We start from the raw sequence: 72089 nt of genomic DNA on the forward strand, positions 1-72089 counted from the left end.
ACATCAGAGCATTGTTCTGAAAGTATTCTCTGATATTTGCTTGCTTTCTATCATTTACTCTACTACATATTTGAATTAACTTCTTAAATTTCTCTTTTGTGCTATATAAGAACTTAGAAACATTACCTAAGAATTTCATTGACTATTATTTCATGTTTCAAAAAACTAAAAGTTAACTAACATATTTATAAGATGATTTCTTTGTTGCTTTATATGTCCCTTCCACTTTTTTCAATGTATTTGATGTTGGTATAATTTGGGGAGGGGAAGGGAAAAAAATTGTTTTAAAAGGGATACAGGTGAACCCATTGCAACAATGAGATGTATAAGATGTTATGTCGAAAAACAAAATTTACAACTTTGGTGCTGGGAGAGGGTGCAGGGGGGTGGGGGGCTGGAGATGGGAAGGGATGGGAAGGGGAAACAAAGGAGAAGGCAACAATGCTTGATAAAAAATGTACTCATTATCTTGCTCATGTAATTGTAACCCCTCTGTACAGTATTTTCACAATAAAAATTATTCTGATAATAAATAAGAACCATTTAGAATTAGCAATTTGTTCTGTGAAGAGAACTATTATTCTTCAAAGAACTTCATGTCTGATATAAATAATTGTGATATTGTGAAAGTTGTTATAGTACCATATTAAATATTATATTTTGTATTGTATGAGTCAAAACATCTATCTTGCAATTTTTAATCATCTTTTGCTTAACATATCAGTGTCCACATGTCCATGCCAGAAAGAAAAATCAAAAAGTGGTATTTCCCAAGGCCATTGTATATTTGTCCCTAACTTGACAAAAATAGGGGAGGAAGTACAATAGGTTTTGCATAAATGTACAAGGGACAAAGGAAACAGCTCTGTGATGAATCAGATTGCTGTCATGCACAGCTCTGTCTTTCTAGTCAAAGAGTTTCCTCAATCAACCAGGATCTGAACAAGAATCCTGCTCAAGAAAGTGTCCCAACCTGTGTCATGCAGCCTATTCCACTTCACTTTTGCCAGAACAGTTTAATTCTGCATGCTTTCACCTGTTGCAGTTACCATGCTAGACTCTGGTTTGGGGGATCCCAAGGTATGACATCCCTGGAGGACTTACAGAGCAGCAGGCAAAGGAAGACGAAAAAAGGAAACATGATTCCTAAAGTCAAAGGGGATTCAAGATCAGTGAACTTCTGCACCAATTTACAGGCATAATGGGGTAATAAAAACGTTTCTTAAAGAAGTCTCTTAAGGAAAAGAATAGATTTCAAGTGGTGGAGATGGTGAGGGAGAAGCTGACTTGTCAAGAAACCAAGGTAGAGAAGGCTGGGGATAAAGAATAGGATTAGAGACTTGTTTTGCTCTAATTTCTCAAGCAAGACTTTAGTCAATTAATCATGAATAAGGTTGTCATAGTAAGAACTACTTGTTAACAATTAAAAATGAAAATCCTTTTCATGTGACTGAATTCAGCTGCTTAACTCTGTTAAATGGGGCATTCATCATCATTGTAATTTGGTGACACTACATTGAACTGTTTTTTTAAATACTTTTTATGATCGTAAAGCTGATATATATATATGTACATAAATACATACATAGATGCATACATATATATGCCGTAACTTAAAGCATAGGCTGGTGAGGATAGCAAAATTCTAATAAGTCATTCTGTATCATTTCATGAAATAAATTCTAGTTTTATCTGTATTCTACTAAATAATTTGTTTATTTAGAAAGTAAGTTTCCAGGAAATTTTTTGATTCTCCAACTCTCAATTTTCTTATCAGAATTTTAATCCATCAGTATTTTTATGTTGTCTAGGAATCCAAACCAGTCCATAAATACTTAATAATAATTCTTAAAAATAGTATACTAATGAAAAAACTCGGAAATCATAAAGTAAAATAATTTTCCCACAAACTAGAAAATGACATGGCTATTATCCAAGTAGAGGCTTATTTAATTTTGAACACCCAATTTTTCCTGTTATATTATATCTTTCTGAAAGAAATGAAAGTATAAGTAAGGACTTATATGTATTTATTTAGATGTTGATAAATAAAATGACTTCTAAAATTTATGATTGATGTTTTATCTATTCTTTTTTAGTTAGGCATATAAATCCTCACATAAATACTACTTCATGATGAGAAAAATGCTGCTTATATATATGTTTATATATACATATATATTTATTATAGATATATCTTTAAGTTGAGAATGCATCAGATATTTCACATAAACAGGGTTATAAATTCAGCAGGGTTTGGGATTAGAATAGCCAACATTTTTTTCACCAAAACTTAAAAACATCCTGCCAAAGAATTTTTGCAATAATATAAAAGACATGTTGATAATTTATAAAACAACTCATAGGGAAATTAAGGCCAAACATTTCTGATTCATATACCAGACTTATCAATAGGGAAGTGAAAATATTTTTAGGGATTAAATGAAGCATTTATCTTTTTTTTCAAATATGATGTAATTGAGTTTGGTGTAAATATTTGGAGCCTTTAATGTTAATATAAGACTGAAACATTTGTACTCTAGTCATATGAAGGAGAGAAAGGATAGATGGAATGAATAACTGGAGAAAGGGAGGAAAAGAAGAGAAGGCTCTGTATGTTTCTGCCTCACCCTCCTAGACCACCTCGCTGCTCTCGCTCTCTCTCTCTCTTTCTCTCTTTCTCACTCTCTCAGTCTCTCTTTCACACACACACACACACACACACACACACACACACACAAGCATACACATACAAACACATATGTTAAAAGTGCCTCATCTACATATAACAACTTTTTCTTCCCACTGGGACATCATTTTTTAAAAAAGGGAAGTATTGCTGATCTGGCAATTTCAATTTCAAATATACTTTCACATATATCTTTCCTTAAACATTTCTGTTATACTATTTCACATTTCCTTAGAACTCTGAATTCAACGCTTTGAGTGTTGTTTCTAAAGAGACCCACATTCTCTATGTTATCACCCAGGTGGTGGCAAGTGCAGTCATCTGCGTAGAAACAATCTGAAGCAGAAATGGTTGCATATCTGTGATTTTAGCCTTCAAAGTACAGGCTTACTCCCTCATTATTGATTCTCAAACTTGTTATGTAGCACACTAATTTGAATGCCTTGTAAAAATACAGATTTCTATGCCCTGTCCCTAGAGATTCTGAATCAAGAAGTCCAGAGTGAGGCCAAAGAATGTGCATTTATCTCAAGCCAGTGGATGGTGCTGAGGATGCCAATCTGGAAATTACCTGGATTGAATCAGATGTTGTATATACATATATATATATATATATATATATATATATATGTATATACAACATCTTCCTGATCCATTCATCTATCAGTTTTCTTCCTTCACTTAAGACAAGGAAGGAACTCTTCTTGGTCCTTGACTCTACCACCAGGAAGATTTCCTTTTAAAATTGCCCTTCTAACATTGTCATAGACCAGAACGTTCACAATTCAATGACTAATATGTTCTGTCCTCCATCCAATTTATTCTAGAGAACCTTCCTCAACCTTGCAGTCACAAAGGCAGGGTGACTTGAAGACTTAAGTTTGTGCCTTTCATCCATCTCTCAAACTGCTTGACAGTCTGCCAGGTAAGATTTAGGTATTCTTCAGATTCCCTTTGATCAGTTATAAAAAAAAAATGCAGCAATGTCTTTTGACCTAATGAAGGAGCCAGATTAGGCAACATTAGATGGTACTGGGGAAGTAGGATACAAGTCAAGAACCAAAAGTAGAGAAGAAAGGGATGGAGATAAAAGTAGAGAATAGATAGCCAGAATAATATAGCTATGGGGTCTGCAAGATGTGGGGAAAGGATTCTGGCAAGACTCAAAGACAAACACAAAGGAGAATCTCTCCCTCTCAAAGCCAAATCCACATTCATAGTCTTCCATGTTTATTGGCTTCACCCCAAACATAAAGGGGGTAACTAGTTGAATGGGCTAGTTTAAATGGGTCAAGCTAATTCTTTTCAGGGCAAGAGGAAAACTCTTATGAAAGAAATGTGAAAGTTGTCAGAATTCACAATGGAGTTGCCTTGGTTTACAATAAATGAATCCAGACATCATGAAGAAGAGCAGGCTCTTTCATATGATTGATTGATAATATCTATCACAAATGACTCTGTGAGACTACTTGTGCAGAGGGTACCCCAAGCTTATATTAAAAGTATCTTCTACCATGTCACCTGCTCAACAAGTGTAAGTTTAACACTGGATGGGTGTCATTCGTTTTGGTAATAAGTGCGAAGATTAATGTTTCCAAATATATGATATAATCTTCACTTTTGTCTTTAAAATTTCTTCTTTGACTCTCTTTCCTTGATTATGGCCATTGTTCACTGTGGCACACAATTTCCCATTGCAAAAATTTGGGGTCTGTTTCCAAATGACTAGCATTATTCTCTTGGTTATGCTTGATGATCTCAAGGCAAGAGTTTAACAAATGTTCTTAGGACAAATTCAGAAAAACATACTCTATTTGAAATGAGTGAAGTGATATTGTGATATGCTTAGCAACATTAAGATTATTTGAATGAAAATAATCTATGAGATTTTGAGCAGTGACTAGCTTTCTCTAAGAGGTCTTGGTCCTGTTCAAGTAATACTATAGGAAAAAATGTCAGTGTTTACCTTCTGTAAACATTCCAGATTCTGTCATAGCCTGTAACTTTAAAGAAGACTCAAGTTTCTCCTGAGTCAGGAATCTGTGATCATAAATCTCACTGCCATTTATTTTGCTTCACTATCTCTCAATGAAAAAATATTTGAATGAATGACAGGAAGTATCATGAATTGTGCACCTCAAAAATATTTTATGTATCTTTTTCACATTTTGTTATTTTTGTCTCCATGCTGATACTTTTTTTTCATTTTATGCAGGAAAAATCACCAGACATTTCAAAAGCATAAACATTTCATGTTCAAAACGTTTAGTACTTCAGTTGTAATATAGTTATTACAGGATATATATATATATATATATATATATATATATATATATCAATATGGGAATCTGTTTCTTTGCCCAGGATCTAGCAGCTATAATTTAGCATAAATGTAGGTTCGTCAAGTTAGGAGAATTATTCTCATTTCCTGCATTGCTCATCAGTCACCAGTCAGAGAAAGTCAGTAAGACTGAGTTGCACTGGGGATACATCAGCTATATTTTCAGCATATTTGTCAGATACATTAAAGGTAGTCAGTGAATCCTTCCTAATATGTTTATTATCATTCTACATAGTCAATGATGAATTAAAAATCCTTTGGACAACTAATAAAGAATTTGAGCATCTCAAAATAACTTTTTTTTCCCATTCTGGGAGCATCTCAAAACCATGATTCAGAAACATTAAAGGGCTTACTTGCTTCAATCAAGTGAAGAAACGATGGTGGGGGATTCTGGAAAGCTTGCAGTCACCAAAGTGGGACCTTTGCACTTTCCAATAACACTTGTTGTTTAGGAGCGGAGGTCTAGTCACCAGAATAGAAGCCTGAAGCTGGACCTTCTGAAAAAGTTGATTTTCAGAATCTTGCCCCTCCTCCGCATTCCTTTTCTGAATGATGCTTCAATGAGACAAGTTAGCTGCCAGTCAGCTCCCATGCTATCAGGCCCATGTTAAGAGACAGAGAGAGAAAGAGATCCCTTTCACTTGCCGAGCCCTTGTCAGCATATCAACTCCTTTTCAAACAGGATCACAGGAGGGAATTCTCTGAGCTTGGCATGGGACCTGTGACACCATGGTTGCAGCCACTGGGGACACACTGACAGGGTGTGTTATCAATAAAAGTCACAAACATAGGTTCTGGTTCTTTCGATGTACAGATGTGAGCATCTAAATGTCATTATTAATCAGTCATAGAAAGGTCAACACTCTAAATGAAAGTGTTCACATATGTTAGAACAAAGCTAAACCAGTAAAAAAAAAAAAATAGCTGTGCTATAGACAGTTGTGACATTTTATCTCCTTAACCATATAGTGACCAAGAGAAGTGAGCTTCTTTTTTTCCATCTGCATCCCTGAGTCTCAGGGAAACCCAAGCCAATGGAGTGCCCTCCCAGCAAGGAAGAAAACAGATGGGGCAGGGAAGGGCTTACTCCATCAAGACAGCCACAATGACCCTAGAGGGTGCATATTTAGATTAACTATCAGCCAAAGACATGTGTCGCTAAACAGAACATTTTGTCTCTTTCACATTTCATAAATGAAACCCTTAGATTTGGATTCTTTCTGATTTTACTGTTCCTTTTGAATTTACCTTCCATGAAATCTGGATAGTCTGAATAAAATCATAGTTTATCTCCTTCCTAACTTTCCCTATCTTTCTCTTAAATCTCTGAGTCTGTCTCTTGGAGGCAGATGATACTAACCTATAACAAGATTTTCTAGGAAAGGCCAGTCTGTGTTGTTAAGGCTTTACTCTGAGTCAAAAATTCCAAAACTTTTTCAGTGATAAAGAGAAGGAAAAGAACGTTTGCAAAACTCATTACAGAAAAAGAACAGCATAGGTTTATGATAGGGAAGAGATCCGCAGCAAATAGCAACAAAAGCAGGCACCATCAAAGAGTAAATTTCTAGTAAGTCAGAATTTGGAGTTGTATCTGGAAAGTCAACTAACATCCATTGGAATGTAGAATCAAGTTTTACCCACTTTTTTTTTTAACCCACCCTGCTGTGTTTACACCACAACTTATCTATGAAAGAAACACAGTGATGTTTGCATTTGCTGGTCTATAACTCTTTTGTCCTTCAGGTGACAATGTAACTCTTCTTATCAGTTCCAGAGCAAATGAAAACTAAACCAACTGCTGACAGGAGGCTAAAATAACAGGGAGACTGGTGCCTTGGGGTAATCCCAAGGCTGAACTTGCTCTGTGGTGATGCCCCGGTGGTCAGCTTTTGTTGATGTGATTTACAGGCCATGCAGTCATTGGAGTGAATTCCAAACACGTGCAGATGGTCACTCCTACTGAGCTTCCCTGCTGGCTGCAGGAGAGTCTTTAAGGGACTATTTAAGGGACTAGTAAAGGGAATGCAGTTCTTAGCTGGCCACACATTGATGGGATTGCTTTGGGAAAAGAAAAGTAGGTAGTGACTCAAAGACAAACAGGAAAAGCCTTGAGATAAATACTTTAGATTTCCTATACAAGACAATCTCAGAACATTCTGAAAGAATTACCAAAAAATTTACCATTGACCAAGGTGATAAAATAAGGACACAAGACTTAGAAACTCACATAGTGACTAAGTCATTTGCTGGACTTAGACATTAGCTGGACTTCATCACAGTAAACACATCTAGAGTCTATTCCACAATCGTCTTCTGATTTTTGAGAAATTCTTACTAAATATTCTGGGGAAATATCCACATTCTCAGACTTAGGGACAAGTTTTTTTTTCTTTTTGTCTTAGTAGAAGTAACTTATTTCATTTTTTAAATTTTATTTTTCTCTTCAAGTAGTTGTATAAAGGAGTTGCCATTCAACATGACAGAAGAATACAGTGCATCTTGCCCAGTGTCTTTCCTCCCATCATTCTCCCCAAGCTACTTCTTCCCTCAATTTTCTTAATTTTTTTAGGATAGACGTTGAATTTTATAATTGAATGTCCCCCCTTTCTCTCTTCATTAATTTCCTCCCTTCTTCTTGATCTTATACTCCACTTTTGAGTACCCATTTCCTGGTTTTTATTTTGTTAGATTGGAAGTTAACCTTTGTAAGGAATCAAAATGGAATTCTCCCTTGAATCTACAATATTCTGGTTAATATACTTGTATACATTTGGAATCAACTCCAAAGTGTATATTTTTGTATTTATAGATTAATTCTAGCTTCACATATAAGAGAAAAATTCATTCTTAATCTTTCTGGGCTTGACTCAGTTCACTTACTATGATTTTTCCAGGTCCTTCCATTTCTTTGCAAATGATGCAATATAATTCTAACACATGAGTAAAACTAATGGTGTATATATAACACACTTTTTTGATCCATTCATCCATTGAGAGGCATCTGCGCTAATTCTATATCTTGACTTTGGAGAATAGTGCTGCAACATACATGGTTGTGCAGGTAGCTTTACTATCTTCTAGTTTGTAATCTTTTGGATAAATGCCCAAATGTGGATTTGCTGCATCATTGGATAACTCTGTGTTTATCTTTTGAAAACACTCCATACTGCTTTCCAGAGTGATTGTACTAGTGCACATACCCACAAACAGGCAAGTTTTCTTAGTCCTTATCTTTTAAGAAAAATTCCTTTATACTGTATTATTATTGTTCTTGTTTTGTTGCTTTTTTTTTTAGAGTCAGAGCCTAACTATGTTACCCAGATTGGCCTACAACCCCCCATCTTTCTATTTTTACTCCACATCTTGAATGCTGAGATTGTAAGTGTGTATCACCACACCTGGAATATCATATTCTTTTAAATGACTGAAACAAGTGAAGGTTTATGGATCCATTATGAAGACCCAGATATCACTGAGAGCTCATATTGTTATCTGTAATAATTATATGTCAGTTTTTTCTCAAGTATGAAATTTGATTTTTGACACATAAGGAAATACCTAACATGTATCACATCCACTTAATATTGAATCCTAAAATTCTTGAAAATCAATATAATAACAAACCCCACAACATCTCTTCTTGAACAATTTTCACAGATGTTCTAGCTTTCTTTTCTATTCAGATTTGCTTCATCCCCAATCTTGTGTTTTTCAGACCATCACAGCAATGTGAAACACTAGAGATCACTGTGAACACCACCAGGTCATTTCCTCCCGCACAAAACAGCAGCCGCTTGCTTGCTGAAAGGTTTCAGGCAGATGGATCATATTAATGTCTGTGCACTATGGCTTGCACAGCCTACCAGGGTGTTTCTGGATGCAGTTCAAAGGATTGACTTTGATCTATGAAGCTGTGTACATTTTAAGCCAGAAACTATTTATCCTAAAATTACCCACAGTGGGCAAGATGAAACAGGGAACTATTGTTGAAGCTGCTAGCATCATAATTCAAAGTTAGTACATCTCTCCTCTCAGTCATGTCCACCACATTGCCATTACCTGCAAAGTTTAGCTGTACTTTAATCCACTGTTGACTGAGCTTCCTCAAAAAAATATATAAAACTGTTCCATAGCATAGTATTTCATATATTACAGGATACTTCAAAAGGTAAACACTTAGGTATATGCAATTCCTATTTTAATATACATCTTGGTTGAAATATGTAATCTTTTATCCACATGGAGATTTGTAATTATTATATTAGAACTTCAAAATAAAGACAAATTAATTAAACAATGCATATTGATTTTTCTCCCCAAGAAAAAAGATTAATTCAAATAAACCCAAAAAACCAATTGAATGAAGATTGCCTGTCATTCTCCTTTCCATATTTTCTACATATTTTATATGCTAAAATTCAGTAGGAAAGTATTCACTCATGATTCACTAAGTAGAGATATATTCAGTTAGCACTTAATTGATTAATTAAGCCTTGGAACCTGGTCTGAATTAAAAGAAATATAAATATTCAATTGTAATGCGTATACTAATATGTGATATATTTGTAGAATTAGACTTCAAGGAATGTACTTGCCTAAGGGACTTAGAAGTAAATTAAAAATACATAAAGTACTTATAGGCACTTACATTACAGTAGTACTGATTATTACAAAGATAAGTGCAATATCAGGATACATTTGCAGAAACAAAGCATTTTATGTCCTTAAATACAGAAAAAGAGTAAACTAAAATAGATAACAGATTAAACAAAATACCTTACTAAGGAGTTTAGATTTTTGTTCTGGAGGCAAAAGATAGCTAATTGGATCTGTGAGACAGAGGACTGATTTTTGTACATCAGCAAAGTAAGTCTAGTAGCATGAATAGAGCAGATTTTAGAGGGGAAAAGATTTGAGGTGAGAATAATAGCTCAATGCTGACTTGCTGGCGCTTCAGGAAGTTCTCATTTGTATTTCGCATATTTATAATGAAAAGCTTCCAACTGTTTAACGATGATGCTACCAGCAAAAAGGAAAAAAAGAATGAAGAAAGGAAGGAAGGAAAAGAAAGCAAGGAAGAAGGGGAAGGGAAAAGGGAAGTGAAGGAAGAAAAGAAAGAAAGAAAGAAAGGAGGGAAAAGGGAGAGAAAGGGTATAGGGGGGGGAGAGAGAGAGACAGAGTCAGAAAAGAAAAAGCAAAGTAAGATAGGAAATAGACACACAATGCCATTTTCATTCTTCAATAATTCTTAGTTTTATTTGTACCCAACCTCCTTGATGTTTCTTCCAGAGAAAGATTCCAGGCCAAGACCAGGGCTACACTTCATTCATATCTCCAGAGAACTAAATAGAGCTGTGGCTACAATTATATGAAGCAACAGACAGAAATAGCTTTTGATTAATTAATGCCAGGAAAGATGGTTAGGACAAGTTGATTTCTGAAAAAGAGGAAGGCATACGGAAAACAAGAAACATGGACTTTACTAAAATAAGACAAACTTTTCTAAAATTAAAAGTTAGGATAGAAGCTCCCCAAATACATATGATCTTAATGTAAATATGAATGACAATATTGCCAGCACAATTTCTTTTCTCTAACATGGGGGGAGGTAAAATATCTTTGCTTTGAGTTTGAGTAGTTTTCTGTGTTTCGTCACGTTTGTCTTTCTGCCTCATCTAAATTATTTCTACAATATTTTAAGATATTAAAATCATTTTGGTATACTCTTCTAGCACTTTTAACTCAGATGATTTACAAGAAAAGTAACCCATATTTATCTAATGTGTCTCTCCTGCAACCACTGGCAGAGATTAGAGTTATTTCCTAAGTAAAATATATGTCTTTTTTTCTTGAAAAATATGAAATCTCTTAATAAACATTGATTCAGTATTTTCAACCCCAAATAGTAATAGCTACAAACTTTAAAAGAAATTCTATAGTAGGAAAAAGTATGAAGGAAAAAATCTCTGGTGAGTAGCAAGAAGGGGTAATAACTGAATGGTGATCTGTCTCTAAATTAGAGGTTCTAATAAACCAGATGCTCAGTCTGGTATAGGATTATTTTCATGCTAAGACTGGGTAGTGGAAAATGTGAAGGAGAAATTTTCCATTCATCTCGCATACTTCACTGCTTAGAAATATGAACCACCTGTAATGGGAGCCCCAGGGGATTAACAAAAGTCCTGCAGATTACCCATTAATGGTGCAGACCCCCTCCTGTTTAAAATTCAGCCTTTTTCTCCCTCTGAACATTTCATGATCTCCTCCACTAATTATTTGGAATTCGTTTGTAATAAATGCCTTATGTTTCTTTTTCTGAGGCGTGCTTGTTCACTAGCATTTCACTTTTTCCCTGTGATGTGAACACCAAAATAGAATTCCAAATGAAGAAAAGATAAACTTTCGGTTGAGTTGTGTTTGTTTTAGAAAAAGAGAGGAAATGAAAGTGTTTATTCGGTCTGGTCACTGAATTTTCTCTGGCAATCCTTTCATTTCCTATTTTATTATAGACAGGAGAGGGCTTGAACTTGGAGCCTGGGCACTATCCCTAAGCTCTTTTTGCTTAAATCTGGTGCTCTACTACTTTGAGCCACAGCACCACTTCTGGTTTTCTGATGGTTAATTGGAGATAAGAGTCTCACAGACTTTACTGTCTGGGCTGGCTTAGAACTCACATCCTCAGAGCTAAGGCTCATGTTTAGGATAAAGACATGAGCCACCAGAGCCCAGCTGATAATTTTGATCATTTGTTTACTCCAAGTGTTGTATAGAATTTTGTCATCCTGATTGGTTACCAAGATAAAGAAATAAAGTTCTCTATTTTATTAATAGCTCATCTTCATCTAAAGGACAGATTCACTAGACAAACAAGACAGTTTCTTATCTGAGTCCTGAGTGAACCATCTACTTGTTTTATTTATTGCTTGCTTGAATCTATATTGACTATCAACAGAATTGAAAATCAGTAGAATTTGTCCAATTTTCTCTCTCTTCTTTCTTAGGGTCTTTTCATTTTCTGATTTTCTATCTGAAACCATAATTCCTAAGAGATTGATATGATTTGTTTCTTCTTGTCCTTCAGATGACACATCTCCAAAGAGTCCCATGGGAAATTCTCTGCAAGTTACTTTGCTTTATTTACAGTGTATATTTACTTATTTTAAATCTAATATTTCTCTACTTTTCCTCAATAGAATGAAAGAAGGCATAACTTACCCACAGCTGTATTTTTACCACTATTCATCTATCATCTATCGATTGATCTATCATCTCTCTATCGACCAGTATTTATCTATCTATCAATCTATCGATCAATCTATTATCTCTACACACACACACACACACACACACACACACACACACACACACACAAAACTGTTTGTTGAATTAATGCATAAAGGATGAAGTGATAAACAAAGGGAGCTAAGGAGAAATAGGTTTCAAAATCAATTGTGAGCCAGGCGCCGCTGATGGCTCACGCCTGTAATCCTAGCTACTCAGGAGGCTGAGATCTGAGGATTGCGGTTCAAACCAGCCCGGGCACGATAGTTCGTGAGACTCTTATCTCCAATAAACCATTAGGAAACCGGAAGTGGCGCTGTGGCTCAAGCGGTAGACCACTTGCCTTGACTTGAAGAATGCAGGGACAGAGCCCAAGCCCAGAGTTCAAGCCCCACGATCAACAAAACAAGCAAACAAAAATCAATTGTGTCTAGAAAACCGATAGAAGTGCTGGACAGTTACAAGATGAGTAAGACAAACTGTGTACTTACCCGTTCACACTAGATGGTAAATGTGTTGGGAATGGAAATTAAGGGTAAGGGTTACAATAGAGTCATAGAGATGGGCTTTTGGACCATTGAAGACGACACTGATAATTCTGACTTTGTATATACATGTGTGTGTGTGTGTGTGTGTGTGTGTGTGTGTGTGTAGAGTGTTCATAGTAATGACTCTTCATAGAGACGGTGACACACTTTTACACACTTTTACCCAAAAAAAGGATTTGCCAGGAACAGTAGCCAGTGCTAATACTGGGAAGCTAATATATCGGTGGCATATTTTGAAGCCCCCTAGAAGCTTTCTAACGAAACTAAAAAATGCCATTTTATCAAACAATTCTTAGATATAAATAATGTTATAAAATATTAAAGTTTAATAAATAGCTATAAAATTATGTCTATACTTTATGGATATTTAATGTAGTAAGCTTTTAAGGTGTATAATAAAAATATTTTTCTCCATTCATGGAGTTATAGAATATAGTTTTGTTATTATTCTCAAATTTTCCTATGAGAAAGAAATTATGTGAGAGTTGTTTGATACTAGTACCTGTTACAAAACAGTCTTAAGTTCAATGGGATAATCTGTAGAGTTTATTGAAGAGAGATTTCAACTGTTGGTTTATGAGAAATAAATTCCCCACCTCCTTTGCCTGAATATCACTCCCATACATCACTACAACTTGGTTTTATTTCCTGTTAGTGTGCCAGAGGTGATACATCCTGAAATTTATAAAATACTGCCAGGACGGATGAAGGTACATTCCTTCTCAATATGGTTTTAGTGTTGTTTGTAGTTTTGAGTCATCAACAGAAAATATGCTGACTTAAAAAAATCTACCTTATGCACTTTCTACCTTATCCATTTCTAATCTAAGCTACCACACACATTTTTAAAGAAGAAATGCTTCTTCTTTTTAGTTTACTTATTATGAAATTGGACAACAATTTCACTTATCTCACCAATATTTCTCAAGAATCTACTGTTTGATTTGCCCTTGTCAGAGTGAGGTGGTTTGGGAGCTATAGTAATAAAAATGGTCTTATAAAAAAGTACCACTAAATAAAACAATTTTAATTAAAGACATGAGATGTGAACAGAATAGCAGACTAAATTTATAGAAAGCAACTCAGAGGAGGCAATATTGGACAAAGACATGAGAGCTCTTCTGTGAAAGGGAGATAGTTGAATAAATAGCTTTCGTGTAAGATAGAATCACCTTCACAAAGATAGGTGGTAGTCATCTTCTGGAATAAATTAAGTTGGGTTGTATTGAAGATACTGCAACAAAATATAAAGTAGCTACATGTGGGGAGAAAGGGAGAAAGGGACATAAGATAGGAATGAGTGACAGGAATAAACAAGGGCACCTTTCATTAGGGTCATATAGTCTAGCCAGAGAAGAGAAAATACTGGAACACTGTGTAGAGATGAAAGGAGACATTTGATATGTGGCAAGGTACTAGAGGTGGGGCTGGCAGGACTTGCTATGAGTTGAATCATGGAAACGATGCAAGAAAGCAAGGCCAAAGATAGACTAGACATTATGTTTGTTGGACTTTGCATTGGAAACCTGGTCTTGGCATTTGATAGCTTCTAAATATCAGACAAATGATTTATGACAGTTTTCTCACCTACAGCATCAAAATAATAATGCTTAGAATTAATAGAATTCATAAAGCAGTACTTTGTATCAGGCCTAATACAGTTGTGGAATTCAACAGTTAATACATTCAAGACATTTAATAAATGTGTTCAAAACTTAATTTATTCTTTTACATTGTGATACTGTAAGGCATTTAATTCCTCTCTGCTAATTATAGTGAAGGAATAAAAATACACCTGAAATTATTGATAAACATTATGTCCATTTATATTAGACTGGCTACATCAAGCAACATTGATGCTCAACCTTCTGCCATTTGGAAAATGACCCCCTATACTACCATATCCATTCCTTACTCTACCCTGGACCAGGATCATGTTTAGCATTGTATAGCATTTGGATGAAGGATGAGAAACTAGGATGATGGAAGTTTGGTAACTCCAAATGAGAAGAGAGTCTTCATAAGAAAAATATTGAAATCAGGACCCCAAAGGTTTTCAACAGGCTGACAGCATGGGCCAGAAAAAACAAGGAGAAATTTAAGATCTTGAAACATAAAGTTCTACATTTCTATTTTAAAAAATAACCTCACATGTACAGGATTTACAGCAATTCATGTGAAAGGGTTTAGTAGTTAAAGTTCACTACAAGGACAGGATGAACTGGCAGCGTGACTTAGCTTGTAAAATGGAAAGAACTTTAAGCTATATTAATAGACATACATGGTTAGTGTAAGAGAAGATATGGTTCTATGCATTTCTATACCCTTCAAATTTACCTACAGTAAAAAAAAAAATTTTTAAAAATTGCCTACAGTGCATTCAGGCTTTTTGAGTTTTGTTTCATTATTGAGCAGCTATATTATCTCATGTAAAATTAAAAGCAGAGGAATATAAAATTATATCCAAGGAAGGCTCTTGCTATCAAAGTTATCATAGCAGAATAAAAGGAAATTGACATATATGTAAATAACATATAGTAGAGAGATACATATTTCTTGGGAAAGACAGTATCAAAAGAATGTAGATACTTCGAATAGATATTGGTCAGTATCAATCAACTACAGAAATAAAAATACTAGAATAATGGAATTGGTGAATAGTATCATCAAAACTGTGTTTCAAGAAAGAAAAACTGAAACATTACCCAATAATTAACATATTCGTCCATAGGATCCTTAAATGCTTGATCTTGTGATGTAGAATTTAGCTGCTAAGAGTAGAATCAGAAAATGTTGATGGAAATTGCAAGGAGAAAGATTCTGCTTCACTATAATGATGAAATATGTACTCTTCATGCTTTCTCAAGATAAAAGATCAACTAAAAAGGCATAGCTAAAGCCCCATATGAACTGAAGCAAATGGTTGGCTTCCAGGTTTCATTTTAGTCCTAGAGAATTTACATGATCCTCTTGTATAAATATGCTCAATAATTAACATAGTGAGCATGTTCATTACATGTATTTTGTTAACTTCATATTTGTTCTTTTCTTTGCCTGCAAAATACCAACTGTACTTTAACACATTGTTCTTTTATTGCAAGAACATATAAAGAAATTCTTCTCATTGTTTTTAATAAACTTAAAAATTTGAATTATTTATTGTTTTGAATAATGTGATAATAATTATTTTTTGTTTTTAGTCACAATGAAAGAAATCATCTATAGAAACTTCTTTTTAAAATATAAGAGCCATGTTATAAAAATTATTAGCCATAAGTATATATTTCTGATTACTAATATAACCAAGGAGAAAACTCTGGAGTCAAGTAACTTTTGTGTTAAATATACACATAATCCAAGTATAGAAATGGTGATTGAACTTTCAAATCGATGGCCTCAATTTCGAAGACAATGATGGGAGATATTAATAATTTATATTATATGTTTCTGACTTTTTAAACATTTTTTTCAGGTCCCAGGACTTGCATTCAGGGACTCATACCTGTAGACTTGCTTGTTCACAGCTGGTGCTCTAGAGTCACAACTCTAACTTGACTTTTTGCTAGTTAAGTGGAGATGGAGTATTTAAATCTTTTCTTTGGGGGCTTATTTTGAACAATGATCCTTCAATTCTGTCTCCTCAGTAGTAACATTACAGGTGTGAGCCACTGAAATACAGCTTGATTTTTAAACATTGTTTTCAAACAGTGTTTTTTGAAGTTTTTACTAGCTTTATGTCCCTTCTCAGTACTATACAGGAAATACCAAAGTGTAGGCAATAAAAGCATGTGTTTACCTCTGTGTAGTAGAGAAGGTAAATATCAATCATCATTCTGTCACAGGCAAGGAAACATCCAGAAAAAGACAGGAAAGGGAACTATAGCCAGGCCTGTAGTGATAAATTATAGCCCAGCCAGTGCTTATAACTAGATCAGCAGTGGTTTGATTGATGGCATCTCCACATAACATTGCAGAATGAAAAAGAAAACTTTGGAAGTTTTCATTTGGGACTGTTTTTAGTAACTCAGAGGCACAGGAGGAGGGAGAATATACGAGAGGTTTCTTTCTAAAAACAGAATATTTGACTAAAGTCAGATTAATATTTAGCAACAGAAAACTTACTCTAAGAATTAGACTTCTATTTGTATTTCTTAAACGTTAAAACATAATTAATCTATGTAAAACGGTGTGGCATTTCAGAATTTGTAATAATGGAGAAGTTTATTTTGCTGGAAACATAAGGAAATTTATTCACAGAGCTGGGACTGAACAGAGGGCCTTTTAGCTGTGATGTAGTATTCTTCTATTCTTGCCATTCCTCTCATTAAGATATGTTTTTTAGGGGCTGGGAAGGTGGCTCAGTGGTAGAGTGCTTGCTTTGCATGCATGAGGCCCTGGGTCTGATTCCTCAGCACCACATAAGCAAAAAGAAAAAAAACCAGAAGTGGCGCTGTGGCTCAAGTGGTAGCGCGCTAGCCTTGAGCTGAAGAGCTGAGGGACAGTGCCCAGGCCCAGAGTTCAGGCCCCAGAACCGGACCCCCCCCCAAAAAAAGTCTTTTTATTATCGAGTACTATAAAAAAATTAGGATCAACTAAAATGGAAACCCAACTCTGTAATTGCTTGTAGTTCCATATTTAGAGAAAAGATTCCAAGTTTGATTTGTTTTTCATTGTTTTTCAATAAGCTTTAGATTTCACCTATCCTACCACAAAACTCTGATCTTTTGTACATAGTACATACGTATTTTCTTTCTATCTACTATACTTTCTATTATTAACTAGATACTACATTCAAATTGATTAAGTTTTTACCTAATATCTCTTTGTTGTTGTTGTTCCATAATCTCATCAAAGAAACTAAGTTATATTTATTCATCCATCTTCTCTTGGTTTTGGTAGTTTTTAGACTCTCTTTGCTTTTGATATTCTTAACAGTTTAAGTTCTCTTTGGACATTTCATAATCAATTTTTCAGTCCTTGTGTACAGTGCGATTATGGGATTTTAGGAGGAAGAACACAAGTTAAAGTTTACTTCCATCACAACATATCAAGGGCACATGCTGTAAACATGCCTTACTCTGTTGATGTTCATCTTTGTTACGTTGCTAAGGTACAGTGTGTCATGCTTCTCCAGTGTGCAGTCAGTTACTATTCCCTTTTCATTTCATTTTGAATGGAAGTCACTATGCTCAGTCCATCCTTTACGGGAGGGAAGAGTTATGCTTTGTTTGCAAAGCATCCTAAAATCTAGTCACAAATTTTCTATGCAAGCTGTAGCAAAATAATTAAAGTGTCTCTGACATAGCAAGAGGTCCGCCAGTTCATGCTGTCATATTTTGGGTGTTCTCCCAGTATCCGCCCACACGGCTACTAAGAACAGCTGTGACCTTAAGGTCTGAGGTCCACGCGGACATGACCCTGTTGACTGAGCCTATAAAGTGAAATGGATGCCAGGGCGGAACAGCTCATGCCTTGCCCTTACTCATCTTTGTGAGGTTTCTCGTTGCTTAGTTTGCTAAAAAAGGAATTCCACACTTAATTTTTGCTCATTCCTGTCCTAATATTCATTTATTACTCTGTTTTATTTCATGACTTTCCTATCCCCACATGTCCTCTTACAAGTCAGTATGAATTTACAAAAAAAAAAAGTGATCATATAATCCTTAAACAGCATTGTGCCATGTGTTGTTGATCATACCACTATACCTCATGTGCTAAAACTGAAATATAAAATGCCCTTGAACAAAGAGGAATCACTTATTTTCACAGTGACATAATTATTACTGATCGTACAAAATTCAGACAAAAGTAAGCCAAGTGGTTAACATCTTTAACCTTTTCTATTTAGGACGCAGAGAATGGGAGGATTGCAGTTGGAGGCCAACTCAGGCAAAAAGTTTATTGGCTGAGAATAGTAGCAATCTCTTGTCATTTTAGCTACCTTAGTCTGAATAGAAAAGCTGACATCTACCACTTGAGACACACCCCACGCTTTAGTTTATAGAACACTTAAAAGAAAACCCAGGATGACAACCCTTTCTATAGTTTCTTTCAAAAACATGTACTTGATATATGTTATCTTCACTGTAGGAATCAAACATAGAAACAAACATAACAAAGAAGTAGGCAACAGTTAGCTGTCCACATCATATCCTTCAAAGATTTTCAGCACCAAATAGTTTCTTTGTATTTATTCTGAGATAACAATCATTAATATAACAGTCCCTAATTCCATAAATAGATAAATATAAACAATAAAATACTTTAAGCCTGATTAATAATGATTTAAAAGGTAGAAAACATGCAATTTTGTTGAGATGTGCTTTTTGTGAACCAATTGCCTATAGTATATAATACTTCTAATTAATTGTTCACTTTCTTTGTTTTTAGGAGCTTTAATTTATCAGTGACATCTCCTTTATCACTTATAGATTTAGCATGGTTTTAATGTTTATTTGTTCATTTACCCATCCATATCATAACAATTTGTCAGTGAAAGAATTTTAATTTTGTTTAGCCACATTTATCCTTGGATATTATTTCAATGGTTGCACAAAAACGCTGGGTAGAAATATTAAGCTCAGCCCCATAAAACAATATGACCCAATTTTGTAAGAACAAAATAAGAAAAGAAATCATACTTCTCAACTCTGACATGGTCAATGTAGTATTTTTTCCAATCAGATTATGCAATGAGCATAACAAATACTTTAAAATATACTGATGCATCTCAAACAGAAAATGCCAGAACTCTCTAGCACCTTGTCTCATTTTAGAATAGAAAGCACAGTTTCCTTGGAAACAGCACTAAGTGTGGCCAAATCAGCCAGAGGTCAGAGAGCAGTTCAGTTTTCCTCTTGGAATGGACAATATCTCTGCTAAGACTGGCAAAGTTAGTAATCATCCCACATAACAGAAAGGATGTGGAACATGGGTAATGTGGATTGAATCAAGGAGGAAAAACATTAATGCTAAATAAAAAGTATGTCTCTTATTTTGTTTATAACAAAATGGGAAAGGCAGTAGCATTTACAGTTACTCTCTGGGTGCCTCTGTCTGCTTCCTACATGGCTCTGTGTCTTCAGAATGCAACCATTAGAAGGATCAAAGAAAGCATGGCAACATTGAAGTAGTGTCATTCAACAAAAGATCTGGAGTAGTAAAATGGGTAATAAAAAGGGTTGAGTGGCCATAGAAAAGCAGGCTTCAAAAGAACTTTTAGTAGGCACAGAACATGCACCTTTGAAGGTGAGGAATCATTGCTGGGCCAAAGGGCAGCAATGTGCACTAAGTGTCTGAAGTCTATTCAGCCAGTGTGGGTGCTGCCGCACTGGAGAGTTCAGTGGTTGGATAGTAGCATTAAAAGTACTTGGGCTCTGAAACCAATCTCCCCTTTCCTGCTTAATTCACCTTGTGACCTTATACAAGTCCCTTAGCCTGTCCAAGAAACACTAACATCAACTTTGAACTGAGATGGAGATAAAACCCATGTCAACACGCAGGTGATCATGCAGTGTGTGTGGAGGTTGCAAGGGGCATGGTAAGCTCTTGCCCCACCCCCTAGACAAGCACCAGTACCTGGTAAGTGTTCAGGAAGTTACAGTCATGAAAAGAAAGTAGTCTACTATAAGCTAAGATGAGCTGTTATTTGGTGAAGAGAAATGTCAGGTAAGTGGTTCATATATAGGTTTTATATTTACAAAATAGAGTGATGACAGATCGAAACAAGTGTGCTATAGGATGTTGGTATGGAAGGATCATTTCACATGGCCCTTGATGAATGGGATAAGCTGGGACAGATTAAGGAAAAGAAAGGGAAGAAACAAAAGCAAACTATGTAGAAGCATTTGGAGGATGGAGTTTTGCCCAAATCCACTGAGACTACCAAATGGTGAATGACAGAAGATGAAGTGGAATAGTAAGGAGTTGTTAGGTGGAGATTTAGAAGTTAACACAGAATAACCAAGGCTTTGTAATGTAAGGTTGGTGATGGATTCATAATATTTAACATCATTATTATGGTGGTTCCTAACTTAGATTCCTGTCTTGTACTTTTTGCATGTATGTCACATTAAAGAATATTTTTCCAAATATACTAGGACTAGAAAGGGAAGAGTACTATGCTTATGATCACATAGAAGGAAGATGCCTACATTTATGCTCAGTGAGAAAAATTCTATCTCATATTTCTGGTATAGCTATCTCCTCTACTGTCTACTAACGATTTACATATTTATAAACTTAACAAAATGGCATTAATTTGTTTTCAAATAAGTGGATAATAAGAAATTAGAAGACTAGCATGTTCCCTATAAGCTTCATCATTGCAGAATTCAAGATACTTTTCTTAACACAGTGTTTGAAATATTTGTGTTCCCACATGGCTGAGAGCATGATGTAGCTCTCAATGAAGTTATCTGAAGTCATTCAAGTGCCCAATAATAGCCCCTTGGGTCCAAACACTTTTACTGACATAAGCCATTTTTGTTGAAAAATTGCCTTACGTCTCATCTGCATTTTACTGCTTTAGCATTTTGACACATTGAATTGTGAAAATGAAGAACATTTCATTTTAAAAATAATTTTGCTTCAAGTTTCTCCATAAGAATGAGGAGTGGGCTGGGAAGGTGGCTCAGTGGTAGAGCACTTGCCTTGCATGCATGAGGCCCTGGGTTCAATTCCCCAGCACCACATAAGCAAAAAGAAAAAAAAAACCGGAAGTGGCGCTGTGGCTCAAGTGGTAGAGTGCTAGCCTTGAGCTGAAGAGCTGAGGGACAGCGCCCAGGCCCAGAGTTCAGGCCCCACGACTGGAGCCCCTCCCCCCCAAAAAAAGGAATGAGGAGCTTGCTTAGAAGGAATGCAGGCTCCACTAATCCCAAAAGCAGGTTGGAAGAAGCTAACTTACATTGGAAGAGAGAGGGTCTCCCTTTGAGGAAAGGTAAAGGGAGAAGTGAGAATTTCAGAGACTGAAGTAGAGATAATCATTTGGAGATCAAAAGTTCTGGCTAGAAGTGAAGAGAGAAAAAAACAAGAACATTGAGTGGACCTACCGCTAGTATTTGGGGAGGGGAAGGATGAGTGCTGGGGAAATTGAGGAAAAGACAGAAGAATTTCAAGCAAGAAACACATTCAGCCCCAAGCAAAATATAAAATCTTGTGCTTGTTAAATAAAGGAAATTTGATGCAGAGAGCTGACCTTGATGTGTCCTTCCAAAGTACTAGTAAATTCTTATCAGAGCCAACTGAGCCCGGCTATTAAAATGTGACAATAATGATAACATCAATAAGAATGCTAGAAGTGGTTATTTATTGAGAGATTTCTGGGGGCTGAGTCTGTACTAATTACATTTATATGTTTCTGTCTTTTCCCAACAATATATGAGGTGGATGTAATAAGTCTTAAAGAAGTTAGATAACTTGATCAAATTTACAGGATTAACGAGTTGTCAGTGAAGGTAGGGGCTGCCAGGGATTTCAGAGTTTTCTGTGGATATTCAGGGCATTTTCCATCATACCCTACCATTTTTGTAAAATTGCCATTAAAATTTTAGTGCACAAATCTTATAGAAGAATTCTGAAGAACTTCTACTCCCTGATGCATGGATAAATTAAGAACTGTTATTTTTTCCAAATTTTAAATAGATATAAATGCTACAATTTTCATATAGTTTAAATAGAGATGCTTCAAATAACACCCTCTCATCACTTTTAATTTATCGAATGAAATTTGCCTCTTAGAGTATTTTAATATGAATCCTTATCTATTTTCAAAAGACAAGTAATTTTTATGTGTGAATACTGGTATTGAAACTTGAACTCAGGGCTTGGGCAGTGTCCCTTACTTTTTTGCTCAAGGCTGGCGCTCTACCATCTGAGCAACAGTTCCAGTACCAGCTTTTTGGTGGTTAATTGTAGATAAGAGTCTCATGAACTTTCTTGTCTGGGCTGGCTTTGAAGATGAATGCTCAGATCTCAGCCTCTTGAGTAGCTAGGATTATAGGCCTGAGCCACCTGTATCCAATGACATTTAGGTCATTATTTGACCTCTTCTGTTTCTCTCCTTGAGCAATATTTCAAGTCCTCATTCCTTTACATACTTCTTTCTTGTGTAATATTTCTTCACATTGAAATCATTCTCATACACTGCATACACTAAGAACATTTAACAAAGCAGGAAGAGAAGGTAAGCAAAGAGGATAAAATCGTCAAGGGACCATTGGTTATTGCCAATTTAGAGCTAATATCCATCTTTCAATCAAGAGGCACCCACCTCTGCCATCTTTATGCCAGGTCCACTTGCAATATTCTCACGCATGTGCACTGAGCTTGCAAGTGAAACTTCAACCATTGATATACGGAGATGAAAATAAAGAAGTTAATCAGACATTAAAATACTGTAAGGACTTCTCGTCTTAATTTAATTTAGCATTTCAGATACATGAGATGCTTATTTCCAACAGTGACGGAGGAAAAGAGAAAGTATGTGTAAATGTACTCAAAGCTAGATAGAAGAAGATGTGATTAGGAATTATCAACGGAATTATAGAACATTCTTACATATACTCTTGACAGCCCTATATCTACTGTGTTAAGATGTTCAGGGGTCTGGTTTCCAAGTATTTATGTGGTCAAGCACCACTACTTATTTTTGGTGATAGTGGTTAATAGCTGTGAACTTGTGATGGAGAACAGACTGAAGTCCATGGAAGTTATAGCTGTGGAATGATTTTTCCCAAAGGCAGGTACAAGTCAGTTTGTTCCATTTCAAATGATTCCAATCACACAGAAGAGTTTAGACAGAGAATTTCTCAAGAAGTTTCCATCCTCCATTAAACTCAGCCCCAGCATCTCCTACTGGCCCTCTGCCTAATGCAGTCCACAAAGTGTATCTTGTTGTTTTAAAACTTGGTATCTATCCAATAGAGGCATTTCTTTACATAGTCACAATTCTTTTATGTTTCTTCATCCAATCAGAGTCAGAAACACAACTCTCAATCTCAAATCCATATCTTCGTGTTGTTAAAGAAGCAAAAAGGGTCACCCTGTTTGTGACTAGGGTTAATTCAGAAAAAGAAAAGCTTAATTTTTTTTAACTATACTGCATGCTCTTATTCACTCCATAATGAAATAGATTTTTAAAAAGTTACCAATATACTTGAAAAATGGGAAGGTTGAAGGTATGTGACAACTTTATAATTCCCCATAGGAAAAAAACATGTTGAAACTATGTGTTCATAAGCTCAAAATTTTACCAGATGTCTTGACATTGTTTTCTTCCTTCAGGAGAAACTTAAGAAAATCCACCAAAAGTGATCTTGGTTTAACTGTTACTCCATAACTGAAATATGCACAATTGAAAGTGGAATAAAAAACAAATAAGTATAAAGTGTATTCATAAGAGAAGCTGAATGGCTTTCGATTTTGACAGTACTGACAATATTTTTAACAATAACAACCACAATAACCTCTATTTATATAGTAGGTAATAATTACTAGATAAGATTTAAAAGCGTATATAAATATTAAAATAACCTAGTATGTAGCACTAGAGGGTGAAGCTCAGGGGTAAAGTAGTTGCCCCCTGTGTGAAAGGCCTTGGGTTCGATACCCAGCTCTGCAAAAACAAGAAAATTATTAAATGCAGAGCTGAATTTGAACCTACACAGTTTGGATCTAGAGCATTGTTTAAATATTCAGGAGTAAAGAATTATATTTATGTATGGGACTCGACCACAATGGGCCTCAAAAAAAACCAACCAAAAATAATACAGAAAGGTATCATAATCTCTTGATGAACTCATAGGACCTATTATATAGCTCATGTTGTCCAAGAATTTAGTAAAAACACTTTCAAAGTGAGCTATAAAAACATTTTAGATCATAGTCTGAAGCCAAATGGATTAAAATTAGTCCGTTTATGAAGAGCGGCCTCAGATAAGATGTAGCCCTTTTAGATTTCAGTAAATAAAGAGATCAGAGAAGATAGTTTCCATATGAGCAAAGAGTGTTTGTTTCCTAGTTTGTGTTAGTGCCTTTCTGTGAAGCCTACAGACAAGTTCATTAACTCCACCCCCAATAGCTAAAAAATAATTTTAAATTAATACAGAACCCCCTTAATTCATAGTTAATTATTCAGTACATAATATTCGTTAAGATCTGTGCTTTGCCTAGGGCTTGCATAATTTATTTTAGACAAGGTACATTTTATATAGTTTAGAAAAACTGAAGCTACATGTTAGTAGTATAGATTGTATTCTACCCCAAAGTGTGCTCATCTGCCACACCAATTACAACTTGTAAAATACTCCAGAGACACCTCTTCTCAACAGCATGAGAATTTAAAAAAGAGCTTTTAGTATCAAGTTTAAAAAAAGAAATTCATGTAAGACCCAGGCATCCATAGTACACATCTATAATCCTAGCTGAGATCTAAGGATACAGTTCCACACCAGCTTGAGGAAGAAAAGTTCTTGAGATTTTTACTTCTAATTAATCAACCAAAAAGCTGGAAATAGGCTCAAGTGTTACAGTGCTAGCCTTGAGCCAAAAAATGTTCCTGAGTTTAGGGCTGGTGCACATGCACGTGTGTGCGCGCATGTGCGCGTGCACACACACACACGCAGACACACACACACACACACACACACACACACACACACACACACACTCAAAATCCAAGTAAGAAATAATTAGGGCCTGAACCAAGGCCACAGAGTTAGAAATGAATACTAAGTCTTGGCAACTGTGATGAACTAAAAACGGGGGGAAAAGGGGATCCACTGTTTGTTTCTTGTTTAAGCATCAAGGACATCAAGTACAGGAGGAGGGGTAGGTTTGTGGGGGTGAGAGGATGGGAAGAGCAGGATATATGATTACTGAACTGTTTAGTTTCAGAGCTCTGTGTAAAAGTGAGTGGATTGTTCGCAGAAAATGATATATACGGGTCTGGAATTTAGGGGAGTGACTGGAGATGGCTGAAAAGAGATTTCTCTGAGTTTAATTGGTCATCAAATATTTAAGCAGGAAAGTCACTTGGGAAGAACTATACACTATTAAGAAACAGAAAAAGCTGATGTGGAAGCCTAAATGTCATGTGTGGGATAAACTATCGGAGAAAAAAATAAGGAGAATTACAGGGAAGTAGAATCCTGAAATGAAGCCAATTTCAGAATAGATGAGGTGATTTCTTTTAAAAAACAGGGAGTGCTCAGAAAGAGCTTCTGAGAAAAAGAGCAGAAAAGTTTTCTCTGATAACCAAAAAGTCAGTTGTCAACAACAAAAATCTATGTAGTGCTTACAGTCCTTACAATTACAACACTAGTAGGTATTATGCCAAACTTTCTAAAAAATCCAAACCTCTTTATTCTATGTGCAGAAAAAAACAAGTGTGTTAAACACAAATAGGAACACAAGAGATTATCACATTGAGACAAATAAGAAGTATTGGGTGATATTTAAGTGTGCTTGACAAAGAAAATATATGTTAGAGGATTATTCAACTAATGTGCTGGGAAATTTGATGACTACTTGAAAAAGTCAGATTAACTCTTAACTCTGTATCTTATTTAATATTAATTTTAGATGGGCTGAACAATTAAATTCTCCAAAGGTGCAGGAATTAGAAAAAATATAAGGAAATTCTTGGTACCTTTTAGGATGAATAAGTGTCAAATTCAATGTAACAAATCAAAAAGAAAAAGATTGGAAATACATAACTTTATAAGATAGCTATAGTAGAAGTGTGAAAATAAAAATTTAAAAATAACTTGCTTTAAAATATATACACCAAATAGTACAAACCAAGTTATAAAATCATCTACAGAGGATACCTCAAGGAAGGTATTAGGGTAAGAGGCATTAGGAATCTTTCTACTTAGGTAACAATTCACTGGCCTAGTTTTACTGGTGGGACCATTTTGGAAGTCTACGGTCTATTGAAGCTTGTAACTTTTAGTGGAAGGCTAGAACAAATTGAAGTTAGTTCCTATTATTATTACCTCTTGGCCAGTAAGAAGCTTCTCACCCCCTACCTTTCAGCCTACAGTCAGCAGCCATGCATGTGACCCAAGAGAATTTGTATGTAACTTACAAGACAGGCAGGGTGGCAAACCAGTACCAGAGCCCACTTACCAGGAATCAGACTGCTGCTTTGATCATGGAGGTGCAGACACAGAGGCAAGCAGCCATCTTCCTCCTCTGAAGCCACTATCAATGGATTTAAAAGTCAATATCCGTTTTAATCTTATTTTTTTTCTTCTGTCAATTATAAACTCCATGTCAGGCAAACCTGTCCTTCAAAAGTGAGGGAGAAATTTAATCATTGCAGAATGAGCAAATCCGGAGACAGTTTGATACTGCTTAACTTGGCTAACAGTAACAGCCAAATGCTAAAAGGATTCCTGAAGGCTAAGACGAAGGAACTCTAGATAGTAAATCAAAGTCATATGAGAGAATAAACACATGGATACACATAATACATTGGAAATGATCAAGACTAGCATTATCAAGTGGTTCATAACTTTCTTGTTCTCTACTTGATTTAAGAAGCTAACACATTTAAAAATATTCTGAAAGTTAGTATTACTGTAACCCAAATTTGTAAACCACATTTTATGTTTTACATAATTTAAGAGACAAATATGTTCTTAACATTATCTAATTAATTGGTTCAGTTGTTATTTTTGGAACCAGTGTCACAAGATGGAAGATCTGACATCCATAGCTGGAAAGGGTGGGGAAGGAATTGGAAAGTAGCAGTTTTTATGTGCTATTGAAATAGAGCTGGTATAAATCAAAGTGTTATAACATTACAATATTAAGTGTAATCCCAAGGTAATCATAGAGCAAATAGCTACAGAGCATACTAAAAAAGAAATGAGAAGGGAATTTGAAAGTGTTTAGGAGAAAAAAGTCAAACAATGAAAGAGTATAGGAAATAAGGAACACAAATGCTGTAAAACATAGAGAAACAGACCAACAGAATAAATTTTTCATCAGTATCTATCTTATATGTAAATGAATTCGACTGTCCAATCAAAAGACAAGAAATAGGCAGACTAGATTAAAAAGTTACCCAACTCTTTACAAGACATTAACTTTAATTCAAACCCACAAAAGGTAGAGTGACCTAAAACGGTAGATATTTCAAGTAAAAGATAACAGAGACCAAGGTGACCGTCTAGACTTTGCAACAAAAAAAATAATTTCCAAGGCATAAAGAAATACATTTGATATGTTAAATGGAACATGTGATGCAGCAGGATAAAACAGACTTTCAATATATATGAAGCAGAACTTGATAGGCTTGTAAAGGAAGCAGATAGCTGGATAATAATACTTGGAGGCTTAATACCTCCTTCTTTCCCTCTCCCCCCAGGTCCTGGGGTTTGAACTCAGGGCCTGGGTGCTATCCCTGAGTCTCTTTGTGTCATGGCTAGTGCTCTACCACTTGAGCCACAGTGCTACTTCCATCTTTTTCTGAGTAGTTTATTGGAGATAAGAGTCTCATAGACTTTCCTGCTCCTGCTTGGCTTTGAACCATGATCTTCAGATCTCAGCCTCCTGAGTAGCTAGATTACAGGCGTGAGCCATCGGTGCCTGGCTAATACCTACTTTTATCTAGATAAAAGTATATATGTAGATGTAAAAAAATAAAACAAAAAAGTAAGTAACCAAATAAAAGACTGGAACAACACAATATACAAACTAAATCCAACAAATTTATTTGGGGCATTTTAAACAACATCTACAGAACACACATTCTTCTCAAGTGAACACATGCGAAAACATTTTCCAGAATAGCTCAAGTGTTAGGTCACAAATAGTGTATTGAAATATTTTAAAAGAGATTTAAGAAAATGTACTAAACACTAAATACTAAACATCTCTGCACAGTGACTCCCTAGCTAAGAATACCTATGTTGAATCCTGTGTGGGCATTCCTTTTCTGACTTACATATTATCTGACTAGATTTTATGTATCAGAGACACATCCGCTCCTCCTGCTTATCACACTATTAGAGGCTAAACTTTCAGGAAGCAGTTCTTTCTGTATTTATTCAAAATGCAACCTGAATACAAATCTGTTTAGAACTTAAGAGATTATCTAATCATTTTTTAAAAAATTGAATATCTTTTCTGACAGCTAAAAATGCCGGTGAGCCTAAGTATTTATTTAACTCTCATTTACTCCCCTCCCCAAGTAATAGAGTTGCCTTTTACCAGATCTAAATATTTATTTAAATGACTAACCTATGAATTAGCAGATTTACCTTCATAAACCACTAATGAAAATAAGCGTATTAACTAAAAGCTGAATTTAATTATTTTATAAAGTAAACTCCTGCTGAACATACTTAAACTCAGCAAAAATGTTGATTTTTATCAGTTTTAATATAAAATACAATCATTGTAAATGAAAATTTCACTTTCTCTATTAATATGCCCAGGCTACGATTTTAAGACGAGGAGGCATTTGTATAAATGCCAAATTTATGCTCAACTAGATTGTAGAGCTACACTTCCTCGATTGTTTGAATGCCTTTATTAAGTCACATCTAATTTATAAGGTAAATTAAAATAAAGTGCAAGAAATCTTAAATTATGCCTTATTAGACCATGTACAGTTTTCCTGAATACAAAGTGGCATTGTGGTAGTCTGTCTGTAAAAGTCACGTTATGCTTTTTAAAAATATTTTTATAGATTTTTTATTTGGCTTCAATCTATATGAATGGCTGGCAAAAACAAAACAGAGAATACATGAACACATGTTATGCAGCCTTTGAGCATTATTTTGACATCACTGGTGAAAGTCAGGGTGTACTTCAAAGTGAAAATCAAGAACTATTATTTGCAAGCCCACATCAAACCACCTGGAAAATAATATTCTCAGCAATTTAATTTGGATTACATTTATTCATGTTTACTTGCTTCTGTACACTTAGGCCCAGTAATGCCAAAGAAATTAACATTGGCAAGAGGAGCTACGCTAAAAAACTTTTCTTAAAACATTAATGCCTTCTTATCTTTTGGAATGCATAATCTGTAAATCTTACTGACACTGTAAATCAATCAAAAGTTCTTAGAATGCCAAATGAGTGTATGCTTAGTGTTTAAGTGTACAATAATGGAAAAGATGAAAAACATTATTGCACCTCTGGTATTGGTGAGAACACTTATCTAATTACACAGCTCATCAGCCTCTGCTAACTAAAAGGCAACAACCAGGTGGAACATCTTGATTCGCCATTTTACTCATCAGGAATGTTCAGTGTTATATATTATTAACATTAAAAGTGGTAATAGTCAAAGGTCAGCATTAAACCACTTAGAAAAGCTTACTCTTTTTTATTCTCCAATCACCCTTGATTTGGGTATAAAAGTTTTAGTTAGAAAACATGAATATTTTTTATGACAGACTTACTCTGCTCAGAGTAAACCAGTTACTATCTTCTTAGGCATTTACAATAATCTTTAGTCTTTCCTCTATGACATCGTTTTTATTTTAATAAGCTGAACTCATATACAATTATATAACCAATGACACACCCCAAATGTGTGTATAAGAAAGAATAATTCGGGCTGGGAAGGTAGCTCAGCGGTAGAGTGCATGCCTTGCAAGCATGAGGCCCTGGGTTCAATTCCTCAGCACCACATAAACAGAAAAAGCCGGAAGTGGCGCTGTGGCTTGAGCTGAAGAGCTGAGGGACAGCGCCCAGACCCATGACCGGCAAAAAAAAAAAAAAAAAAGAAAAAAGAAAAAAAAGAAAGAATAATTCATAAAAGCTTTCAAAATTAAATGAAACGTTAAAATAAATTCTTTATCAGTACCTGTCAGGGAAGAATAAAGTTGCACCATCTGAATAGTCAGTTACAAATTTTATTTAAGCCCAAGTTTAGTGAAGTGCTAGTTTTTCTCTTTTAGAGTAATCTTACATGGAACACATTAGAAAATGTGTTTCTGTGTCTTCTGTGTTTCTGTGTCTTCTGGTTTTGCTCATGTGATTACAAATTGGCATTTTCTCCTTGCCTGGACACTTGTTTTCCAAGACACATTGTTTCCTCTCCCATAGAAGAGCTGCCATGCACTCGACAAGAAATGCACAATTTCTCACTGATTTAGGAAGGTGGTTAAGCAAGGAGAATGGGTGTGTGTGTGAGAGAGAGTCTAATGGTATGCATATATGAACGTGTAAAATGAAATCTCCTATGAAACTACTTAATCCTAATAAAAATGTGGAAAGATAAAATACATACAAATTCACAGAAATAGTTTTATCAACATCTGTTTGTGCTTTTACTTCTTACTTAACAAATGTTTATAATTATTTTTTAAATGCTTCTATTTAAAGAAACATCATGCACTATTATTCATTTCACCTGGGGCCAAGGATTTTTTAATAAAAGGCCATGTCCTTTCTTACTTAGTTTACCATAATGTTTGACAAACACCTTTGAGTTGACAGAGGAATGGGAGAGTCATATATATTATACTTTATCTCATCTAGGCCTTAAACTAACTCTTTAGTAGATATTTTTATCCTTAAGTTAAAGTACTAAGGAAGATTTTGGGAGGTGACAAATGGAATGTGCCCAGGTCATATAGTTGTTATAGATGGAATCAAATGAGAATAATCTCTCAGCTTTGGCCAGTTGATATTACAATTTCTAAGATCCACACAAACTGAACTAATTTAACTGTCATTATAAGTCAGATTCTTATTTTTGTGGCCATTTTCTGCTTTCTATTTCTTCCCATTCCCTTCTCCTGCTTCACCTTGTAGAAACAGTTCAGATAGAACTGACTACTTGGTTCTTCATTGGCATTTTCCTGCTCTGCTATTTTATTACCTGTATATAACTGGTGTTACAGAGAAATGATTTTGAGTTGCCTATACCAAGAAGTTGGAACTTTAAAATGTTTCTCGTGTCAAGTTTTTGTAGTAATAATATTCAGCATCTTCTTTAGAAATTTGTAGGAAAGATAGCATGCTCATTCATCATGTAAGTCAACAGATTTTTGTGCAAGGTAACACATACGTAAAACAGGAAGCCTTCTATTTTATCTGTAAGGCTCAATAACTTACATTCTGCAAACATTTTAATCTAAAGATTAAAACTAAATCATGAAGGATGAGGGTCAGTATGTTTAGAAATTAAGTAAAATTTAAAGATCGAAATAAACCCAGTAAGGTAGAGAAGCAATGAATTTCTGAAAAATAAGCTTTCATTCCCATAAACTTTTCTCCCCATAATGCAAGAAAGGGAAATCGCTTTGATTGTTCCACTGGATAATTTACTTTGCTTATCTATAACATGCTTTTGTTGGGTTTAGTTCCCCACCCCAAACATGGTTTTTGCCTTTATAATGTTTGTACTAGCTACATATAGGGCTGTGAGTTATTTAGGACATGAGTCCGCTACCGCGAAGTCACCAGCTTAGTAATAAAGAATTCCCAGTTCAAACAAAAAAAATGGGAATCAAAGTCAGATAACTTGGAAAAGAAGAAATGATAGTGTTAGTTTACTAATGATGTAATTATTTGTGTAGAAAACCTATCTACCTATCTATTTTATCATAGTCCATTTTCTTTTTCTACCACACAGCTTTTGAAACCAGGTAATTTATAAAGAATAAAAGCTTGATTGACAAAGGAGGAGGTAACAATGCTCGATAGGAAATATACTCATTACTTTATGTAACTGTAACCCTCTACAGTATCTTCACAATCCAAAATATAGTTTTAAAAAGTTTGATTCATGATTCTAGAGCCTGAGAAGTGTAGTAGCATGACATTATTATTCAATGTTCCTGGTCTGCTGAGGTATCTTGCAGCTCATAATATGGGAGAGATCACCTTATGCTGCAACAGAAATGTGTGAGTTCATGTCTCTCTTCCTCTTCTTATTGATTCACACAGGCCATCATAGGACCCTAGCTTCATAACCTCATGCAATCACAATTGCTTTCCAAATATTTTACTTCCAAATATATTGGCATGTGAATTTAGGATTAAGTTTCTAACACATAAATTTTAAAACACATACTCACATACTTACCACAACCTTTTAGAGTTCATAATTGAGTTCAAGAAGGTCTTTCAATAGAGAATTACTTTTTTACCATTCTGAGATTAGAAGCCAGATCTGGGTGCTAGTAAATCAGGTTCTAATAAGAAGCTTCTTTAAGATTAAAGATTAATATCTTTGCATGTGTCCTCACATGGCAGAAATAGAGTGAGAGAATGCTCCCTGGAGCTGCTTTTATAAGTATACCCATCTGGTTTGTGAAGGTAAAGGACTCCCCCATGCCCTGTTCCTAGAATGATCATATTGGGGATTAGGATTTCAGCATAAGAATCTAGGCAGTATGTAATATGTGGTCATTGCAGGGACACTGTAGGTAATTCATTGGATAGATATGATTCTGAATTTAGGAATTGGTTCCAGACTAGACAGATAAATTCTAGTGTCATCTGCACATTGGTGGTGTGGAACTTAAGTCTTGAGTCTGGATGAGAATAAAATGAAGTGAATGTAGCTACAGAAATCAAAGTTCTGAGCTTTGAGCTAGTTCAACATTTATTAGTTAGATGACTGAGATCTCCTAGTAAAAATAAATACATAGACTACCATGACCCATCAAGGTATAAATTAGTTTTACCTCTTAAATGTGTAAACTACAAGTATATACTTCTAATATGTTCTCAAAAGTTGGCACTTGAGTTTCCCAGTAGGAAAATTGGGTAGCTCAGTCAATCACAAAATAAATTGATGAATCTCAAACTGCTCTTTGTAATCTAATCATATTCTATTTTTTCACATATCCAGAGAATTATGAAAACCTTACAAACCATCGCTTTCGTTAAATGACATTATAATACTCTCATAAAACTTTTGCTCATGACAAAGAAAAGGATTTTTTAAGTAGAATACATTATAGACATTGTATGATTCAACTCCAGATAAATACCGTAGTTTCTATTAGAAAGTTACCAGATCCAAGTTTCCATAGGGGAAGAGCAGTAAGAAACAAAACAAACTTTTGTAAAATTACTTGTATAAAATTCACCAGGACAATGTTGACATCACAAATCATGATATGATAATATTACCAGCATGCAACTTCTTAATAAAGGAAAAATAGAAATATTTTGGCACAAAATCAAAGACCATTGTTTGAGATGATAAAGATGAATAGACAAATAAGATTCGAAATCCCATTTTGAAAGTTTCCTTTTAAATAAATTTAACTCTTTAAAAATTGCAGAAAAATGTTACTTCGACAAAAGTCTGACTTTTATTACCTTGTCATGTAATAAAAGCATTTCATAAAACACAGGGGAAAGCTATATTGAACATATTTAAAATGTAGTTTTGGGGGAATTAGAAAAGTCTTGCTTTCTGCTCCTGGAGGTCATAGTTTTAAAATGTTTTTATGAAATTTATATTACTTTTAAAAATCTTGGATTTAAACTTGAGTATTTTTTATAGTAGTCTGAAATCATAAAGAGAGAAGTTGCAGTCTAATACCAGACATGATCTCTCAGATCATTTGGTTTTAAATATTCTGAAAGACATGTTCAAAATAAATAACAAATGAATCATCTTCTAACTCAAGGTGAAAACTTTCCCCAGTATTCTCAGAACCATATGTAAACCCTTCTGCTTTAGTTCTCTCGTTCAACATAGGAAATTAGCTTTCATTTGTTTGTCTTTTTCCTTCATCATCCTTTATCTAGTCAAATACTATTTTTGATATTTTCTCTTACAATGCAACTCTGCAAAAGAAACATTCTTTAAAATAATTGTAACCTTTTCCTATCAATCCAGGAACATCATGTAATGAAGATAGTTGAGGAAAATAGTTTCTAGGAAATTCCATTACCTGATAACCAACTGTCCAAATCCCATCTACAGAGCCTTGTGTTGTATTTAAGAAGACAGCAAACATATATGTCAATTATATTACATAAGAAGAAATTACTCCTAAAAACAAAATGAAAAGACAGGGAATGCTGAGTGTTGGAAAGGAAGTGAATTTTTTTTTGGCAGGGGTTGGGGGGTTGGCAGGGGGAGGGGGGAGGGGAGGGCTATAGCTCTCCTGAGGCTTGAACTCAGGGCCTGGGCATTATCCCTGAACTTTTCTGCTCAAGACTAGCACTCTACCACTTGAGCCATACTCCATTTCCAGTGTTTTTTGGGAGTTTTATTAGAGATACAAGTCTCACAAACTTTCCTGCCTTATACCATGATCCTATCAGATCTCAGCCTCCTGAATAACTAGCATTATAGGCACGAGGCACACATACCTAACAGGAGGTACAATTTTAAATAGTAAATTTGGGGGTAGGAAAGGGATCTCTGAGATGTGATGTCAGCTAAGGGAAAAGAAACAAGTCCATAAAGCCACATGGTGGATAAGATTCCAAATTAAAGGAATAGCAAGTACAAAGACCCAGAATTTGAAGAAGTTTCATATAGCTGCAGGGAGTTGAGATAAACTCAGAGAATAATGACATCCAAACCAGTAGACACTTATGTGATGTTTCAGGAATTTTTACTTTTGCTCTGGGTGAAGCAGGCAGGCATTGGGAGATTCTGAGTAAAGACTATCCAGTCTGCTGAGTTCTGACTGCTATATTGACTGCCACCTGTAAGATGCAAGGTAGATTTCAAGAGATCAGTCATCTGGAAGGGGTTTAATGAGCTCCAAGAACAAAGTGAGAACAATAGAGGTGGTGAGGAATGGAGCCCTTATCTGAGATGAAGTAATTTTTGTGGGTAATGTAAATTTAGGGGCTAAATCTGTTCCATTGTAGACATAATAAATTTCAGATGTCTTTCAGATAGTCAAGTGTACGTGTTGAAGGAATCTGTTTTAGAGAAGAAAGACCATTGAAAGCATGAGTGTGTGCAGAGAAGAGAACTAGGGCCAGCCTTTGACGTTTTCCAGCATTAAGCGGTATGGGGAAGGTAAGGATGCACTTTTAGAATTTCTACTTCTATAATTTGTTTATTCCAGTGTTCCTTTTCAGTTGAGTCGTCATCTCCCATAGACTAATTGTTCTCTTTATGTTTTGATTCCTTAATCATTCTAAACACACATTTTCATAAATGATATCTCTTAGGTGCTGTCCTAATATTGAAAGTTTTGTTGTTGTTTTTGTAGCACTAAGTCTAGGGTCTCAGTCACCTTGTGTCCCTATCTGTTCACAAAAATCTGTTCAGTTTCTATTTCCCCAATGCTGTATTGTTTTCTTGGTATGACGAGCAAATTCCCGCCCCAGTTGCAACAGTCTCATTACACTCCTTCTTGGAATGTGACTTTGCCCCCAATTCCTGCAGTTCACATAACACCTTCATAACACTTCTTCTCCGAACTGACTCTACGCCCAAATTCTGATAGTCCACGTAATGCGACCTTTGTGACTACCTACGTGTGACTGCCCCCTAAATTTTGTTTGAATTCTGCCCACACCTATCCACGGCTGCTGCCTCAATTCCAGCCTGGAGCAGCGGGGCAGGTCTGTGCCCCCAAGAAAGCCTTGAGCTTGTATCGGTTGCTCTCACTCACCTCTCTTTTCTTACACTAAGGTTTTAAGTCAAGCGTCATCATGCTTGCTTGCTGACTGCTCATCCACTTGAGCAACACCCCTAGTTCTTTTGTTTTTCAGTTAGGTTTTCATACTGGTTTCACACTGGTTTCACACCATTTCCTCCTTAGTTTCCCTTGCTGGGTCCCTGGACTTAACAGGTATGAACTACCACACCTGGCTTAATTGTTGAGTCTGGATTTCCCATTTTTGCCTAAACTGGTCTCAAGTCAAGATCTCCTTATGCTATTATTTTTTTTGTTGCTTTGTATGTCCTTCCCCCACAGTATAACCCCTGTTTTCACTGTATTTGATGTTGGTATAATTTGGGGAGCGGAAGGGAAAAAACAGATTGTTTAAATACAGGTGGGCCCATTGCAACAATGAGATGTACAAGACATTATGTGTTACAATTTAGGCGTGGGGGTGGGGGGTAGGAGTGCAGTTGTGGACATGGGAGGGAAGGGATGGTAAGGGAAAAACAAAGGAGGAGACAACAATGCTTGATAGGAAATGTACTCATTACCTTGTTCATGTAACTGTAACCCCTCTGTACAGTATTTTCACAATAAAAAACGTATTTTTTTAAAAAAAAGATCTCCTTATATTCATCTGCTAAGTGGCTGGTATTGTAGACATTCTTCACCAAGCCAAGCCTAACATATAACATTCTCACTCTCCATCATTCCACCGTGGGTGGGGTATTTCCTTGTACCCAGTAACCAAAGCAAATATTCCTTTTACCCCATACTGCCTTTGCTAGCCTCTGATAACCACCATTCATATTTGGATATTTGGACATATTTAGATTCTACATTTAATTGAGATTGCATGTTTGTCTTTTTGTGTCCTCCAGGTTCATCTATATGGTTACAAATGGCAGAACTTTCTCTTTCTTAAAGGTTTAAGAATACTGAGAGTCCGGTGCCCGTGGCTCATGCCTGTAATCCTACCTATTCAGGAAGCTGAGATCTGAGGATCATGGTTCAAAGCCAGCCCAGGCAAGAAAGTCTGTGAGACTCTTATCTCCAATGAATCACCAGAAAAACCAGAAGTGATGCTGTGGCTCAAGTGGTAGAGTGCTAGCCTTCAGCTGAAGAGCTGAGGGACAAAGCCCAGGCCCAGAGTTTAAGTCCCACGGCCGACAAAAATACAATACTTTAAGATCACCCTCCATTTATTTATTCATTTACCCTTTAGTGGACAATTACAATCTCCATATATTAGCTCTTTTGGAAGGGGAACTGGCTCACCATAATGGGATGGCATGGAGTTTCCTCAAGAAACCAACACAAGAGCTATCATATGATGCAGAAATCCCACATGGGGTGTGTCTATCTCCAAGGGAAATGAAATCAGTACAACAAACAGTTACACACTTTGAATCTTGATGTCATTTGTTTCACTTTTACCAAAGGGAAAATTTAGATAAATAGAAGACACAAAGTAAGTCAAATAAACCGGATCTATGAAACTTTAAATTTCTAGCCGGAGAAACACAGCTTCGGCAAAATGTTGATTTCTTCCTAGAGAGAGAAAGAGTTTCCTGAAACCGTATTTACATAAGCAAAGTAAAGTAGAGAAGGTATTCCCACAGAGGATTCTGGTCTCTGAAATTGTTTCTTAGCAGTGGGACTCTTAACTCCTCACACCCCTTTCTGATCATTCTTTTCATTTCAGGTTGAGCTGATTTTCATGCAGAAATGTTCTAAATCCTTTTTTTACATTCTCTCAAGAGGCTCCAGAAAAACCATGTGAACTGTGAATTGTATTAATCCCCCACTACAAGTCTCTCTAGGTTTAGAGAAAAGCTCTGAAAGCCTGTCCTTTAGCTTCTGCCAGTGGATGACAAGTTCTTTTCTTTTCAGAAAAGAGTAGTCTGCTGGGAGTTCATCCTAATGGATGTGTAGAAAAATCTAAAAAATAATTACTTCATTAACAGAGATAGTTTCCAGTGCCCCAAGATCATTTTTTTAGTAACACTGTGGATGAGGAAGGAGGAAGCATGATTCATTTTGCTTGCCAAACACTCTCTACCAAGCTGGGGTGTTTCTAAGTGCTGATGGTGGGAAAGATCAGTACATCACATTCCTGTCTTGTTTTAGTTCTCCTAAGGATTTCCTAAGGATTACCAGGAAAGATTAAGACCAAAACACTTTTGGAATTTCTTAAAAAGTAAATTACACAAAAAGTTTCCAATTAGACCTAAATTATAACTCATCTGCTCCTGGGTTTTGCTTTCCTTTAGAATCATAATTGTAAACATAGCTTCTTAGTAACCCCAAGGTAACCCTGTGATTAAGTAAGTGGGTGAAAGGAGCTATATTTCTATTTTTATATTTATGCACTCTGAGAAATGCTAGAATACGCTGCCCTCCAAAAAATAGCCCTGAGATAAGGGCTAACTATTGACATAGTTAGTTTTGAAAAGTTCTTTGGTGAAATAACAATTATGTATTTTGTTTCATTTTTTGCTTCTACGACAGATAAAATTATATGTAGGTATTAAAATTAATTTCCTATTAAGACACAAAGAAAGCAAAATTTCTCTCCTGCGTCTGGCTCACAATTTCTATCACTTTTCTGTAAATTCAATAGATAAACTTTAAAAATAAAAGTACTAGTGGGGACAGTTTAGACATCTTTTTAATGGCACTTAAGAAAATAAATAAAGCACTTAAGAAGCTTACAATTTGGAATACTTAATTTAGATATCAGGAAAAATAGCTACTAGAGTTAACAAATTATAGTGGAGGAATCAGTGCAAAGAAGCTTACAATTCATTGAAGATATTTTATAATTATGATGGCTTGGGAAAAAAATAGATGTATCTATTATTTTTTATATATATTTCAACCCAGAATACTAAGGCAAAGAGATAGTAAATAATTTTTAAAGTTCATTAGCAAGTTCTACATAGCACAGCAACTGACCTGAGTTTTCTCCCATTCCTTATACCATTGTGTTCAGTAGACAACATGAGATTAGTTGGAGACAGATGGATCTTGGTTTCACATTATATTTCTAGAAACAATTATTAGGCTTGACCTTAAAGGTCCACAAAATAAATCTTCTGTTGGATGAGCCAAATATGGTGTGGCTAGGTGGATGAGCCAAATATGGTGTGGCTAGGTGGATGAGCCAAATATGGTTGTGGCTAGGTGGATGAGCTACTGATTTTACCAACGCTCTCTTCCTGAAACATTGCCTCATCCTTATGGCGCACATACTGCTGTCCTCTTTAATTATGTGTTTGGGTGGCAGGGTATTTCCTAGAATTGGAGACAGAGCAGTCCAGCATCTGCCTCTGAACTAGAACTGGATGACCTTTCCTTACTCAGAAATGACCAAAAAAAATGATACTGACCACAAGCCTGTACATGCGTGAGAATGTGACCACATGAGTACTTGTGTGGGCAGCTATGTTGGGCATTGCTGAGAAGTCCATGCCCTTGTTTATCATCATCTGTTTAATGGTTAAAAACTAAGAGAAGAGAAGGAGAGACAGAGTTGCAGTTGCTTATGCAACTGACAATTCATCTTTGGAAAGTCTTCAAGATAAAATAGAATCCTGATGACTTGATGATGATAAGAGGCAAGATGGCTCCCAGGAGAAGTTCAGAAAAACACAGGCTAGGCAGGAAGTCCCACTGATGTCAACCTAATTAAGCCTATAATTCACCAACAATGTAAAATTTAAACTGTCCCGGTTATGTTCACATAGCATGCACCTGTGTCCTATGTTGTCGCATCTTTATAGATTAAATTAAATTGCAACCATATCATTTTTAATAAAAATTACATTGTGCCAGCATAACTCAATCACAAAACAATGCAACAGGAAATTAGTAACATGATCAGAAATCATTAATATGTCATAGAGTTATCTTTCTTGTGAAGTTTGATGGGGAGTTCTACATTTTTCCCAAACCAGTTTCAATCCATCTTCCCTTAGTGGTTTTGAAAATGCAAACAAAGCAAGCTGAGATGCTGTGTTCTTTCCAACTCTATTCCCACAGGTGGGTTTAAGTTAGTGTTACACAGTCCAAATTGTTAAAGAATTGGCAACTGGAACATTACAGTCTGCAATTCATTCCAACAATTCTGAGATCAAGCAATACAACAAGGGATTTTTGTTTTGTTTTAAGTGTAGACTCCTTTACTAATATTTCAGAATTTTATGTGTAGGAGGGACTCAATTCTTCACTTTTTTAGAGAAAGTTGCTGAATGCCAGACAGGTTGTTTGATTTGTCCAAGGACACACAATTAATGTGTAGAAAAAGCCAGAACTCCAGCTTCTTGACTCATAGTCAAATGTTTGTAACAGGAGCTTTGATAAAGTTGTTGTTTCACTATTTAACACATTTAGCTTAGTTATTATCATGGTAATTCTTTACCCAGTAACTATAAGAGAGTTAATCTCATGGAGTTTTCAGTAGGAAGTGAAAAGAGCTATAGACTCTAAAGATAGTTGACTGGAAGAATTGAACAGCTGGAAACAGAAGTAGACTAGACAGACGATCTCAGAAAACTTGCAATCTTGTCTTTGTTTCAACTCTTTCTTTATAGTTGTAAACTGTAGCTTCACTTCAGAGTTTATTTTCTCCTTTAGAAACTCAGAATATGTCATTTTCCTTGTCTATTGCCATGGGTATTGGAAAGCCTGAATAATTCAGGTAGAACCATTTTTAACATCTCTGGTTTAGGTCATTATTATCACAGAATACCTCAACCACTAGATCTTCCAATTGGGTTCCTAAATAGTAAGATGCTTCTATGGAGTCACTGGTTTAAATGAGCACATTTAACTAAAATGCTGTCTCACTTGCATCAGCATGACTAACACACCAAAGGCAGGGCCTTGAAGCAGACAGACCCTTTCACAGTTGGAGAAACAGTTTATTCTTTTTAGATTATTCTGTTTTTACTTCCCATCACTTCGCAAAGCAAGTAAAGCAATGATTGCTGATGTCCATTGATACTTGAGAGAAAGATACATGCTGATGCATCTTACAAAAAAAATCTCATTTGTTCTCAAACATTGCTATAGAAAAAAGGCTTTTCTAATGAAATATTTAAATATCTGTAAGTCATTTTCGTTAGAATATGCATTATAAGCCAGGTGCTGGTGGTTCGCATCTGTAAACCTATCAACTCAGGAATCCAAGATCTGAGGATGGCAGTTCAAATCCATTCTGGGCAAAGAAAAACTGTAAGACTCATCCAACTAACCACCAAAACAAAACAAACAAACAAAACAACAAAACAAAAATGGAAGTGGAGCTGTGGCTCAAGTGGTAAAGCACCAGCCTTGAGCAAAAAAGCTTAGGGACAGCTCTCAGGCAACAACAACAACAAAGAGAATGTGCATTATATTTAAAAAATTAAGTACCTAAAAAAATCCCTTGGGAAAAACAATTCAGTTGTTCTTGAATAAGATTTGAATTAGTTTATCAGATGAGTTCATTTGGGAAAGGACCAATATTAATTTTTAAAAGAGAGAAAAGGAAAAAGTAAGAGAGAAGGAGGAGGGGAGGGGAACAGGATGGGAGGAGAGGAGATAAAAAGGGGACAGGAGGAGAAGAATGAATGGGAAGAGAAAAGAGGAAGAGGGGGAGATGAGGGAGGTTATGAGAGGGGGAAAGAAGATGGAGGGAGCCCAAGCCACTCAAACAGAAAAAGAGCTTGGCTTTGGTAGCTCATGTCTGTAATTCCAGCTACTCAGGAAGCTGAGATTCAGAGGATTTTGGCATGAAGCCCACATCAGTAGAAAAGTCCATGAAATTCCATTTCCAATTAACCAGTAAGTTGGGGTGGCTGTGTGCTGGTGGCTCACACCTACAATCCTAGCTACTCAGGAGGCTGAGATCTGAGGATCATCATTCAAAGTCAGCCCTGGCAGGAAGGTCCATGAGACTCTCATCTCTAATTAACCACTAGAAAACCGGAAGTGGTGCTGTGGCTCAAGTGGTAGAGCACTCGCCTTGAGCTGAAGCTAAGGGACAGTGCCCAGGCCCAGAGTTCAAGCCCCATGACTAACACACACACACACACACACACACACACACACACACAGAGGTGAGTTCAAACATTTGTAGCAGCAAAAAAGGAAGAAAAGAGGAGGAGGAAAATAAAGAAGAAAGAAAAGAAGAAAAATATATACTTAGAGCAAATTATTCAATAACTGTTGATTGACTCATTTCTGTTATAGGTCTTAATAAATGTATTTTAACGACTTTTCTACATATAACCAATTCTCTTTTCATCTACTTGCTATTTTATAACTAGTTGATTGTAACTTATTTATAAATTTTCATAAACTTATAATACAAAATAACTTTTCCTAATTTACCTAACTCCTTCCATTTCTTGCTTTAGCATAGCAGCCAATAAAATATAACTTGAGGGCTTAATCCTGCCCTGGTTATTTACAAGGAAAGTTTTATTGGAACACGCCCTCATTCATTTCTTTATTGCCTATGATTACATTTTCCCTGATAATGGCAGACTGAGTAGTTGTAACAGAGATTGTACAACACATAAATCCAAAAATAGTCTCACAATCCAACCCTTCACAGAAAATTTTCGGTGACCCATGTTTTAGAGTATCACTTTCTCAGCTCAGTTTTGGGGGGATCTGAGTTCTTTCTGCATTGGCTCATTCTTCTAGAAATTCCTTGAAATATATTCCAAGGAAATGGAACAAAAGAGATGAAAATGTGTCCCTAGCTACCCTGCTTTTTACTCTCAGGGGGGATTAGAAATGGCCACTCAACCTAATGCCACTGAACAAGTTATGATACTGAATTTCTAATTTATGATGTCTAAAACCATGGTATCAATGGCTTCATTTTCTTTTTCTTTTTTTTTTTTGGGGGGGGGCGCGGTCTGGTCGTGGGGCCTGAACTCTGGGCCTGGGCTCTGTCCCTCAGCTCTTCAGCTCAAGGCTAGTGCTCTACCACTTGAGCTACCGTGCCACTTCTGGCTTTTTTTCTTTTTGCTTATGTGGCGCTAAGGAATTGAACCCAGGGCATCATGTATGCAAGGCAAGCGCTCTACCACTGAGCCACCTTCCCAGCCCTTCATTTTCTTTTCTAGAATTCTCAACCTTCCCTATCATGCCATCTTGAGTCAGTCCTCAGCCTAACTGGTCAATATAACTTCCTTGTTCATAACTTAGCAAATCGCCTTATTTTTAGTTTTAAAACTAGCCTGAAATACCTCCATACTTCTCACTTCCAATTTTCTCTTTATTCATAGGCATGTTTTTTCTTTCTTTCTTTCTTTCTTTCTTTCTTTCTTTCTTTCTTTCTTTCTTTCTTTCTTTCTTTCTTTCTTTCTTTCTTTTCTATCTATCTATCTATCTATCTATCTATCTATCTATCTATCTATCTATCTATCTATCTATCTATCTATCTATCTATTCATCCATCTATCTATCTGTATATATTTTTTTGTTGGTCATGGGACCTGAACTCTGGGTCTGGGCACTGTCCCTCAGCATTTCAGCTCAAGGCAAGCACTCTACCACTTGAGCCGCAGTGCCACTTCTGGTTTTCTGAGTGTTTTATTGGAGATAAGAGTCTCAGGGACTTTCCTGCTCGACTGGCTTTGAACTGCGATCCTCAGATCTCAGCCTCCTGACTAGTCCCTGCTATGTATCTATATTTTTATTTCCATGTGTCTCTTTATATTCATACACTCTAATATGTTGATAGGTTCCAGGTATAACAATATACTCCATCTACTACATTCTACACTTCTATATCCTATCAATCTAGTCTTTTCCTCTTCTATTGTTACCTCCATGTATTTTCTTGGACTTCAGGCTCTGTGTAGAGTACACTTAGCAGTGAGTCAACATTTACCATCATGGTTAAGGTCAACCTTCCAGAAAATGGTGGAACAAATGAGATAAAGAACACCTGTGTTCCTGAAAGCTTTCCTGGGGCAGAGCCTCCTCTTAGAATTGCCCATCTACTTGCCTTTGAACTTATATGAGGAAGAAATAAATCACCTTCTGCTTGAGCCACAGGATTTTAAGTAGATTTGTTGCATCTGTTGAATTTGCACTATAAGTAAAGCACAACTAAGTTCATTTGTATAATTACGGGCCTTAATCTTGGTAACTAGAAGTCATTTTACTGGTGACAACAGGCTCAGCACTGAACTCTAGGTAGGTAGCCTTCTCGTTTTGTTTGTGTTTTCTTATGTTCCTATGTCTTTGTTAAAAAAATAACATCTATCTGCTCATAGTTTTAAGTTCAATCTGTAGTAGACATACATGTAATATTTTGGTAAAACTTTGCTAAAACCTCACAGATCTTTGTGAGATTTTTGGGGTACATGATCTGAAGCAAATGACAACTGTCTCACCATGATGATTTCCACTTATTAGGGTAAATATCTTGTGTGTCTTCATGGTTATCTTATAAAAAGGGCCTATTAAATTTTGTCACATTACTCTATGAATATCAATAGCAAAATATGTTCCAGAATAGCTAAATGTTTTATTTTATTTATTTTAAATTGCTTTCAAAGATAAGCCAACATTAGCCCTCTCTGCCTAATCAAAGTATAGCACCAAGTTCAGTCTTAATTCCAGAGTAAAGCTGAGTAGACTAAGGCCAGTTAGAAGACTATAAGCATCTTAATTTTGATCAAGAAATTTAAACTTGTGATGCAGAAAAAAACTGAAATGTTGGTAGAGTGTGTGTGTGTGTGTGTGTGTGTGTGTGTTGGGAGAAATCACACCATTATTAAGCTCCTGAATGCATACAGATCAAATATCATAAATATGTTGAAAAATGTCTCTACACAAATATAAACAAGCTAAAGTTAGTGGACCTTGTCAATCAAAGAAAGTCTCATCTCAAAGGATATGCTCATGAACTTAGGAAAGTTCAAATGTTGACCAGCAGTGAGTGCTGGATCCCGCTAAAAAAATTTGAGAGTCAAATTTAACCAAGTTTATAAATTGAAGATTAAATTCATCATCATGCTCTTAAAAAAATAACACTCCTGAAAAAAATGCTTGGCTTCACTTTATGCTCACTTTAATTTCACTTATAGCCTTTAACATTTCTAATAGGAGACAGGAATAATGTAAATTTAAGAAATCTAGTTGTTTTTTTCTCTTGGCTGGCAAATAAAAACAGGATTACTTTTCCACCAGCAAATAGAAATATTTGGAGCAAACTGTGCCAAAACCTTCAGGATCTCACCAATCCTTATAATACCTGTAGTATTATAAGGTTGTAATGTTGTTTCTAGGAAAGCAGGTGACTTTTATTTTAGAAGGAAAAAGAAGAAAAACAGATAAATGCCTTAAAATAATGGAGAGAAATTGATAAGAAACAGACTTAAGCTACTAGAAGTCCTCATGAAACAGTAAAAAATGTCAGATTTTCTCTCATGGGCTCAAAACCACTATATTTTTCAGACTTCAAAGAAATTTTATGTAACTTATTCCTAGTTTATTTCCTGAGAGTGAACTATATTTTTACCTTGTTAAATGTTATAGCAAAGATGTCTGGGAAATGCACTTAAACCCTAAGTTTTCATAAAGCTTCAGACAAGGAAATTGAACTCATTTGTTTTTTTTTAAATGTGAATTTATGGGCACTAACCAGCCAAATACTAAAGATAGTCCTGGAATATTATATTGTCACCAGGTCTTTTGAACTGAATAGTCAGTCATCTTATCATATTTCAAATAAATGCCAGTTTATTGGGAGATAGAAGGTTATCAAGTTGTATGTTTTCTTTGAGAATCTTGATCTCTCTTTAGATAAAGAGAGTATTTCAGAAAGAAGTGTTTTTCTTTTGTAACTATCTTGGATTTTGATCAGAGGAATGAAGAAAATGTCACATATTTCTTATAGTGTTTGTATTCTCAAACCATGTAGGAGAGTATAAGTTAACAAGAATGTAATATTTTAGTAGGTTTTGCAGTGACTAGTCCCACCCCCTGCCCCACCATGAGTTCTTAATGACAAATGACATCCCAATATTAGAAATTGTATTTAGACCCTTGAAAAGTGATAGCTTTTGTTTTGAAAAGTTTTTCAGTTGTGCTTTCTATGTTGAAATGCTCAGTGCCAAGTGTGGATAAGCCAGTAGAAGGGAAAATTAATAAAGAAGGATTTGGAATAGATTTCTAGTTATAAAATTATACTACTAAAATCATTGCTCAATGTATTAAGTATGTAATTAAACTACATAATTAGCTGAGTAGAGAAGTAAGCTAGAAGGTCAGCTGGTACAACTACTATAAGCAAAGGACTTTCTTGAGGCCAGGATACCACAGATATAGCTGAGCTATCTAGTCCTTGGGCTCTTGCTGGGAAGTTTCCCCCCCTCCTCCCAATCCAATTATTCAGTCTATTCTCTGTTGGCCAGAAAATGAACCTCTAGGATTAATGATCCAAGTTAAGGGGCCAAATGTAATACATTTGCTTTACTGATGTACTTCAGAGCACTCAGGAATAACACTAAGAGGAAGTCTTGTTTCCACAATTTGTTTACTGGAAGGTAACAAAGGAAGTCATGAATTCAACACATTTTGTGCTGAGACATTCTAATTCCTCTTTTCAATAGTAATAATGACTTCTGCATTTTAACTTTGCTACTAAGAACAAATGAATTTAATGATAAAGTATGTTATAGAGTACATGTGCTAGTATCTCAAGATATGGCAATATTATAATAAATGCATGCAGATAATTAAAAACTTATCTTTTTGGGCCTGTTATACAAAACATGTGTAAAACAATAGCAAAGACTTTAATTACATCAATTATAGTCACCACAGAAGAGTGTGAAATTCTCTCTAGATATTTGTGTTGCCTTAATCTCACTAATACTATTTCCCTGATGTTTACACACATGCACACATACACACACACACACACAAATAAATAATATACAGTCCATTAATAGATAAAATTTAGTAGCAAAGCATTATCATATGTATACCTATTTTTGTTGATTGAGGCTATTTGTTCTCGAATGTATAGAAATCTGAATAGTATTTAAGACACTGTGTGAAACTATTTTCATAAGATTGGATGACAAAGAATGCTTATTCAGATAAGGAAGACTTACTTTGGAAGAGAATGTGTTAAAAGTAAATGAAATGAGACTGTCCTTTCAAGAAAAAAGCTAATAGCATTTGTAGATAGTAAGTAGTAATCATTTGAGCTGTCATAGGAAATGTAAAATTGGGAAATCCTCTAACTGCCACCATGAACCATGTTAAAGATTTTCCTGATGATCTCAGTGAAGCCAACAAATGAGAATTTTTTTCAATGTTGTATAATGAAACGGGATAATCTTTGGATAATCTGTGTGACTCAGTGAATGGATATCTGCCATACCAAGTCAAAGTTCTAGGTAGACTCATAAATTTGTATCTGTTTGCAGAAGGTCACATAAGAATTTCAGATTCCACATTGCAATGAGTGTTTTTAAAACCTACCATCAAGCTGGACGCTGGTGGCTCATACCTGTAATCCTGGCCACTCGGAATGCTGAGATCTGATTGCAGTTCAAAGCCAGCCTGGACAGGAAGTCCATGAGTCTCATCTCCAATTAACCAGAAGTGATGCTGTGGCTCAAAGTGGTAGAACACTAACCTTGAGCAAAAGAGCTTAGGGACAGAACCCAGGTTCTGAGTTCAAGCCCCATGACCCATAAAAACAAAAACACAAACAGACAAACAAACCCTAGTATACGCTGAGTGTTAGCATAATATTATAGGAGAGTATCTCCATTCCTGTCAAGACAAAAAAAAAATAAGTGAGTAAAATGATAGAGGGCTAAAGCACACAAAAAATAAGTAATAGTGTTGTTTAATTAGGCAAAAGGACTATTCTCTGAAAATATTCACAAAATTGATAAGCCTTTAGCTACACTGAACAGCAAAAACAGCAGAATAGAATTCAAATTATGAAAATCAAGAATGAAAAAGATTGACCAGAGATTCTCCAAAAGAAAATAAAAATATATTATGGCCAACTTTATTTTAATAGCTTTGACAAATCCACAAATTAAAAAAGTTCTTGTCAAGAATTAGAAAATATATAATAGAAAAACAAAATTGGCTTCCTGTAAATACATTAAAATAACAAAAAAAAGTTCCATAAAGAAAATCCTAGGTCCAAATAGTTCCCTTGGAAAAAAAAATCTATCAAACATTGACAAAGAAATATAACTAGCCTTATATAAATTCTTTTAGAAGGTAGAGTGAGAAAGAACTCTTGAAAGAATTCTGGCCAGGCGCCGGTGGCTCTCGCCTGTAATCCTAGCTACTCAGGAGGCTGAGATCTGAGGATCACAACTCAAAGCCAGCCCGGGCAAGAAAGTCCTTGAGACTCTTATCTCCAATAAAGCACTAGAAAACCAGAAGTGGCGCTGTGGGTCAAGCGGTAGAGCACTCGCCTTGAGCTGAAGAGCACAGGGACAGCGCCCAAGCCCAGAGTTCAAGCCCCACCAAAAAAAAAAAAAAAAAAAAAAAAAGAATTCTGGCTGTGCTAACTAGATACATGAAGGCATCTATTAGAAAAAAAGACAAATATACAATAAAAATGTTTAGGACACAGAAATCTTTTTTTAACTTTATTTTCTTTTAAAGATGCTTCACAGTGAGGTTACAGTTACACGAGAAAGGTAATGAGTACATTTCTTGTGGAGCATTGTTACCCCCTCCTTTGTGTTTCTCCTAGTATCCCTTTCAACCCCCAACTCCCCCACTCCTCCCCACCCCGAAGGTGTAAAATTCATTTCCAACATAGTGTCGTTTAAGTCTCATTGGTGCAGTGGGTCATCCTGTGTCCCTCTCCAAATTAGATAAATGTATATACAAGATTCAGGATACCAAAATCAAATACAGTGACAACAGGGGATATACTATAAGGGGAAGAACATACAGAAGAAACGAAAAAATAACATAATACATTAAAAACAACAACAATGAAAAACCTCTTGCATATGTTGGGGTTCATTTAATTTCGCATTATCTTACATGGTCATATGTACACAGTTTTTGAACTTCCCTGCTCATCTGATAAGATTATCCTAGATGTATACTTATTATTGTGAATGAGGAAAACCATGGGACTTGGATCTGGCTTATTTCACTTAATGTGATTTTTTTTTTGTCTTCTATTTCCTAACAAATATGGTGGTGTCATTCTTTCTGATGGAAGCACAGAATTCAAGTGTGTGTGTGTGTGTGTGTGTGTGTGTGTGTGTGTGTGTGTGTGTGTGTGTGGGTGTGTGTGTGTGTGTGTGTCATGGGGCTGGAACTCTGGGCCGGAATGCTGTCCCTCAGCTCTTCAGCTCAAGGTGAATGCTCTACCACTTGAGCTACAGAGCCACTTCCTCACATTTTCTTGATCCATTCATCTACTGAGGGGCATCTGAATTGGTACCATATCTCAACTATGATGAATAATGGTGCAATAAACATGGTTGTGCTGGTAGCTTTAGTATGGCCTTGTTTGTGATCATTTGAGTAAATGCCCAGAAGAGGGATTGCTGGGTCAAAGAGGAGTTCAGGGCTTAGGCACTGTCCCTGCACTCTTCAGCTCAAGGCTAGCGCTCTACCAATTGAGCCAGAGTGCCATTTCTGGTTTTCTAGTGGTTTATTGGAGATAAGAGTCTCATGGACTTTCCTGCCCGGGCTGGCTTTGAACCGCCATCCTCAGATCTCAGCCTCCTCAGTAGTAGGATTACAGGCATGAGCCCGGCTTGTCCCCGAGCTTCTTTTGCTCATTTCCTCTTTTTCTGTGTATATGGTACTGAGGAATCGAACCAAGGGCTCCATGAATGCTAGGCAAGCACACTACCACTAACCCACATTCCCAGCCTGATTTGCATTTCTTTTATGGCTAGAGAAGTTGAGCTTTTCTTCATGTGTCTATTGGTCATTCTTATTTCCTCTTCAGATTAGTCTCTCTTTATGTTTTTAGCCCACTTATTAATGAGGTGGTTGATTCTTTGAGGATTATCTTGTGGGGAGGGGGATTTAATTTTTTGAATTCTAAGTATATTTTAGGTATGAGGCCTTTGTCTGTTGTATGGCTAGTAAAGATCTTCTCCCAGTCCGGGGACTTTCTATTATTCTTGCTAGCTAGCTAGGACACAGAAATCTTGATCAACCAAGTGTGCATGCCAAGTCTACAACTAAATGCAAAAATCCAGAAATTTCTGGGGTAACAAAGGGCAGTACATCTAAGTGTGTTATTTATTAGCATGAAAAGCCATAATTTATATTTCCTGGAGACTAAATGGAGGCAAAGAGAAGGTGCTATAGAACTGAACAGCAAATTATACCAGCACAGGTAGGTAGAAGAAAGGGAATTAAGCTGGCAAAGGAAACTTTAGAGACTTGATACTTGAGCAAGTAGAGAAACAGAAAGATTATATGAAGATGAAAACAGTATCAAATCATGCTAAGGAGGCAGACACTGTTGAGTTTGCTTATATGAAAATAATAGTCAAATTTGAGCAGAGAGTTTTAGATGACTGGGAAAAAACATTTTTTCTTTTCCATGTATATTTTTATTGTAAAAATACTGTACAGAGGGGTTTACACCTACATGAATAGGGTAATTAGTGCATTTCCTATCCAGCATTGTTACCTCCTCCTTTGTTTTTCCGCTACCATCTTTCCCTCCTCACCTCCCCAACTCCCATGCATGCCATTTGGCCTGCCCCTGCCGAAGTTGTGAAGTTCCTTTTCAACACAGTGTCTTGTACATCTCATTGTTAGTATGGGTCAATCTGTATTCTTATTTAAGCATTTTGTTATTTCCCTTCTCCTCCCCAAAATAGAAAAATGTATAGATGCAGGAGGGTATCAGAATCAAATACAGTGAGGATTTGTTTGAGGATTTGTTGTTGGGGGATTTAATTTTTTGAGTTCCAGATATATTTTAGATATGAGACCCTTGTCTGCTGTGTGGCTAGTGAAGATCAATAAATAAGTGGGTTAAATACTTACAGAGAAACTTCTCTGAAGAGGACAGAAGGATGGCCAATAGATACATGAAGAAATAATGCTCAATCTCTCTAATCATAAAAGAAATGCTAATCAAAGCAACACTGAGATACCTCCTCAACCCAGTTAGCATGGCTATAATCAAGAACTTTCACAACAACAGATGCTGGAGGGGATGTGGACAGAAGGGAACCCTAATGCATTGTTGGTGGGAGTGTAAACTTGTTCAACCACTTTGGAAAATAGTATGGAGGTTCCTCAAAAGACTCCACATAGAGCTCCCCTATGACCCAGCAATCCCACTTTTGGGCATTTACCCAAATGATCACAAACAAGACCCTACTAAAGCTACCAGCACAACTATGTTTATTGCAGCATTATTTCACATAGCTAAGATATGGAACCAACCCAGATGTCCCTCAGTAGATGAATGGATCAAGAAAATGTGGTATATACGGAATTCTATGCCTCCATCAGAAAGAATGGCATTGCTTCATTTGTTAGGAAATGGAAAGACTTGGAAAAAATTATATTAAGTGAAGTAAGCAAGTGAAGTAAGCCAGGCCCAAATAAACATAGATCCTATGGTTTCCCTTCTTTGTAATAACTCGTATATGTCTGAGTCAAGCAGAAATGGTCAGATAAGTTGATGTTAGGTAAAATGAACCCCAAGATAAGGACTCAAATGGTTTTCCTTTCTTGCTATTGTTTCTAACATATTTTAAGGTGATTTTTTTGTTGCTTTTTATGTCCCTCCCCCATGGTATAACCCCTGTTTTCACTGTATTTGATCTTGGTATAATTTGGGGGGAGGGAGAAAACAAAATACTTAAATAGGGATATAGGTGGACCCATTGCAACAATGAGATGTACAAGACATTATGTCGAAAAATGAACTTTACAACTTTGGCGGGGTGGGGGAGGTGGTATAGGAGGGCAGGGATGGAAAGGGATGAGAAGGGGCAACAAAGGAGGAGGCAACAATGTTGGATAAGAAATGTACTCATTAGTTTGCTCATGTAATTATAACCCCTCTGTATGGTACTTTCACAATAAAAAAACTTATTAATTGAAAGAAAGACAGAAAGAAGGAAAGAAAGAAAGAAAGAAGGAAAGAAAGAAAGAAAGAAAGAAAGAAAGAAAGAAAGAAAGAAAGAAAGAAAGAAAGAAGGAAAGAAGGAAAGAAAGAAAGAAAGAAAGAAAGAAAGAAAGAAGGAAAGAAGGAAAGAAAGAAAGAAAGAAAGAAAGAAAGAAAGAAAGAAAGAAAGAAAGAAAGAAAGAAAGAAAGAAAGAAAATAGGGGTTATACCATGGGAGAAGAACATATAAAAGAAACAAGTGAGTCACATAGTGCATTATAAGTACATTAAAAACAATAGCAAGAAAGAAACCACTTGTGTCCCTGTCTTGGGGTTCATTTCGCTTAACATCATTTTATGTATCATATGTACATAGCTTTTGACCTTTCTTGCTTGTCCTAGACATGTATGAGTTATTGAAAATAAGGGAAGCCATGGGACCTATGTTTCTTTGGGCCTGGCTTACTTCACTTAGAAATTTTTTCAAGTATTTCCATTTCCTAACAAATGGTGTGGTGTCATTCTTTCTGATGGAGGCATAGAATTCCATTGTCTGTGTGTGTGTGTGTGTGTGTGTGTATACATATACATATATATATATATATATATATATATATATATCACATTTTCTTGATCCATTCATTTACTGAGGGGCATGTGGGTTGGTTCCATATCTTAGATATGATGAATAATGCTGTGACAAACATGGTTGTGCTGGTAGCTTTGGTATGACCTTGTTTGTGATCTTTTGGGTAAATGCCCAAAAGAGGGCTTTCTGGGTCATAGGGGAGCTCTATGTGTAGTCTTTTGAGAAGCATCCATACTGCTTTCCAAAGTGGTTGAACCAGTTTATATTCCCACCAACAATTCAATAGGGTTCCCTTTTGGCCACACCACCTCCAGAATCTAGATTTCTTAGTTACAGCCATTCTAACTGGGGTGAGGTAGAACCTCAATGTTGTCTTGATTTTCATTTCTTTTATGGCTAGAGAAAATGAGCAGTTTTTCATGTGTCTAATGATCATTCTTATTTCCTATTCAGATAAGTCTCTCTTTAAGTCTTTAGCCCACTTATTGGGCAGTTGTTTCTTTGAGGATTTATTCTAGGGGATTTAATTTTTTGGGTTCTAAGTATATTTTAGACATGAGACCCTTGTCCATTGTATGGCTAGTGAAGATCTTCTCCCAGTCAGGGGGCTTTCTATTGATATTGCTAGCTATGTCCATTGCCATGCAGAAGCTCTGCACTTTCATGTAATCCCATGATAAAGGTTTGTTCAACCTTTCTTTGATTTGCTGTGTTCTGGGTCTCTATTAAGAAAATTTCGGCCTGTGCTAAGGAACCCTAGCGTTTCTCCTATTGCTTCCTGTAATGTTTCCAAGGTGTCTGCTTTTATTTCAAGGTCTTTGATCCATTTGGAGTTGACTGGTTCAGGGTGATAAATATGGATCTAGCTTTAGTTTTCCAAAGGTGTTTAACCAATTTTGACAGCACCATTTAGTAAAAAGGTATGAGAGTCAAGAAAGCTTCCTTTCTTTTTTTATTGTAATAGTGATATAAAGAGGGGTTTCAGTTACATGTCAGGCAATGAATACATTTCTTTTTGAACTAAGTATCACTCCTTTCCTCATTTTCTCCCAGTTTTTTCCCTCCCAGCCTCCCTCTCCAGCCAAGTTGTGTAGTTTGTTTCCAACACAGTGTCTAGTGATTATCATTGCTGTATTGCTTTATCCTTTGTCCCATCATTTTCAAGAGTTTTCTAATCACTATTATTTCAGTGAGAAAAAAACACCAGAGTGAAGATGTAAGAGAAATGGGCTTTGAGTCTATGAGCTAAGCCACTGCAAATGTGAGCAGAAAAGGCACAGATGGAAAGGGAACACAGAGAGTCTGGGTGCTGGAACATGCTTATTGTTTGCTGATGAGGAGAGCATTCTGTGAAAGAGCTTCATTTTTCCTTGTGAATTACAGAGCAAAGTCAGCCAATAAGCAGAATAGAGAAGTGGGGAGACAGAGATAAGTGAACACTTGGAAATCAACGTCATGGAACTGCAAGAGTGCCCATTTGAAAATACAGTGAACTTAAACTGAAAACTATAAGTTAAATAGTACATCTCTCTTTCAGAAGTGTGTAAGCACTTTTATTTTACTAGGAGTAACTGTAATCAGGGATGACTGATAACAAATGAATTTGTCAGTGCAAGAGACAGGGAAAGTAGAATATTTATATGACCGCTGCTTTCTCTAACATCACCAGAGGAAAATATTTACCAGCCACTTTTTGCTTCAGATCCACTGCCAACTGTAGAATTAAAAAGGTCCATTTTCTTAGAGGCTGTGGCTTTTTGTACATTCATTGGAAGAAAGGAAAGGTGGTGGTCCACTGCCCTAAAAATGTGCTTGGATTCATGACTCCTGTTCTTGTATTTTTGGCAGTCATCTGACCACAAACATTGCTTATCTCATGTATTTCTTGCTGCAGTGTGATACTGAGAACATCTCTCTCACCCTGCTCAATGATAATGTGGTGGTTTTACACCTCTGGAGCTTTACACAATTCCAATCTCAACACTGGAGAGTAGAAGAAAGAGTTGCCCTGTCTCTGGTGGCAGGAAACAATGTGAGAAAATTTCAGATTCCAGAGTCTTGACAGAATCCAGAACATCATGACAAGCATAGTTAATAATGTTATCCTCATCTAATTTTACTTATCTGCTATAAGGCTTATGGTATGTGCCTTTATACGCCTGACCTGTAAACTAGCACAAGATGAATTCTATGAAGGCGAATGATCTATCTTTAGAGCTACTGGAGTTCTTGGCTCTTCTAATGCTCACCATGTGGAATGCTTCAGTTGTCTTTGACAGTGTTATCACCTGATATTCACATGAGCTTTGCTTAATGCAGACACCTTAAAATATATCACTGGGCTCGAAGATCAGCTGTCTTGGATTGAAAATAGAGAGACAAGCATCTGCACATTTAATTTTTTTCCATTGCTTCCTTTGGTGACAAGAAATGACAAGTAGCATTATTTACAGTGGCTAATATTTATTGAGCACCACACTAAACATTTGATATGAGTAACATATTTAATTCTCAGAACAATGTTACTTGATGGATACTATTATCATTCTCATTTTAATGGTGAGGAAACTGAGTCACAAGTAGAGAGAGTAATCAGATCAAGGTAAAGGGAAAATGTCAGAGCTTCAATTTGCATCCTGGCTCCAGGAGCTAGTAATCACCGTGTACTACACCTTATAAGTTACTGCATTTAAGTAGGAGAGAATTTATCTATTAGAGTTTGTTACCTTTTCTGTTAAAATTTCTCTTGAAATTGCCTTATACTCATTATGGAGCTAATAATCTAAATTGAAGAAGCTGAATTCCTTTCCATAATATAGGTAAGGTAAGGTAAAGAAGGTACGTTTGCTGTATTTGAAAATTATAAAGTTGCTCTTACTAAAACAGCAGTTTCACATGGGTCAACTTAATATAAAGGGAAAGCTATAACCCTTTATTTAGTCTAACTCTGCTTTATTTCAGTGTCATTCACAATCTCTTCCCTGGTTTCCCTCTGTTGCTCTTTGGTGAGACAGAAAGTCAGGGGTAGGTTCATAAACAGTAACTGTTTGGCTCAAGATGCCTAAGACTCCTGACCTTGGCCTCATGTGTCCTAAGAGCTCTTCAGTCTTAAGTACTCAACAACGTGAGATGTGACTTGCTTGAGAAAGTAGTTCAAGCCCACCCTTTATTTCTACTGCCTTCTTTTTCAAAGAACTTCCTCTCGAAACTTAATTGCAAAAGAACTGGCCTTTCTGAAAAGTTAGTTATATATTTCTGAAGATACAGCCAGACATTCAGGAATCATACTAACACCTATCATGTGCTAAATTCCTCCTTTCTCCCACAGGATATTTCAGTGCTAAAAACAGCACCAATGCTAATATTTCTGGTCAAAAGAATTGCTCATCAACAATCAAAAGAATGCAACTAATGTGTTTACTGAGTGTGAACAAGAAAAGTTGTCACAACCCGAAGTTCCAAAATAGTTTTCTTTCTTTAGAAGGTGTGTAACTGCCCAGGACAAACCACAGCGTTCTCATGTGTTTAGCTGGTGTCCTTGGTCCCAAGGGAGTCAGACCAGAGGTGACTTCAAGGCTCTTGCAAATGCCATCATCTGTATTTGGCAAGTGTGGTAATCTGGATATCCTCACCACATAAAAAGGTTGACAGAATAGTCATTTTTAAGATGTGCCCAGCAGGGCTATAGAAAGTATGAGAGGTGGCACCCAGGAGATAAATGGTAAGGTCAGGGACCAGGAAAATCACCCTTATCATTGACACAGACCATTCTTCCTGTCAGCAAGACATCAACAGCATGTTGTTTTTTTGCCGTGAGGTGATATGTTTTGGAGATACAAGTAAGAGAATATAATTTCCATCCACTTCAGAAGAAGATAAACATGTACACCTAAAAAGTTACACCCCAGTCTGAAGCAGACTAAAGACTAGCTAAAGACATTCATTTTTATAATCATTTCCAACTAAATGGCTAACAATATTTAACAAGTTTAGTGTCATGAGAGGAAAGTGAATAACCTTTTAACCATTCTGGAAACCAACTCCAGCAGCCATTGTACACTAATTGATCATGCTGCTAAACATGACTAAAACTACAGTGACTAAAACAAAGAAGAAAACAATGCTGCTAATAGCTGGAAAAAATACCTACACATTTTTTATAATACTGAAAATGATCTTTTCATGGGAGGACCTTGGAGACCATATATTTGCAATAATCATACTTTCTACAAATGACCAAGCTGAACCCATAAAACAGTGCAGCATAAAACATATGCAGTATAAATTTCACTATGGCATTCCATTTAAATGCCATATAACCTATAAGTTTATTTATTTTACTTTATTTTTTGACCATACTGGGGCTTGAATTCTGGGCCTGGGTACTGTCCCTGAGCCCTCTTATGCCCAAGGCTAGTGCTGTACCATTTGAGCCACAGTGCCACTTCTGGGGCTTTCTCTGAGTCATTTCTTGGAGCTAAGAGTCTCATGACTTTCCTACCTAGGCTGGCTTCAAATCACGATCCTCAGATCTCAGCCTCCCGATTAGCTAGGATTACAGGTGTGAACCACTGGCACATGGCTTATTTTAAGAATTTTGTTTTTTCTATCACTGGTGGTGAGAATATAAACTTGTTCAATCATGCTGGAAAGTGTATGGAGTTTCCTCAAAGTCTAAACATAGAGCTCCTTTATGACTCAACAATCCCACACCTGAGCATTTATACAATAGAACACAAACAATACCATACTAAAAAACCAGCACCACCATGTTCATTGAAGCATTGTTTACCATAGCTAAGATATGGAGTCAACTCAGATGCCCCTCAGTAGATGAATGAAGAAAATGTGACATATATATATATATATATATATATATATATATACACACACACACACACACACACACACACACACACACACACACACACACACACAAGGAAATTCTACTCATCCATCAGAAAGAAAGGGAAAGGGAAAGACTTGGAAAAAATTATACTAAGCAAACTAAGCCAGACCCCAGAGAAACATAGGTTGCATAGTTCCCCTCATTTGTGGTAGCTAGAATGTGCCTATAAATCTCCAAGTAAGTACATTGAATGATTAAGCACATGCACACACACACACACACACACACACACACACACAGAGTAAATTCTATAGATCTCCAGACATTCACACATTGAGGCCAAAGGAGATGTAAACAAGTGTGGATGACAAAGTCTCAATTGCTATGTGCATATGATAAGATAAAATATTATCTTATAAAATGAACTCCAACAAAAGGCAAGAAGAGATTTTTCTAGATACTGTTGTTTCTTTTTGTGTCTTCGTTTCCTTTTGTCTTGTTTGTTTGTATTTGGGATGATGGGGTGGCACAGAAAAGGTAGAACAAAGGATGATGAACAAATACAACAGTGGTACTCAGTAGACAGTATGTGGAAAATGAACTGTGTGTCTTGCGGGTAGGAAAGGGAAGGAAAAACTGGAAGAGAGCAAGGGAATGGGAGATCTGGTTCAAAGAGAATTGAACTCATTATCTGACCTATGTAACTATAAACCCTCCGCATATCAACCTCTACGATAACAATTTATTTTATGTTTTTATTGTAAAAAATAGTGTGCACAGGGGTTATAGTTACATGAGTAAGGTAATGAGTACATTGTCTATTGAGCATTGTTATTTCCTCCTTTGTTTTTCTCCTACCATCCCTTCCCTCCCCAACTCCCAATTCCGCCCCCCCCCAAGTTGTAAAGTTTGTTTTCTACATAGTGTCTTGTACATCTCATTGTTACAGTGGGTCAACCTGTATTCTTGTTTCAGCATTTTGTTATTTCCCTTCTCCTCCCCAAATTAGAAAAATGTATATACAAGATGCAGGGATTCATCAAAAAAAGAGAACTATAGAACCATTTCTTTGCTGACCATCGATGGAAAACTTAAAATTTTGACCAATGGACTTCAACAACTCATCAAAAAATCATACACCACGACCAAACAGAATTCATTTCGGGGATGCAAAGCTGGTTCAATATATGCAAATCAATTAATATAATTTATCACATCAACAAGAACAAGGATAAGAACCACATGGTTATCTCAATAGATGCAGAAAAAAAGCCGGGCGCTGGTGGCTCATGCCTGTAATCCTAGCTACTCAGGAAGCTGAGATCTGAGGGATCACTGTTCAAAGCCAGCCCGGGCAGGAAAGACTGTGAGACTCCTATCTCCAATAAACTATCAGAAAACCGGAAGTGGCGCTGTAGCTCAAGTGGTAGAGCGCTCGCCTTGAGCTGAAGAGCTGAGGGACAGCACCCAGGCCCAGAGTTCAAGCCCCATGACCGACAAAAAAAAAAATTAAAAAAAAATAGATGCAGAAAAAACATTTGACAAGATCCAACACCCCTTTATGATGCAGGCTGTGGAAAAACTAGGAATCTGTGGAACATAAAGGCTGTGTATGACAAACCTACAGCCAGCATCATACTTAATGGTGAATAGCTAAAGCCACTTCCTCTAGACTCAGGAACAAGACAAGAATGTCCATTCTCTCCACTTCTCTTCAATTTAGTATTAGAATGCCTAGCTACAGCACTAAGATGCAAACATAACCCATTTTCATTGTACTTGATGTTGGTATAATTTATGGAGGGGATGGGAACAAATAGTTTAAATAGGGATACAAGTGGACCTATTGCAACAATGAGATGTACAAGATGTTATGTAGAAAAATGAACTTTATGACTTTGGCGGGGTGACAGGGTTTGGGGGGGAGATGGAAGGGCAGGGTAGTAAGGGGAAACAAAGGAGGAGGCAACAATGCTTGATAAGAAATGTACTCATTATCTTGCTCATGTAATTGTAACCCCTCTGTATGGTATTTTCACAATAAAAAACTTATTAATAAAAACATCTTAAAAAGAAAAAAATTATTGTTTTTCTTCTGTAAAGTTTAAGTGATCCCTAAGCTACTAAATGTTTTTACCTACAGGGTTTGGGTTGAATCAAATGTTTTTACCTACAGGGTTTAGGTTGAATCAAATGAAAGTTAATAACTTTCCTGTTGTCCTAGCTGAAACAGCATAGAAGGATCTGGTTTAGGGAAGGATGCTAGCCAGCAGGAGACAGCCCACCTACTTTCCAGGGTTATTCTTTCTGAAAGACAAACTTCAATAAATCTGTATGTCTCACATTCTTCATATATCTCAATTAGTAAAGATCTAACCAAAAAGCCTACTATCAAGATAATTAATTGTGGAAAAATGAACAATTTTGAGATTAGAACAATTGAATTTCCAACATCTAAAGGCTGCTTGAAGTGAGTATAATTCTAAGCTCTATGCTGATCAATTTTACTTAAAACTCCCTGATGTGCAACAAACTTCTTAAAGTTACCTTTAAGCTCTAGAATGAATTATTCCAGTTCATGATTGATCACACATCCAAATAATACATACATAAATATTTTGAGCAAAGATATCACTACCTTCAAACTGTTATGTTAGAGAGTAAAATAGAACTATAAAAGAATTATGGGACTGGGAAGGTGGCTCAGTGGTATAGCACTTGCCTTGCATGCTCGAGGCCCTGGGTTCGATTCCTCAGCACCACATAAGAAAAAAGCCGGAAGTGGTGCTGTGGCTCAAGAGGTAGAGTGCTAGCCTTGAGCTGAAGAGCTGAGGGACAGCGCCTAGGCCCAGAGTTCAGGCCCCACGACCGGACCTCCCCCCCCCCCAAAAAAAAGAACTATAAAAGAATTAAATACAAAAATTTGAGCCAGAAGTGATGGCTCATGCCTGTAATCTTCACTTTTTATGAGGTTGAGATGATAGGATCATAGTTCTAATTTAGCCCAGGCAAAAAGCTAGCATGACATTATGTCAAGAGTTAATAATTAGAAGCTAAATATCATGATTGTAATGCCAGCTATATGGCTTAGGTAGGAAGGTCACAGTCAGACGAGTCTGGACAAAAACACCAGAACAAATCCTTTTAAGTGAGGTAAGCCAAGCACAGAGACAAATGGCACATGTTCTCTCTGATGTGCAGAAGTTAGATCTAAAATGCAAATTATACAGGATTCTAGATACTCATTCCCAGTGAGGCCAAAAGAGGATACTCAGGAGAGAAACACAAAGATGCAATGCCCAAGTGTCTCTTCATAGTTATATAGAATAATGTACATACTGAAATGAATCCCAAGATATGAAAACAAGAGTTTTTGTTTTGTTTTTAGTTTTGGATGCTTCTGTCTTCTTTATGTTATGGATGGTGTATTCATTCACATGTGGATCTTTGGAAGGGTACAGGGGAAGGCACAGGTCTTGAGGGGAAAAGGGTGAAAAAGTGCAGCAGTGCAGCTCACTGTATACTGATGAAAGTGAACTATAAATTCATGGGTGGGGATGGAAGGGAGGGACTTGGAGAGAACGAGGGAGCAGAAGACACTGTATGAAAGGCAGTGTATTAATTACCTGACTCATGCAATTGTAACCTCTCTGTACATCACCTCAATAATAACAATAAAATAGTTTTTAAATATTTGTTATGATAAATTTCTTCTTTGACAAAGCAGTAAAGTTGATTCTACTCCCGATCAATTGTGATTAGAAGGCAATCAAGAATTCAATGTCCATACCACAAAATTAAGAAGAGTAAGAGAATGTTCAAAGGTTTGACATGGATCAAGATATATTGCATTCATAAACTGCTTCATTAAGTGGCAATTGTTTTGGACAACTAAAGATAATAATAAAAAGAAAGGGACCAAAATATCAACAAAAATAACATCTTGAACCTTCAAAGGCACAATTATATAAATATTTCACATTTTAAGTGTAGGATGAACTAGCATTAGCAATCCTGAAGATTTCTTTGTATTTGAGTCCAACATGAGAATGTTGTTCCTAGACATAGCAGCCTTGACTTAGCACTAAGCAGAAATTCTGGCATTCAAATGCTTAGATTCAAAATCTGGCTCCTGTGTCTAAAGAATACAGTATTTTTTGAAATACTGCTCTTCCTATCTGTGCTTTGACTTTTCTTAAAATTAAGAAGGCAATAACCAAGTGTATTTATCACAGAACAAACTATAACCATAAATATCAGTTCTTACTATGTGCTTCTATACCAGAATTATTTTAGATACACATACACAAAACTGTAAAATAAGAAATGAAAACAAATAGGAAGTCTCCATCTAAAATGAATCCAAAAGAGAATGAAGTAAGATGTGGAAATGGAAGACAATGTTTATTTAACACCTACTGGTTTTGTGCAGCTGTTCCAGTCACATATCAGGATAGAAACTGTGTCTAAATTTCCTCCTTGAAAAAAAAATTACAAGTATTTTTTTTACTTTTTTCCTATGTGAGGAAACTAAGGCACAAAAATAATCCTCATGCAGTTTTTCAATCAATCAAATAACACTTATTGAGATTTTATTATCTATAAGATAGGAAGATAATAAGCTAAGCCTGCTATGGACTTAGATGCCATTAACTTCTTTTTTAATAAAAGTAGATTCGAAATTACGTGTTGTGTATAATGTAGCTTCAGACTAATACATTGAGGTATTAATCAGAATTACTGAACCATAACTAATAAATGTTCAAAGGACATCTACTTATGAAAAAAAGAACATAAGTAATGGAAAAAAAGAAAATAAAAAAAGAAAAAAAATATGTATGTCAAACTGTAGTACAACACCAACTCAAGTGACCCATATTCTGCTAAGTAATCTTATGGTATGAAATATTTCCTACAAGATTGTTACCTGGAACCTTCAAATCTCCACCCATTATCGAAGAATTTTCTTTGTAATATTTTTCTAATAGGATTTAACTACACAAATGTCATAAATGCTTCAGGGGATAAAAAATACTTTTTGTTGAAGTTCTAGATATTTTGCTACTTGCTACCTCCTTTACCATCTTTAACAACTTTGGCATTATATAGACAAAAGACTAGATCTCAATGTTACTTTAATGGAACATTTGATAGATATCATGATTTATTGGCTTTCTTTAATCAGCTCTCAAATCTGTGGTTGCCAACTATTGTAGGTTGCTTTGATGGCGCTATTTGAGATGCAATTCAACTGATTTCTTCTTGTAACTCCTGTAGAAAGAGCATTTTCCTGGCCTTAGTATCTCCTGGCAGAAAATGATGGCTACGAAAAAGGGAAATTTTGTCCAACGATTTTTATGGTTTTATCCATATTCATTATTTTATTATTCCATCTCCAAACCATCACTAACACTGTGGTAGAAGCCATGGTTTCTTAATTTCAGTTCTTAGAAATTAAGAAGCCAGGGTTCTTAGCTGGCCCAATTCCAGTTGTCACTTGAGTTCATTTCTCCTTAGATCCTTTGATAATTGTGTTGAGATAAATAAATGTACTCTGTTTCCCATAGAATGAAGTCATAGACTCATCTAGTTTAGAAAATTTCACTGACTCTTAATCATCTTCATTGATGAAAGAATCAAACAAGTGCTTCAGGTGCATTGAATTTAAGAAAAACAAGTAACCAATTGGCCATCACTGTACCTAAAACAACTCGCTTTTAAAATTGGGGTCCATTTTCTGTTTGCATCTTTCATGGAATAGTTCAATGTTCAAGAAATGAGAGAATTTTTCAGAGTAGATCAATTTATCTGTGTAGAGCAGTCTTCATGGTTGCTATCATCAGCCCCTACATGAGAATCTGACCCATCTAAAAATTCATCAAGCATATCAACTCTTGATTTCTAGCAAACAGTACCAAACAGAGGGAGGTTGCTTGTCATCAGTTCTAGAGAATCAACACTGTCAAAATTAGAGTCATACCACTGTGCAATTATAACTCAGGCTTCTCATCATCTCCAACTCTGTGAAGGAGTCTATTTCTTTGGAAGGGTTTTTCTGTTTTGCATTTGAGTAAGTTGTTCTTCAGTGGCAATTACTATTTATGTGCAGTCTGGCAGACACTAACATGGATCTTTAGGCAGAAATAATGACATCCGTAATGTAAAATAAGAATAATCCTGCCACATGGAATCTAACTGTACAATAATACCATCTTACTTGAACAGGTCCCTCATTGGCTCAGCTTCTTCCCCTATCATAGAATTGTAACAAGTGTTATAGTCATAGTTCTCTTTACCAGAGCTCAGGCTAAACTTGTCCTTCAATATTATCTTTATAGTTCTAAATCTGTGAAGAAGAATGGCTTAGAATTCCCCTATTATCTTTTTGCTAAATAGTATTTAGTGCTTTACAGTTTGCAGAGTTTTACTAAATTTGCTTCATACATCCACAAAATAAAGTTCTTATGGAAAAAGTAACTTTGTTATCATGGCTATTACATTATAGTTTTTGTTTCACTTCCTTTTGAACACATTTGAAGGATCAGAGTTCTAAGCCACAGCAGCAGATGAGCAAAGTGACTCAGAAAGGCTAATTAGAAAAAAGAAGAAATAACCAGTTGTGTATCTAGTTGCTAATCCTGTACTCTTACTTACATGAAGATTTTCCTACTATGAAACCACCTCTCCTCTTTCAAATAGTTCTTACTGTTATCATATTTGGCAACTTTTACTTTTAGCCAGTAGTTCAATTGCTAATCTACATACTTTAAGAATTATAATTCTCTGAGTTCTTCCTTTCTTTTCAGAGTTGAACATAAACACAAGTTCATAATGAATGAGCAAATAGACAGTGTTTTATAGACAAAGGCAGCCAATTTAAGCATTCCACATAAAGTGGTAAATGAGGGGCTGGGAAGGTGGCTCAGTGGTAGAACGCTTGCCTTGCATGCCTGAGGCCCTGGGTTCGATTCCTCAGCACCACATAAGCAAAAAGAAAAAAGCCGGAAGTGGCGCTGTGGCTCAAGTGGTAGAGCGCTAGCCTTGAGCTGAAGAGCTGAGGGACAGCGCCCAGGCCCAGAGTTCAGGTCCCACACCGGACTCAAAATAAATAAATAAAATAAAGTGGTAAATGATTTGGTATTGAGAAATAAGCTACTTTCAAATAAACTTTGAGACATATTTCCTACCTACCTATTATTTTACTGGAGGAAATTTAGCTCTTAGAACATCAATTACAGTGTCCTTCGGCTCTAGTCATAGGACACAGTGCAAGAGCAAATGTCCATTGTGTTTCTGCCAGTGCTCTTTTGAATATTTTATTATTCCTATTTTGATTCAAATGTAATCTGATTTCAAGGACAAATTTTCTTTTGAGAACAGGTAATCGAAGTTATGTTTAAAATGTTTATTAAAGAAAATTGGTAGGGATGTGTATAAAATCAATTAAGTAATTAAGTAGAGACATATTCAAGGAAAACTGATCTTTTGATAGTAAGATGCAAGAAAGATTAAACATTTAAGAAAACTCTTTAAATGTAAAGCCTTAAAAATAAACATGAAAATAAATCATAACACTTAAGTAAAGTAGAAAAAGATAGTATTATCATCAATATAAAAGAGTAGAATTGATATTGTGCAAAAATAATGCTTTTCAAATCTTCCTATCAAATTATTATTTACAATCCAATCCTCAAAACTTGTTGGCATAATTCTCAGAAACTATTAGGAATTTTAACTTTCTGATAGCTCTCATAGATACAGTGAAATGCATGGAAAGAAAGTGATGTTTCCTAAACAATTCACCAGAGAAATAATGGGAGCTAGTACTTGAACACCTTTGCTATTTCATATGGAAAATGAAATATGTTTGTCTCATTATTTTCTGCTTTCTTCCCATTTTAACGTAATTTCTGGCCTATTACATTCTGCTTTCCTCATGATTTCCACAAAGAAAGGAAAAAGTTGAAGAGCCCAGGATTTCCTGATGCACTAAATCATATCATGACGAATTTAAGTGATGGTTACCTATTGTCCTTTATTATATTTTTTTTCCTTTCTCTGTCTGCATATCCATCAACACCTACCACATTTCCCCACACCTGCTAAGGTCCCACAGTTTGACAAATAGTGGATGAGTCAAACAAAGACCAAAACGGCAGATTCATCAAACATTTACCATACTTTGTATACTAAAACCCACTGATAATCAAAATTAGAGTGGAGTTTTTCTGCATATTTATAAAGGGAAATATATTAATGACAAAGGATATTTTACTAATAAAGAAATTGGCTCAGACAAAAAGTAAATATATCTCTGGCTAAAAAATTATATGGAAAATCAAATTGAACCAAGTATCATATCACCGGGCCTAGTAAAATGGAAAAAGGCAAAATGGTCTGCAACCAAATTTCCTCCAAACAATGAATTTCTTATTACTAAGGCTTTGGATCTGTATGTAGGAAAATTAAGAAATATTAAATAAGCAACTGGAATAACTAGAATTGGATGAAGAAAGAAAATAGTGACATTTGCATATTAACATACTGTTCAACTGAGAGTCAACAATAGATTATGACAAATAATCAATTCTAATTTTGTTCTTATTTAATTAATTTATTTATTGCCAATGTTTGCCTGTGCTTGCCAGCCAAGTCCTCTGTCATTTGAGCTCCACTCCCAGCCCTTTGTTCTAGATTATTGTTCTCACACATTTTGTCCCAGTTGTCCTTAAATGTAATTATTCTACTTATGTTGCCTCATACTATGATTACAGGTGTGTTTTACTATGTTCTGCCATTTCTTCCACATTAAATATTGTCTAATACCTTCTTATTATTTATTATTTATACTGAAATTATTGCTTTTTCCTTTACAGAGAAAGGAAAGTGATTTCTTATTTAATAAGATTTTTCAGTTAGGAATGAAGCAACTTGGAGAAGAATATTGGTTTTAAGAGTGAATGACATGGTCATTAGAAAAGATTTTGTTTTTATATCACCAACTTTCCTATTCAGGATGGAATCGTTGAGATGAGGTGAAAGGCTTACCTTGATGGAAAATAAGTAGGAACATATAATTCAAGCTAATTTTATTTCCCATATTGAAATAAAAGTCCTGTAGACTGCTTTTTATAGCAAGGAATTAAGTAGTTTAATTTCATTTCAAACTATTTCTTCTTGTCTTATCTTTTGGTTTTCCTTCCTTCCTTTCTTTACCCCCTCCTCTCTATTTAACTCATCTTAGGATTTGAACTTAGGGCCTCACATACTCACTCAACTTTTTCACCCAAAGCTCTGTAACTTGAGCCATGTGCAGTTATTTGCTGCTCAGTTAGTAATAGAGAATTGTGGGCTTTTAGTCCACATAGACTTTGAATCTCAATTCTTAACCTCCTGAGACGCTAATTACAGACATGAGCCATCTGAACCCAGCTCATATCAAACTATTCTTATGGTTCAAAGGATCTATCTATGGTTAATCTGGAAATAAATTCCAGGATCTATTTTTCTTGAATTTCATGACTGAAATTTAAATTTCCTGACAGTAAAATAATAATTGATTTTCTTGGGCCAAAATTTTCAACCCTGTCCTATATTCCAACACACTCTCACACACACATTGCTTAGTTAACTAGTCTAATAATTTCATTTAAATTGATGGATTTAGAATGGCAATAATCATGGATAAGAACATATTGAACAAAGAAGTTCATAGACATAAATTCCTATTTCGTTTTGTATTAATGCAATTGGAATTTTAAGTATATGCTAACAAGAGAAAAATAGGAAAATGCAACATTAACATATTTATGACTAAGGAAAATATTAAACACATTATTTAAGAGACTGAGAAATACAAAATGAATGGCTAAAAGCAGAAAATTCAAGTTGGTGGTGTGGCTCAAATACAGAACATTTGCTGGTATGATGCCCTGGATTCAATTGATAGCACTTAAAAGAAAAATAACAGAAAGTTCAAGGTATCTTCCAAGAATTTCACTGAGATCCTCCTACAATAAGGCAGTGTTAGAAATGAGAAATATTAAATTCAACTGCAAAGACAAAAAATATTGTCTTTAAAAAATGACTGTACATAAAGCCTACTGGGAAATAAGAAAAAGTATGAGCTGGAAGAAGGAGCTGGGGGAGTGGCGGTGGGAATAAACTGTAACTTCTCAGGAGTCAAGTAACTCCACCTAGAAGTGTTACTTCTAGACTTAAGTCTAAGCAGACTGGTGGCACAAAACCAAATACATAGTCTATCAAGCTTATCAAACAATTTAAAGAACCTGTATTTATAACAAAGTTAGTGGAGTGGTTTAAGAATCATGAGCTGGGCACTGGTGGTTCACGCCTGTAATCCTAGCTACTCAGGGGGCTGAGAGCTGAGGGTCACGGTTTAAAGTCAGTTCTGGCAGGAAAGTCCATGAGACTCTTAACTCCAATAAAACACTCAGAAAACCACAAGTGGCACTGTGGCTCAAGTGGTAGAGTACGAGCCTTGAGCTGAAGAGCTGAGGGACAGTGCCCAGGCTGGGTTCAAGCCCCACGACTGACTATTTTAAGTATTTGTGAGTTCCTAAATAAATGGAAACTACAATTCATATATATATATATATACCTAACACCACTAAGGACATCATGTTTTCTGTCACTTGATTTTTAGGGGATATTTATTTAGACACAGTAGTCTAATAACAAGGGCAATGAATCTTTTATTCATCTCATAGGCAACCCTGTTGCCTGGTATCAAGCAGGAAGCAAAAAGCATGCTCTGGCTGAATTGGGGTTCTTTATCTAGCATTGTGAAAATTGGGGTGTTTCCTAGGAAAAGGGACAAGTAGTATTATAATTAGATGTGCCAATTTTTCTGCTTAGCAACAAATTTGTGTAAACAAAAAACTGTATTCATCTTGAGTTACTCTGGGAACACTACAGGGACTGTTGGAAGCCTAGAATATCTTTTAACCAACTTTGGGATACTAATTTACAAGGGCTAGAAAAGCAATATGCTAATTTTTGTAAACAGCCATTCTTGGAACCAACATTCTGAAATATTATGAAGGAACAAGAAAGGGGAGAACATCTTCATTATTCTCAAATAGACCAAACCGCCTGATAGCAACACACTAACTGATGTAGTTTCTTCAGGAATTTTCCTTAATGAGCAGTGCTGTTATTTTTTAAATGCTTATTTGTATATAAATTCCTCTTGCCTTCTAAATTGGGGAGACATTTAAAGTTTTCTGTTTCCAAGGTATTGTTTTTCTCTTTTTGAGAATATTTTGGGCAATTCGATTGGACTCTAGAGGGGTGAGGAAACACCAAAGATTATAATAAGACTGTAGTATTTTTAAATGTTTAATTTATATATGCTAGCAATGAAAAAATCAGAAATTAAAAATTGTTAGAGTTGTCACTCTTATAGTAGCCCTCAATTGGGCATGAAAATATATGAAATCGATTGTATATCTGAAAACTTATGAATACAAAAGAATTAAGAGATTATACAAGTAAGTGAAAAGAGAACATTTTTATTCTACTTGAAGAACTTTCAAAAGTATTACTTTTAGCATAGACTGGCTGGGTGAATTCTCTCTCAGCTCTGATATGGATAAAAATACATTTTTACCTTTGTAGCTTGAAAATATTTTCTCTTTGCGTACAATTGTAGATTGAGTTATTTTATTACTTTACTTCTAACATTCTGAATTTTTTCTACCATCCTCAAGTGTGTTCCCTTGTACACACCAAGTTTTTTAAATTAAATTCTTTCCAGATATTCCCTCTACTGATTTTTAATAATTTAGAAGTCTTACTATATTTTGTTCATGTTCCTTATGCTTAGATGGACTCTTTAGACCTGTGGGTTTAAAATGTGTCTTCAAATTTTGAGCTTGTATAGCCAGTATCTCTTTATATAGGGGGTTTCTTTTTCACCTTTTGACCTCTCCTTCTTTGCCTTGAAAACTCCTGTCATACGTACACTAAGGAGACTCTTTAAAGATATCCAACAAATCACAGATGTCCTGTTTACTTTTATTTTATCTGATTTATATGGTTATTTCTCTTAATGAAATTTTCCTTTAATCTTAATCTTTTTTCTGCAATCTACAATCTGCTATCAACTTCATCTACTTTATTTTTTATTTTTCCTCTCAGATACGGATGTTTTCATTTCTATAAATCTGACTTAGATCCTGTATTTATTTATTTATTTAGATACCAGTCTGGGGGCTTGAACTCCATACCTTGGCACTGACCCTGAGATTTTGGATTCAAGATTATCATTCTACCATTTGAGTCTTCATTCTGGTTTCTTGGTGGTTAGAGATAAAGATCTCTGGGTTATGTCTGCATGGCCTAGCTTTGAACAGGTATCTTCAGATGTCAGTTCCCTGAGTAGGCTGTATTATAGGCATACACCACCGGAGCTCAGCAGATCTGGATCCTTTTTAAACTTCATTGGCTCTATAAAAAATAATTTACACTTAGAATAAAGTTATACCTTTAAGTGTCTTTGTTTCCAAAATTTATGTATTTAATTTCTTGGTAGATTTATCTCCATATCTCATATTAATTATACACAGTAATGGACTTCTTTATGACATTTTCATACATATATGTAACTCACCTGACCTACAATCCATTGCCATCCCAAACCACCATGAGATAGTTCTATATAGTTAACTAATTCTGCATTTAAAAAATATAATGTATGATCCTTATCCCACTCAAATTTGTGTGTGTGTGTGTGTGTGTGTATGTGTGCGTGTGTGCGTGCGTGTGTGTGTGTGTGTCTGTCTGTCTGTCTGTCTGGTATGGTAAATAATGTTGCATGAAGCTGCAGAGCTTCTGCATGGCAAAGGACATAGCTAGCAAGATCAATAGAAAACCCATGGATTGGGAGAAGATCTCCACTAGCCACACAATGGACAAGGGTCTCATATCTAAAATATACTTGTAATTCAAAAAGTTAAATTCCCCAACAACAAATCCTCAAAGAAACAATTGCCCAATAAATAAGTGGACTAAAGACTTAAAGAGAAACTTCTCTGAAGAGGAAATAAGAATAGCCAATAGACACATGAAGAAATGCTCAACCTCTCTAGCCATAAAAGAAATGCAAATCAAAACAACACTGAGATTCCACCTCACCCCAGTTAGCGTGGCTATAATCAAGAACTCTAATAACAACAGACACTGGCAGGGATGTGGACAGAAGGGAACACTACTGCATTGTTGGTGGGAGTGAAAACTTGTTCAACCACTTTGGAAAGCAGTATGGAGGTTCATCAAAAGACTCCACATAGAGCTCCCCTATGACCCAGCAATCCCACTTTTGGGCTTTTACCCAAACGATCACAAATAAGGCCATACTAAGGCTACCAGCACAACTATTTTTATTGCAGCATTATTTATCATAGCTGCTTTCAATTTTTTAGGAACCGCTATGTAGTTTTTCCCTAGTGGCTCAACTAATTTACATCGCCGTTTCTGCATATAAGGGCTCCTTCTTACTTGGTGAATTTTAATTGATCATTTTCCTACATTCTATGGATCTTGATTTTCAGTTCCTCTGTATGTCTTACAGTTTTTATTTGATTCCAGACATTATGAATTTACCATATTGGGTGTGACATTATAGGACATTTTTATATTGGTAAAAAATATTGTGGATTATTTCTGAGATTCAGTTATTTGGAATCAGGGCCTTCTTGCCTTATTTTAAATTCTATTGAGCAATTTTAGCGCAAGTCAAAAATAATTTTATTGTTATTATTAAGGTGTTATACAGCAGGATTACCATTTCATGAGTCAGGTAATGAGTACATTTCCTTTTTAGGGGGCCAATGTCACCCCTTCCTTTGCTTTCCCTCAGTTTCCCTCTCTCATCACTGCTTACAACTTACATGGATCATTTTCCACATAGTGTATACTGAATAGCGGACTGCATTTGTTTACCTTCCCATTCTCCCTTCCTGAACTCCCTGCTTTATTTAGAGCAGACTTTTAATCTAAGGCAAATTACTGCCCACCCCCCCCTCCAATGAACCAAAACTGTCCTTGATATTTTATCTAAAGAAAATCAAGTTTCAAGAGGCTTTCTC

At 35.8% G+C, this 72089-nt stretch overlaps 1 long non-coding RNA gene across 1 annotated transcript; it reads left to right on the forward strand.

Moving 5' to 3' along the window:
- Nucleotides 1-20476: 20476 nt before the first annotated feature.
- On the forward strand, nucleotides 20477-37392 carry LOC138822539 (uncharacterized). The gene is made up of 3 exons (XR_011370547.1): nucleotides 20477-20530; nucleotides 35711-35837; nucleotides 37314-37392. It is a non-coding gene; the product is annotated as an uncharacterized lncRNA (long non-coding RNA).
- Nucleotides 37393-72089: the final 34697 nt, after the last annotated feature.

Source organism: Dipodomys merriami, unplaced genomic scaffold, assembly GCF_024711535.1.
Source record: "Dipodomys merriami isolate MVZ:Mamm:240054 unplaced genomic scaffold, mDipMer1.0.p SCAF_112, whole genome shotgun sequence".
Classification (NCBI taxonomy): Eukaryota; Metazoa; Chordata; class Mammalia; order Rodentia; family Heteromyidae; genus Dipodomys; species Dipodomys merriami.